Source organism: Lonchura striata, chromosome 10 (genome assembly GCF_046129695.1).
Source record: "Lonchura striata isolate bLonStr1 chromosome 10, bLonStr1.mat, whole genome shotgun sequence".
NCBI lineage: Eukaryota > Metazoa > Chordata > Aves > Passeriformes > Estrildidae > Lonchura > Lonchura striata.
The window spans coordinates 2,290,936-2,360,910 of NC_134612.1; the positions used below are offsets into that span (position 1 = coordinate 2,290,936).

Below are 69,975 nucleotides of genomic sequence, written 5' to 3' on the forward strand. Positions count from 1 at the left end.
AAAACATCTAGCAGGCATTAGTAGAGGGTGACTCAGGGTGTAATGTATCATTTAATTCTGAGTAGGGCAACTTAGCCACAGGAATTGGAGAACACAGGCAGGCTCTTAGCATCCCTAACTCAATACTCAATAGTCAATCCACCAAAACCACATATACAGAACAGGGGAAAAGTGTTACAATAACACTTCAGTTTGGAAAACTCAGATCTACCTTGAGAAAGAAACTGGAAAAATGTCATCAGATGCACCATCTCTGCTTTCTCTTGCTGACTTCCAAATCCAACATGTTTGTGTTACAAGAAGGTGCTTTTATTTTGTATTTTTATGTTTTTAGCAGTTAGTTTCAACACCCAAGGGTCTGAGAGGTTTCCTACTCCTACAAGCAGTGGAGAAAATAATCTAGCATTTTGTAGGTATGACAGACTTGAAGTTTGGTCTATTGTTGCACAAGAAATAGTCTCCAGTCCTTCTCCAACAGCTCTGCTGCTGCTTTCCTACTCAGAAAAGAGACCAGCTGGCTGAGAAAGTATTTTTCCCTTCAGCAGAAAAAGGGTGTGGGATACAAGTCTGTTTCCAAAGGTAACTTAGACCATATTCACCATGACACAAAGGCAATGAAAAGGTGCTTTATTTATCACTATTTTTATTTATCACTAATTTCACTTGAAGTATGAAGGGGGCAGGTTTCTTCTGCCAAACACAACTGTGAATTTCTGGGGATACATAATTTATTTTTTTTAAAGTTAAAACATTAGTAATTTAAGATGTTAATTTTTTACTATTCTAAAAGTATTTGTTGCAGCTGAACTAAATTAGGTTTGGTTTTTGAATCTTCAAATTTGAGTTTATCTGCAACCTTAAGAATCCAGTGCAAGATGGGCACTAACCAAATGTCCTTACCAATGTACTTGATCCTGACTTATGCACGTCTTTGATGCTGTTTGCCTCAGAGCCTTCTATTCAAGGCAAGACTTGAATTTTTAATGTTAAAGAGAAGCAGGAACCAAAAAAATTCCTTTTAGAATAAGAAAGAACTACTGAAAAACCTCTTTCATGTCCTCTATGCATTATAAAAAGGGAAGAAAGTAATCCAAAGGTTCTATGCCCCCTGCCTTTGAAAGTCTCCTTCCATGATCTCATCAAGCAGTTCTCTCCTGGTTTTTTGGGTTTTCTCTAGTGTGAGCCTTCCCCACACAGAAACAGATTAATAATGTTTCTGTTGTTTGTCGTTATATAAAATAGGAAGCTTTACATTCCTGCCTCTCAGGTGCCATCTTGAGCTGCTCTTTGCACTTTGCAACAACAGGCAAAATACTACAGCCTTCTGCTGCAGACTTGGTTTTGAGAGTGATAAAAATGAAAGCCAAAACGGGATTACAGCATTTAGGACCCATTTAATTTCTCAGAGGCATGGAGCTGGAAACAACTGAGCATTCCATTGCTCCTGCAGGAAAGACCAACAAGGTATTTTGTGAAGGAAGTTTTCTTTCTGCACAGGTGAGCATGCTTGCAACCTCATAATAGTAAGAGTTCCACCTGAGCAGCTGTTGGCAGTTCTGCAAAGTTCATGTAGCCTGTTATCTTTCCTAAATATATAACTATAACTAGGAATTGAGAAAGAAATAGGGGAAAAAGTAATAGGAAGTTAAGTCATGCAGGATGATATGCAAGGTCGGAGTGTTCCTTGTTTATCTTGTATCTCTACACTGAGTGCACTATTGCATAATGGCACGAGGACTGGATATTTTCTCCATTGTAGTGATGCATTTTAATTAAACTCACTGCTTAAAGTGCAGTTATTCATTGAAGGTATATCCAGCTGTCCTGAAAGGCGTCCTGAAATGCATCCTGACCTTGGATACCCAGTTCTGTGAAGAGGACTGCTAGGGTTATGAACTAAATAAGCATTATTTAATATAATTCACAGACAAAAACCAGAGCTTCTTGAGCAGTTGACTGCATCCCTGTGTTCTGTTCACCTTGCCAGTCCCTCTGGAAGTTTCCAGGTCACACTGTTCCCTACATGACATCAGCAAATCAAGGCAGGTATGTCCTCCTCTCACACAGTCTGGGCTTTGGCTCGTGTACTGAGGCTGAACCTCAGCCCCAGGCAGCTCCAGCCTCTGCAGGGACAGGGTGGGAGCCTTGGGCACTCCTGGATCACCCCTTCCTCTGAAGGGCATTTTCATGAGGGAAGCAAGCAGATACAAAAGCTCTGCAAAATTCAAGCTGCATTTGTCAACAACAAAGAATGTGCAGTTCTCAGCTAACAATAAAACATTTATTCATTTCCTATTTTTTTTGTTTTCCACTGCTCAAGTGTTCTCTGTGTTGAGGTTGAATCTTTCAGGCCCCAGTAGATGTCTTCCCTGGAACACAGAGGCCCTGTTTTTCCCTAGAAACTTCTGCCCTAGTCTAGCCTCAGTGTAAAATATCCTTTGCTGCAGAAATGCATTTCTTATTTCTCTCATCTGCCCACTGTTCCTTTCTTTCTGAATTTTTTTCTTTTATCTTCTCAGATTCAGCACTATGACTTTGATCTTTTCTTTGGCTGGTGTTATCTCACCATCAGCCAGTGAGAGACAGAGAAGAAAACTGGCTTTATCAGGAAGACAGTTATTTTGTTCTCCAGGATTACAAAGGGCTTGGCTTCCAATGGTCTTTTCTCAACCTGTGCATGGATAAGCAGGTAAAAGACACCACTGTCTTTGCTGAGCACAAGGGACGGGGGAGGGGGGAGGGGGCAGTGAAAGATGGGCTAAAGACAAGGAAGCTAACAATCATGATTCAAACAAATAAATTTGATTGAAGAAGTTTCCCCAGCTCCTGAAGCTGTAACAGCTCATTTTACTTCGAAAATTTAAACTGCAGCCCCAAAGCTGAGTGTGCTTCAATGAGGGTAGAGCCTTGGAAAGGAACCACATGTTTTTTGGCTCTGCCAAGATAATGTAATCTCCTGGTGTCTAGGAAGTGGTGATCAAAGAAAGGCTGTCTTGAGGGGTTGCAAGTGTCTGCTGGGTAAGTAAAGTGGGGGATGTGTAAAGGTCAGAGTGCTCTGTTGATAAGGGGATGCACTGAAAAGGCAGAAGAACCACAGAGGACTTCCTGTGTCATTACAGCAGGTGCTGTGTGAAGCTGAGAGAATAGCTGAACAAAGCAAACCACAAGGATGACAGGATATTTAAAGCAAAATGGGGAAATAATGAGTCATCCCTATTTATCAAAGTCCAGGAAAAGAGATTTCTGTCTCGAGTAATTTCTCAATGGGATATAAAGGCAGCCTTTGACAAAACAGGAGAAAAAAAATCTCTTAATACCATTTAATTTCCTTTAGCTAAAGCAACCAAAATACTTTCAGACTACAGAAGCTACCAATTATGTAACATTGTTACCAAAAAAAGTCCATATTTTCCAGGAGTCTGGAGTTGAATCTGCCCCTGTAATCAGAGCAAAGTGTTGCTTGGTTGTAAACAAACACATCTCTACTCAGGAGTGTTCCTCAGATACCCAGAGTTACACACCATCAGTGGAACATTAGAGGAACATCTTTTTTGGCCTTATTTGGAGCAGATCATTCCCATGGAATAGGTAAGGTATTGATTTGGGAATTTTTTGGATTTGGTATTCCTTGTTGAAAGTTTGGCTTTCCAAAAGTAATTTTCCTTGGGGGAAGACTTTGCCAATGCCTCAAGACATTGTCTCCGTTTTGTAAAGATTCATGCTTCAGACCCTCTGCTACGTTAAGTGAACTCTTTGGCCACCAGAAGCTTTTCCACAGAGCTTTCAGGCAAGTTGCTACTTATTATTCTGGTAGTAAATCAGGTTACACATGTTGGTTGCCTCAGGTGCCCAGCATTTCCACGGTGGTGCTGTCAGAAATAATTCTCCTTAGCAAGGCAGGCTGGTGCTGTGAGGAGAGCTCACCCCTCCTGCAGACTGTCCATATGCCTTGCTGCTGTCCATCTGTTGGTATGAAGAGAAGCTTCCAAGAAGTGGAAGGCTGCTAATGTGCACAGTGTGAGGTTGTGTGTAGGGATAGGATAATGTTGGTATCACTGGTGCTTGGTCACCTAGGTGATGGATCTGGCTGCTATAGTAACCTGCAGGCTGCATTGCTCATCAAATACGAGTTTTTACAAATAGGATTGGTTTAAGGTGCTGTTGCCCTGTCTGCCCTTTTAAAATTTTTACATGAGACTTTGGAGTACAGGTTTTATTTTTTCCTTGAAATTGTGTCCAGGAAAACACATGATGTTTATGCCCAAACTTTGAATTTATGATAGAGATGTTTGAAAAAATAAAGACATGCTATTGCTCTTCACCTTCTGAAGTCTTGCTTCTTGGGCCCATCCTTCACTATGGAAGATGATGTTTCAGGAGTCAGAGCCAATTCCATATCCACTTCCTAGGATCCACATGGACTCCTCACAGTCTTTGCCATCATGCAAACCTGCAGCCATGTGCTGTGCCAGGGCCGTGTCTGCAGTGTGGATATTCTGTGTATGGCTTTGCTGCCTTGTGCACTGCAACACCTCTCTTGAGCCAAAAAAAAAGGAATTTTCATCCCTACAGTGCCTTCAGCTCACGAGGAGTGCAGTATGTTCATCCAGGGATCCACCTGATCTGCTGCTGGGTGGGAGATGTTCATGGGTTCATGTTATGGGGTGTCTCATTGAGCTCTGTGAAAGATGGGCCAGCAGCCATGAGGGCACAGAGTGGAGAGCAGCTCATAACAAGAGAATGGGTTTTTCTTTTTGGTCACTATGAAAGAGTTGGCTGTGTGTTTTCAGGAGTCCCACAGTGTGTTACCTTTTCTGCTTGGACGATATTGGCAGTAGGAGATTTTTTAATTCATATATTTTTAAGTATAGGAATTAAAAATATGTGTTTGTTATATATATTTAATTCCTATCTATTTTTAATTCCTTAAATCAAGAGATTCTTAAGTTCCTCTTGGCAGAGAAGGATGGGACCAGGGGGAGTATGTCTTGATGACTTGTGGAGGGACAAACTGGCATATCCTTCACAATGTGACCTGACAGAACAGATTTTCTGCTTTCTGGAAAATTTTACAAGGCATATATAAAAATCTGGAAATACACTGATGAAATCAAACCCAAAAGTGATCTAAATGAGGCTGCCAACTTTCTGTCTCACACAGGGCACTGCAGGTTTTCCATGAAGGCAGAGCAGGGCCAACATGAGCACCCCAGAGCTACACCAATATAAATCTCAATATAAATGGGGAGCCACAACATACAACAGCCCATTTCTCAGAAGGAAATTTGTGGCAATACCCCAAAGAGTTACCCCAGTCATGCTTGAAACATCAGGAGAGTGTTCTGTTGTCCCACCCTACAGTACTGAAACTGCTTTGGCTGCTCTTGGCACAACCAACTGTGCAGCTGCTGATGCAGCTGTGTTGGGTGTTTTGAAAAAGCATGAGAGGAATATCTGTTCATGGCACTCCAGCTGTAATATCAGCCTGAAAAGATTGCCTCTGGGCAATGACAAGACTTTAACTGCTCTGCAGCCCAGCATCTTTGCTGGCAGAACAGGCACGAGCTGTGTCCATATGATCTGCCAGCTGATGATTTCTTGTGTGGGATGGAAATGGAATACACATTCCCAGGAACAGAGGTGGTTGGTGGGCAGGGGTACAGTTTGGTAGGCCTTGAAGATAAAAACCCAGGGGAAAGGAAGCTGCCACTAAAGGATGCTCTGTGCATGAAGTCATCTGGATTTGCTATGCTTACTCCCCAAAGAGAGGGTGGCTGGAGAAAGATTGTGCTGTAGTTTGGGCATTTACTGGTGTACTGGGGTATCTACTTCTGGTTTGGGTTGCCCTCGTTCCTGGGCAGAAGGGTGTCAAGCAGTGTAGGGGACAAGAGAGTGGAGGGAGCTTGGTTCAGCTGTGTGAATACTGGGCCCATGTAATCAGCTGCATTAGAGCATTGCTTGGCCATTGGCACTATTGACTGCTAAATGTGCTGGAGTCTAGTTGACCCCATGAGCCTCTTCTAGTCAATGGGCATCTCTCCTCCATGTCACATGCCAGTTTTCAAAGAAATCACATCACTGAACGTCATCATAGATGTCATCTTCATTCCCTTGTCCCTGGGGCCTTCTGAACAGGAGCATGGCAATTACTGGATGTAGTTTAATTTGCTTGCTTTGGCTTTTATTTCATTTGGGCTGCGTAGCAGAGGATTCTTACATAGCAAGGTTAGATCAGTTCTGCTGACTCCAGCCTTGCTTGAATTTGTATAATGTGCTGATGCTGTAAAACAGGAGTGGTTCTGTCTCCCACTGCAAACTCTTTGTCAGCTGTGCAATGCTGAGATTTGTTTGATATTACTGAGCTTTATGGGTATGATAGGATGTCACATGTTGCTGGGGGTGGCAGGTTCCTTCCACATCACCTGATCTGCAGCAGTTTTGAGTGTGACAAACTAGATGTGTGAACAAAAGTATTGTTCACCGTCCCAAAGAAGCCAAAACTGAGGATGTCCAAGCAGGTGTTTGCCTTGGGTCTTCAGTTGCACACTTCAGTCTGTACCTCTGTTTAACATCCCAGCTGTGGGTTTGTTGTTCTTGTTTTTTCTCATCTTCTTGGTGTGTATTTTCAGGAGTGCATTCGGGCAATACCAAATCTGAAATACCAAATCTAAGGAACCAGGACAGGCAGGAGGGTGCCTGCTTTGCAAATATTTTGGGCAGTGATGGGGCATCAGACAAAAATTTCAATAGACAGAAGAAGTGAAAGAGGGCAGAGGAGATTCAGGCTTTTCCTTTCACAGTCCTGCATCAGGTTAACAGGAAAGTCTCCATCTCCTACGGATTATTAGTTTTGTTACACTGTCCTGTGATACTTCATCCCCCTTGGGTTAAAGGTAAAGACAGTTCTCGAGGAGTGTAACATAAAATCCCGAGATGTCCATGGAGATGGGCTAATTAAAAGAGACAGCAGGCTCACTCAGAGGATGTGGCTGTCACAGAACACCACAGTTCCTATAGCTGAGCTTTCAAAGCAGATCTTTGACAGTGATGACACTTTCCTCCTTCCCAGCCTAAACTCCACTGGAGAACTGGTGCTGGTTTTCAGTGTCAAGTTCCTTTCCCTTCAGTGTATTCTGCTCTTGCCAGTAAGCATTTTATTCAGGCTGAGTGTGGTCACTCACTCTTAGCAAATCCTGAATCACAGGGTGGTGTGTGTTGGAAGGGACCTTAAACATCATCTCATTCCAACTCCCTCACCATGACAGGATCATCTTCCACCAGAGCAGAGCTTCCTCCAGCCTGGCCTTAAGCACTGCCAGGGATGGGTCATCCAGAGTTCCTCTGAGCAATCTGTTCCAATGCCTTACCAGCCTCACAGTAAAGAATTTCTTCCTAATACTGAGTCTAAACCTGTCCTCTGTCCATTTGAAGCCTTTGCTCCATGCCCTGTCACTTCATACACTTGTAAATAGTCCCTGTTGAAGAAGAGGAACACTGAGATGTAAAGAGGTGGGGCCTTTGCTCACAGTAGGTTGCTTGTATGATGGATAGGCTTGAGCTGGTGTAAACTGGGGGCTGCTGCTGTAAGCGGATACCTCCTCCAACTCCCTGGCTTTTCTGCAGCTGACTAAAACATGCATTGTGCTCAGAACTGTAATTGCAGGCACATTTTCTTGGGGCTGGGCACTTGACACCACAGAAACTGGAGCCAGTGGTGCTTCACCCCCTGCATCTGAGGCTGGTACTGTGCTGCATCTGTACTAGGCAGCCTCCCACGATGGTTCTGTTGGTTCAGACACTGCTCCGGCAGAGCTCATGGTCAGGGAACACTTGCCTGCACCTGCCAGATGATGGGTTTTGCCAGGCCTAATGACTTGAGATAACAGTCCTTATGGTGGGGGGAACACAAGGCAGCCTCCCCAAATCCCCTCCCCTCCCTGGTCTGAGGCCCCTGGCAGGCAGGATGGAGGCTTTGGTTCAGTCTGTCTTTGGCTTCTTTCAACGCCAGACAAGCAGAATATTTCAAGGTTGGTGCAGGTACAGCCAAGAGCCCACTTCTTGAGTACAGAACTAGAAATGAGGTGACAGAAGGAAGGGGGCAGGGAGAGCTCAGGTTACATATTCTCTTGTACTCTGTCCCTCTGGGGCTCTAGGGCAATGGAGCAGGAATGCAGCTGAACTCCATGGGGCTCAGTGGGGCTGAGACCTCACACCCACTTTCTCCAGCAACTACTTAAATCTAGCCCCAGCCTTTGATCCTAAGCCAGCATCTCCCCTCTATTCTCTTTTCTCCCTCCTGCCTAAGCTGTGTTCTAACACTTGCATTCATATGTAAAGGTAGGAAATAGAGCCCTTCCCACTTCCTGGGCTTTCTTGGCTCTTAGGCTTGTATCCTGTTCTTTTCACTAGTGCTTCCCCAGCAACTCAAATTCCCTCCCTGCTGGTTCCAGAAATTATACAAAGTTGAACTTTATATAGTTTGTGGAACTAACAAGTTTCCAGGTAAATTGTGGATACTTAATGGAAAATCTCCCTCTAAATCATAAAACATATAAACTATACAACAGTCCTGGTAATTTTGCTGTCTTGGGTATGCTCCCTGCTTATTCCATGTCATAAAAATCCAGCCTGGGTATTCTGGGTGCTGTCTCCAAACCACATTTTCCCTTCCTGTTCTCACCATCCCTCCCCACTTTTTGGCACATCGTGTGAAGGGGTTTTGGTGCCACAACAGGCAACCAAAAGTTAACAAGACCCTGGCTCAGGCTTTCAGCTGTCCTGCCAGCGGTGGTTAACTGAGCGTTGTTCAGGTCAAAGCCATTGTGCATCTGGTCTGTGCACACCTTTGGAAATGTGAATACTTTTTTTCAGCTACTGACTGAAGGATGCCAAGTGTTGGCCTTTTATACACCAGAGTTTGCAAAAGAGAGAAAGCCAAGATACCTGCAGCTTGCTAGTTTCCAGGAGGGAGACTAATCCAGGATAATTTCTACTATTAGGAGAAAATTACTCTCTTGTTATTTTTGAAGAACATAATGGTAATAGTTTTCCATTTACCCTCCTAGGTAGCCCAAGGCTTCCTGCTGCTACTGAACCATCTGGGTTTTCTTCAAAGAAAAGAAGGAACAAAGGATGTGGTCCCTGATAGCTGTCCCAGGGACTGGCACGTTGCCCCAGCTGGTGGGGCAGGTACAGGAGTGACAAGACATTCAGCTCAGTTCAGCTGCAGATGAAAGCTGTAGCTTTCCATGGAAACCACTGGATTTATTCTCTACCTTTGGCTACAGGCAATTGCTTTGCCTCATGCAATTATGTGTGGTAATTAGAATTAGATTGTGTAAGGAATAGCAAAAAAACATGAGTACGTCCTTTGTGTTTGTGGCCTGCTCTTGTAAGAGTGATTATGATTTTTTTAAGTTTCTTTTTTTTTAGCCTGACCTAAGCCTTTCTGTTTGGTTGATCAAGCATAAGAAGGGAAAATAAAAGTATATTTTCAGCACATTGCAGAGTTCTGTTCATTTTTAGGCACACTCTAGGACAAGCCTTTATTGGAACTGCAGTGGAAAAGCAGAATGATTTAAGGACTCTAAAATGCTCATTTCCTTCCAGTCTGATACAGTGAGGGACGACAGCTAAGACACCAGGCAGACCTCAGAAATAGATGCAGCTCAATACATGACAAACACATTTTGGTTGGCTTGGAATGTATTAAAGCAGTTATCTTGTACTCTCTCTTTAATATTGGCTTGTTTGGGTTTTTTTTACACAAGTGCTTTTTTTAAAAGTTGGAAGTGGCAAATGTAGAGGACAGTTTAATAAGGTTTATAAAGGTCCCAATTCTTATTTCTTGAGAAGTGCTGTCATGCTGCTATTCTTAATGAAAGGTCAGGCAACTAAATTGTCCCTGGGATTCCACTTAATTACATTCAGAGATGGAAACTTTGTTGTCACAGATTAATAAACCAGCAGATGGCTTTAAGGAACTCAGTAAGGTGGCAGTTTTAAATGGAAACCTGCTTGCTTAAAAATAGAAAAGACAGTAGATTTGAGCAAGATGGTCTGTAAGCAGCATGTCACTTCTCCACTGCAGGCCGAGAGACACGGTTTTAAGCAGTGCTAGAGATGTTGAGTTCATTGTCAGTGTTTATCCTCTAAGCCCCCAACTGAAGGGCCTGTAGCTGGAGATTTCTTACTGAGAAATCTTTTAGTCTTGAAACTCAGCCTGTGATAACTTGGGTGATTCTTCTTAATGCTTGCTAAGTCATTTATCCAGGGATGTAATTGAAATCTGGAGATGCCACAGAACACCGTGGCTGTACTGAGACCCAACCGTGAAATGTTAAATAAGTAAAGATGCTTAACAGTTTACACCCTTAATGTTGACCCATTTTATAATTATTTTGACATTTTCCTTTACTTGTTTTGGGTTCATCATTATGCTGAGAATAGCTTGCCTTCCTTGTCAGTCCTGCAGCTTTTTTATGGTACAGCAGAAGTAATATTCCAATATTCCAGCTATGTTCACAAATACTGCAAACTTGAGGATGGTTTGAGGCACTTGTGCATATTGCCATGTATAAAAGAAAAAAGTAATCTTAAAGAACACGTGAACACTAACGGCATCCTGCAGGTTCTGTGACGCCCCAGGAGCAGTTCTTGCTCAGGATGTCCTTCTGGGGGCCATTTCTTGCTGTACAGGGTGCTGCAGTTCAGGCTGTGCTGGGCATGAGGTGCAGACCCCCAGGGAGGGGGTGGCTGCCAGGGGAGGTTTCCTGCTGGAGAGCAGCCAGGCTGGCCCCAGCTGTGCACAGGGGACACCCCAGCACCTACACTCCAATGTCAGTCTCACATATTTGACCAATGCTTCTCCCCACTTGAAACAGGAAATGAGCTGTGCTCTGCAGAGGACCCAGGCTGATTCAGCAGTTGTCAGGCCAGCACCGATGCAGGAAGGGGCAGAGTCACACTGTCACTGCTGCCTGGTGCTGTGCTTGGCCATGGTGTGATGTTGCCTTTCCATTTGCTTGCCTCTCAGAAAATCAATAGACAAGTTCTGTCAGGAGCCCTAGTGAACATCAAGAGCCTTGTGCATCTTTCTATCAGTATCTATCACAAATGACCTAAATGTTAGAAGAGGATCCTTTATTCTCCAGACTGCACACTTGTCCCACCAGTCCCACAGACTGCCTGACTGCGGGTGGGGGGCCAGAGTCCCCTTAGACATAAATGGAAAGAACAAGCCTTAAATTTCTTTATCTTCTGTCTTTAAACTGAAGACTTTAGGGGATTTCTGCCCTGTTCTGGACATTTCCTTGCTCTAAGGCTACATGTGATACAGGATGTTATTAGAAGAGTTAGCATTTGCCTAAAGCGTTAGTCAGAGAACACCCTGGTGGGCTGTCTCTGGTTTGCATGGTGCATGTGAGATGTTTGGATCTAGCTTTAAACACTCCCATTTCCATAATCTCAGGACCATCTTGTCTCAGTCTGAGCTCCTGAAATCAGATGCTGTTGTGGAAATGCAGCCCCTTATCTCTGTGCGAGATAAAACTTGTAATCCCCATGTAACTTTGACCCACAGGGTGGGATGCTGGGAGGACTAAACAGCTCCAAATATTGAACAAAGTAAGTCAGCACTATGAGCAATTGTTGTTGTGAGTCAATGTTGAATCCTTGCCAAAGATGCCTTTTACAAATAAAATTTAGCAGTAATTTATCAATGGGTTAGTTCAAAACATGATGTAAAGCACTCAGTACACAATGAACCCATCTGGATCGAAAGAAAATGCTTGTAACAACTTTATTATAAATAAATACTATGTTTAAGTGGACCAAATCAATGTAAAGGTAGTGCTGTGTTTATCCACTGACAATTTCCTACTTTCCTTATTACCTGTAGCTGCCAGAGAGGATGTTGTTAATGTTTTTTTTTTTTTTCCATTTTTTTATTTAACAAAACTGTCAGTATGTGTTCTGTACTCCTTGCTGTACTCCTTGCTCCACTGCTCCCCAGCCATCATCTGGGTGGCACAAAAACAACCCAACCGTCCCTGCAATTCTCTTCTGCATGCCACAGTGCTTCTGGCAGACAGGGCATTTTGTGGATCAGTGTCCCCACGCTGAAGGAAATCCATCTGCTGTGCCGCCCGGAGCTGATCCTGGGGGAACGGCCACCCGAGCTCCTCCACGGCCTCTGTTCTGTGCCCTTCCCCAGAGTAACCCTGCCTTCGGTGTGCACCTGCTGCAGGCCGGTGCCGCCTCCGGCTCGGGAGTGCTTTGGGTTTGTTTTTTCCGCTTTGGGCCGCTGTCAGCAGTGGCAGGGCAGCACTGACCGCGCCGTGCCCCGAGATCCCGGGGGTGCCGCTGCACCCGCTCCGTGTCCACAGCGGGGCTGCCGGGGGTGGTGGGGCAGCCGGGTCTCCGCGGGCAGACCGGCCCCGGGCGGCTCTGCGGGGCCGGGGCCCACCCCGTGCCCGCCCGGTGCCCGCGGGCGGCTCTGAGGGCGCGGTGCCCGCCCCGTGCCCGCCCGGTGCTCCCCCCATGCCCGCGGGCGGCTCTGAGGGCGCGGTGCCCGCCCGGTGCCCGCGGCGGGCTCGGCGCTGAGGGCGGGCGCGGCGCGGCCCCTCCCCGGGGCGGTGCCGGGGCCGGCGGTAGCGGCGGAGCGGGGCCATGGTGAAGATCGGCGTCCAGCAGCCGCCCGCGGCGCTCAAGCCGGAGAAGGAGAAGGAGAAGGCGGCGGGGGGCGATGGGGTGGCGGGCGCCGTGCTGCTGCCCCCGGGCGCCGTGAGTGGGGCGGGGGCGCGGGAGCCCCGGGGTGCGGGGCTGTGCTGCCGCCTCGGACGGGCACCGGCGGGAGTGTCCGGCTTTACCGGCGGCCTCGGGGCCGGGCGGGCGGCCGAAGTTGAGAGGAGCGGGGAGGGGATGGGGCAGGGTAGCGAGCCGCCGGCCCCGGGCACGGAGGGAACAGCAGCGCTGTGTCCAGCGCGCACAGTGGCAGCGGAACGCATCCCCTGGGGCGGTCTAGCCTGCGGGAATGTAATTTCGGATTGGGTGGATTTCAAATCCCGACATCTCTGAAGGCTTTGGGTTGGCACGGGGAAGAGGCAAAAGGAGGAAAGCAGATGGTGCTGGAGCAAGATGGGAAGCAAGGGGCTAAGAGCACAGAGCTCCAGATGCTTTGCAGATGGGACTTGACGCGGTGATGTGGAGTTGCTCTGCTGGCTTCAGGTGATGTAGGAGAGGGGAACCACTGCTCGTGCCTGCATGATGGGATCCCTTCAGGCACAAGGGGAGCGAAGGTACCAGAACAGCCGTAGCAGATGCAGAACGTGGGCTGGGCAGAGCTGTGTGGGTCGCTCCCGGGCTGTATGAGCCGTGGCCAGGCACTGTAGGGCAGTGCCCCTCTTGAGCACAGACAGTGAACCAGGCAGGAGTTGAGTGTTTCTGAAATCTCTGGTGCTGGAGGGCCCCTCTTGCCAGCCCTGCTGCGAGGGTGGACCTGCTGGGTGGATTCCACACTGTATTGTGTGAGGGGGTCGTCCTGAGCTGGGCCTGACCCACGGCATCGCCTCTGCCTTGTTGCAGCATTCCCATTTCAGAGGAGGAGTCCTAAATGGCATTTCTGTGTTCCTCACAAATCCCTCGGCTGTGCATGTGGTCTGATCATTTATTGAACCCTAGTCTTTCTCTGACTCAAAAAATAATGTGGGAGCTGTGGTTTTGCTCTGTTCCTGCAGCAGTGCAGTGTTCTCTCTGTGTGCCTCACCAAACAAGTGGGAATTGCTCTGGAGAAGTGCTCTGCAGCAGGGGCTTCAGGAGACTGTTCTGTTGTGCAGAGTTCAGGGAGTCACTTAGACCATGATGATCTCTCCCATCACACACGATGTGCTCAGCTCTCAGCTGTGCTGCCAGGGTCTGGCTGTGCTCAGTCTATCATGGTTGCATCTGTTAATCTCACACCAAAAAGCTCTGCAGAGACCTGAGGGAACATGGCTGACTGTGACTGCCCGGTGATTTCCTGACTGTATTTCCTAATTACAAACTAAGGTGCTGGTTTTCTTCTTGCCTCTGATGTCCAGCCCTGGCAGCTGACTATCACACTCGACTTCCAGCTCATCCTGCCATTAAACCAGCTTTCCACAGCCAGAAACTCAGTTCTGTTGGTCCTACATGAGTTCAGGCAGTATCCATCCATTTCTCGTGAACACTGTGAGAAAAGTGGTTTAAAAAGAAGTAAAGTAACAGAAGCTTGTTTCTATCATTAAGGCTGCCAGATCCGAGCAATCAAAATTATTCTGATTCAGGTCCTGCCAGATGTATGAAATTGGCTTAGGTAGCAAATAATAAATTTGGGGGTTTTTATGTTGCCTTGGGCCTTTCTCTGACTCTTGGGAGGCATGGTGGTGTTCTTTTATGCCCACCTCTGTGAGCTACAAAGGAACCTAGAAACACAAATTTAGAACAAAGGCTTCTCAGCAGTCTCTTGATTCCAGCAGACAGACATGTAAGAACATCAACATAAGACCCATGAAATAAAGGTAGGACTGGGTTACAGTGAGTCTGTCCAGTGTGAGGATGTCCAGGGAGCAGCATATCCACTGACATCAGGTGGCTGCTTCCTGATGATGTTTTTCAGACTATGACAGTGGATTCTTTGGCGTGCTTGGGCTTAGCTGGACCTTTACCTTTGTAAAACACCCAGCTGTGGTGTTGGTCTTTCCGTAGCCAGGCTTTCTTGCCATACTCCTGCTCCTGCTGCCAATAATTTCTGTCTGTGTGTGTCTTTCTCTAGCTGCCTCACAGCAAAATGGCATTGGTGACATGCAAACAAGATGCTCTGCATTCCTTTTCTCTTTGATCTCATAACTTCAATCCCAGTGATAGGAGCCAGAGCTGGGAAATGATTCAGCGGCAGCTTCTGCAGCCTGGGAATTTTGGCAGGTGCTCAGTGAATGCAAAGATGCATCAGGCAGGAAGATGTCTGTAATGCTAATGTGTCCTGAAAAGTAGTAGGTGAAGAGTCATGACAGCAAGCTTGCATGTGCTGAACCTTCTTTCTCCCCTGTACAGCTAGGCTTGAATAGGGAAGAATATGCAGCTTAAACTCCTGTCAGAAAAATCCACATAATTTTGAGACTGTTGCAAGACTTTAAGAAACAATCTTGTCATTAAGTAGGAACTTTGAGGATGTAGCAGCCTTGAGCAGAAGGCAGCTTGAGGTTATGCAGCCAGCAAAATAATGCATTATGTTTGTTGGAAAATATTTTTTCAGATGCAAAATAGTATTCAGTAAGTTTTAATTGAACTCCCTATTTGCAGTTCAAAATGGAAATAAATACATAGGCTGTGTCTTTAACTGCTCTGGGAAAATAGGCTCCTTGTGATTGTGATGGATGTTGAAATCCACAGGAACCAAGTCAAACTGATGGCTGGAGCTCTCTAGTCAAAATGTGGGTTGGGTTTTTTGGTTTTTTTTTCCTGATCCCTTGTACACCCCTCTAATAATGCTCATCGTTTGGCAGAGACAGTGCAAGAGCCAGAGGAGAAGGGGTTTCATGAAAATCTTCTGCCTCCCCTGGTGTAGATGAAAGCACTGGAGGGCAGAGGCACCTCTCAGCCTCGCTCTGTCCAGAGTGGGCTTTGGCTGCCCCAGTGGCCTGGCCGAGAGCAGCATCCAGCACCTGGTGCTGCTGGCTGGGGGAAACGGTGCCTCCCAGGCAGCACTGCAGCACAGGCTGCTGGCTGGGGGACAGGGGGCTTGCATCTGTGTGATCCAGGGGCTGCTTTCACAGGAGCCTGTTGTCCTGCCTCGGGGAAAGGACAGCTCATGCAGTCCTCTTTGTCTCTGGAAGGAGGAGTGTCAAAGGCAGGGCAGTGTTTGCTCAGGTCTGGCTGGTGGGAGAGAAGGGCTTTACGGCCCAAGCAGGACTGGGAGAGCTCTTCCATATCCACAGGCCTGGTGAGCCTGCTGGAAACACCTTGGCAGTGCCTCACAGCCCCGGGGCTGCGAGGGGCTTTCCAGGCTGCACACAATGGTGTCTGCAGGCTGTGACCCATGTTTTGCTCTTGGTTGGTTGCAGTAATACCAGGCTTTGATTCGATGTCTTTCATCCCATCTGCATTCCCAAAGTCTTGACAAGACTCAGTGGTCTTTGGATCACACCCTTCCTGGTTGTATGGAGCACTTTCCCACATGGAGCTGCTTGCTGCCTGGCGCTGGATCCCTCCAACCCTTCTGTGTCTGGGTGGTCTCTTTGTAGCTGCACCTCAGGACCTCTGTCTGCTGGGTGCCTCAGCTCCTGGCTGACAGCTGAGCTGTCCCAGCTCCTCCTTGTTGCCACAGCTCCCACACCCAGTGTGGTTGCCCTGCTTGGCAGAAATAGCAGGGCAAAGCCTGGAAACCCTTGGGGAGCACGTTCCCTGAGGACCCCTCTGATGCCCAGGAGGCTCTGTTCCCTGTGACTGCCCATCTCCCCAGTGAGGAGCAGGTCTGCTGTGGATGTGGAGCTCTTAAGGAGGCAGATAGTGCCTCAGTGTTGGGGCTGGTGCTGTGTCCCTGCTCCCCTGCCTTTCCTGATGCTCAGCTAGCCGTGGTGAGCTGGGAATGCTTTGCATTTGCCCGAGCAAGTCCCAAGAGGATCAGTGATTTGTGGTGGCAGCAGGACAGCAATGCCACCTCTGGCTGTCCCAGGGGTTTGGTGCACCTTGAACAGTGCTGCTCCAGAGCTGGGTTCCAGCTCACGGGGCAGGTGGGGGAACAGTGGCTCTTTGGGCACATAAAGCAGAGTCTCACAAATCTCTGGATGCTGCTGTGCCAGTGCAGCGTTGGGTTTTGTGAGCGACTTCTTTGCAGAATGTTGTGAGGTGGGAGACAGATGGCGAGGGAAGGGGATGTGAGGAAGAGTCTTTTAAGAAGAGGCCTTTTCACAAAGCAAGCTGTAAATTCAGAGAGAGGAAGGAAAAGCTTGCTGGCAGCAGTGTGGATTGATTGTGCTCACTGATACGTTTGCAGGCTCGAGGCTCTCGAGCTGTGGGGGTTCTCACCATATTCAGGCTTAGGGAGCTGAATGTGGTAGATCCTAATTTTAAGAAGCAGCCTCCTGTACAAGAAGGTTATTCCTGGTCATTGCCCAACCCTCCTATAACCATGTGGGCTGAAATGGTGATTTCTTATTGTGGCCTGTACAGAGTTGTCGGCTTAAAGAGAAGCACTGTCATTTGGTTTTGGTTCTCTGTGGTTTGGGGATGTCTTGGAAGCAGAGGAAAAGGTCTGAATTGGGAGAAAAAAGTCTCTGCAAGAGGCATCTCTGCAGACCCTTGCAGGATCTGCTCCAGTGAAATACAAGACTTCAGTGTCTTATTGGAGTCCGGACATGAATATTTGATATTCCAGCTGAGCATGACAAAGGATCTGACTAACACTAGCAGAGGGATTAGGACAGAGAATATCTATTCTGAATTTTGAAACATGTAGCTGTCTTTCACCAAAGAGATGTAGACTGAAGAGCTGGAAACAGAGGAACTGGAAATAGCTGTCCAGAGGTTTGTGTTCTCCCAAAGCTGGGGGAGAGCTGGAACCAGCCTAGCTTTGCAAGGAGGAGCTCTTCACATGGGAAGAACCTGTTGCATTTACCTGCTTTGGACACAGCAGTTTTGGTGAGGGTTTTTTTTTGGCAAAACACAGAAAACCGAGAAATACCTTTAAAAAGAAGAGTTTCAGAGGGGACAAATGAACCAAAAGTATGGGGCAGAAGCCCAGAAGAAGGGAGCTGTATCCAGCAGAGCACTGCAGCCAGGTCTGGAGAGATGGAGGATGAGGTGTTCCCGTGTGCCGCTCTGCAGTTCCTGATTTTGTGCCACCAAATGTTTGCTCATTACCAGGCTTACAGGAGATGGAAAAAGCATCTTTACTTGTAGGTGCGTATTTTCTTCCCAAGTGATGAGTGAGAACCTAGGTTTGGGTTTTTTTTAATGGCAGTGTTGCCATTTGAAAGAGGACAGTGTGAGGGTGCTGGTTATTTTCACTCATCTCTCTGCACTCACTTTTCAGAGTTGTCTTTCTTGGTGCCATGTCCTACCTTTGAAGTCAGTTTGAAAAACAAAGAGAAGGGTAAATTTTTATCCTCTCTCTTGCTGTTATTAAACTAGACACCTTTTCTTTGTGGTGAATTTTCAAATGTAGGATTGACTGTCAGAGTTTTCCTGTGCTGTTGCTGGGAAAATAGATAATAGCTGTCAGTGTTTTAGAAGGGAGCAGTGGCAAGTCCTGATTTTCAAGGAAGAAGCAAATGCTGTAACCTGAAGTCTGGTTCCTTGAGGATGATTGAACTTGCCCTCCAGGAGATGCTGGACTCTGTCCCTCTGCTTGGAGTGATCAGTGCAGGTTTCTGCCTGAGTCTGTCCCTTTTGTCTGCAGAGCCAGCACAAGGCAGGACCTTGGGTGTTCTTGGGCATTGTGGGCATGGCTGTGTACTTTCTTCCAGCTTTTTGGGAATCAGTCACATCTAGAGGAAGAGTGCCATAGCCAGATCAGCAGTGCTTGCTCTTGGTGAGATCTAGAATGGCTGATTTCACCATCTCTGCTTGCCTTGACTGTGCCAGCTCTGAGGTGGGTACACACCCAAAGGCTCTCCAGACATGGAGCTTTCTGGGGGAAGCAGTGTGAGAGCCCAGTGGCAGTATCCAGGTGAGTCCTGGGCCCACCTGTTTCTCTGCTCTGGGGCTTCATTAGCATCCAAAGGCATCACTAGAGGTGAAAAACTTCAAGTGAAATCTTGAGAAACCTTTTCATTTGTCTTCCCTGTCACATTTCCTGCTTTCAGATATGTTGCCATAGCACCCAATCCTTCACACCTCTTGCAAAATCAGCCTCTCTCCCTTGGCTTGTGCCCAGGGCCACTTGCATGTGTTGTTAGGTGGGTTTGTTTTACATGGGAGCAGTTGTACAATTGCAGTCTGGGAAAAGGGGAGTGTGTCCCAAGGGACAGCTCAGAACTTTGGTGGTGACCCAGGCTCATGGCTTGCTTCTTCCAAGCCCTGCAGGATGGTAGAAGCAAACAGACTGGTTTTGGTAGGAGCTTCTCTTCCCTTCACCTTGGAGGAGAAGGAGGGCTCAGCTACACCAAGAGCAAGCTGAAAGCTCTTGCCATTTCCTTACCTCAGTTTTGCAGTATTCTTGAATATTTTTGGCATTTGTGAGAGGTCTTTTAAGGAGTCAGGTGTCTGCCCTCGTGCATATGTCTTTACCTTTGAGTCAAGGCTCTCTTTAAATTTGCCAGCCTCTCAGTTTAAGAGCTTCCCCTATTCCCAGAGCAGCTGCTCTGCTCCAATCCTGCTTGAGCTGCCTTTTGCCTTTCATCGCTCTAGAGAGGTTTGAGACCCAGTGCCAAAGCTTAACCTCCATTCTTCTCCTGGGGAAGATTCCCATTCTTTTAATGCCACCTCCCACTTCAGGGAGTCTTTTGTAAGAAAGACCCTTAACAACCCATGGCCTTCACATGGCTGTGCTGGCTCCTTCCCTCTCCCAGGTGAGGTTCAGAGCCTTTTAGCTGCAGTGTTGGAGCTGCTCCATGCCAGGGACTGAATTTCCCCATCATTGCAGTGAGTGGCCTGGAAATCAGGCTGTGTTTATCAGAATCAGTATTTTGGCAATCAGGCTGTTAAATGCCCAGGTTGGGATATTTTTTGCCACTTTGTCACAGCTGTTTATTTTCTCTCTGCCTGCCTCTCTGTTTAACACGATGCTCGGGGGCTTCAGCTGTGAGCGTGGTAAGAACAGTCTTGTTTTTACCAGGGGCTTTGTTGGCTTTGCTAATGTTCTGAATGGTTGTACTCCTGGGAAAAGGAGAGGGAGGTTGGAATCATTCCAGCTGGAAGTTGTTGTGCCTCTGCCAAAAAAAAACAAAACAAAACAAAAATATGGAAATTAATTCCTCACTCGTGTGCAAAGAGGGGGGAGTAACAGCCCCTTAGTTCCATCAAGGGATGAAAAAATGAGAAAAGAGGGGGATTTATATCTCTCTTGCCAATGAGGGAGAAGGAAAATATGATCACTGAGTGCTTAGGAGCTCCCACATGCTAGGCTGCATTTTTAACATCCTGCTGTCTTTGTCATATAGCAACAACGCTGGGGGTTTTAATTAGCCAGTGGTTGTTTTTGATGTTCTAATTTCCAGCACTGTGAAGTGACTCCTGAGGCAGGTGGCTTTGTTGCTAGTCACATGCTGTGGTGTCACTCAAAGTTGTGAGTAGATTCATTTATTGCAACTTTTTTGCCTTCAGCTGTGCTAGTCTCTCAATTACTGGCTTGCTTTTGGGTTTTTTTTTTTTGCTTCCGGGCATCTTTGAGTCCAAAAGTCATCAGTTGTGTTCTCTGTGGAGATGCTGTCGGGTGGCCAGTGTAAGCACTGCTCAAGGACTGTGGGCAGGGACTTTGGTTGCCTTGGAAACTGTGTGCCATATATATATATATATATATATATATATATATATATATATATAAGTGTGTGTGTGTGTGTGTGTGTGTGTGTGTGTGTGTTTTCCTCTCTGTCTATGCATGCACATGTTTCCTTTTCTGACCTAGAGCATTAGAAATTCCCTTCAGCCTGGAAGTACTCTCCTCCCATGTGTGGGTTCCTTGAGAGGCCTCTCATTGCCAGTGCAGAGGTTTGACCCCTCTCAGCCAGGGCAGTTGCTCAGGCAGTCTTCCCCCACAGGCTCACCTGGTATTCTCCTCATTTTGCTTCCTCTCCTCTCTCCAAGCATAGCTCTTGAGGACAGGACTCATTTTTTGTTCATCTGACACAGGAGCCTTTGGAGTGTTGGGGATGCTTTTATGGATACCAGGATGCCTTTGCTGTGATATTTTATCTCTCTGTTCCTCTCTCTTCTTGTCTTCCTTTTTCTGCCTTTTTCAAACTGTGTGTAGTCTCTGACCTCCCTTCTGCAGAGCTTGGCAGGTTCTCCAGTCTAGAGCCTGCCTGCCCACCCAGCTTGCTCTGGCCATCCCTGGGGGCTCTCCACCACCAAGCTCCCTGTGTTGGAATTCCTGAGTACAGATATGGTTGTCTTTGGGAGGCAGCTCTGGATTTCTTCACCTTAAAGTTTATCCCACAAACTCTGCAGTGCTTCTCCAGGAGCAGGGAGCAGCAGTGAGTGCCCAGCACCTCGGGTAGTAGGGGTGCTGCTAGTGGTGTGGATGGATGGGGGCTTTGCTTCACAAGGAGAAAGGGCAGGCTCTTGGTACAGCCAAGGGGGTCCCTTCCCCAGAGGGAACACCCAAAGCTAAGGCATCACATCAGAGGAGAGCTCAGTCCCTTCCAGCTTACACCTACTGTAAGTGGCAGCACTGCAGCTCTCCAGCAATCAGCTGTGGGGCTTTTCCACTTGAAGTCAGTGGAGCTGCCACTATTGCAAGTCCTCGTGTTTAGTAAAGCAGTTACTGATTTTGCTGTGAATATGGGACTTGATGTGCTGGAAGTAGCGACCTTGATCTAATATATTTTCTTTCCCCATAGTTCATATTGGCCTTTGGCTACCAGAAATGAGTGAACAGCAAGGTAAGTTAGATCATTCTCGTGAGGGTTTCTTAAGTTTGGAGCCTGCGTCCTTTGAGGAAGCCATGGCAGTGTCTGCAGCTATGTCAGTACATCAAACACTGAGAGCTCAGGTTGCTGCTCCCTTGAACAGTGTCCCAGAGAGCGATGACATATTTTAGATGGCACTGCTCTCCAAACTGCATCCCTTTGCATTGCATTTCTCTCCTCACTTGTCAGTCACCAAAATCACATCTACTATTTTTAGTCACCCCACGCTTCTTTTCCTGTTGGGGGTGTATATTTAGACACTTGCCAATCTCTGTCCTCAGTTTGTCAGGTCCTGCTACACCTAAAATTAAAGATTTCAAACCCGTGTGTTGCAGAAATGCAGGAAACAGGGTTTGTGGAGAACTCATCTGTTTCTAAAGCTGCAGAAGCAGAAAAGAGCCATGAGCTGAGCCCATCTCTGCTGAGGCAATGTGCGACTTGGGAAGGGATCGAGGTGTGGCATGACACTTCTAATTTTCTCACTTCTGTCTTCTGCAGCAAGACATGGGTGATGAAGGAGCAATAATATCACATTTCTATTTTTATAACCTTCTCCTGTATTAATGAGAAATTCCAAAGGCACTGCCTCACCAGGTATGATTCTTGTGAACAGCTCCTCCAGTGCTGTGTCCAAAGGCTCAGTGCTGTGAAGTTGGGGGGGTTGGCTCAGCCACAGGTGCCTGGGAGGTTTCCCTGCTCTGGCTCACTGTGGCCTTTGAACTTGATTTCCAAACCTTGGACCAGACATTGTGCCCAGCCGGGTTTCTGTCCCCCATCCCCTTGTAGGAGAGCTGTTCATAACCATTTAGTACCACACAGGGATAACAGGACACCAGCCATTTTCATCATGTCCTCAGCAAAACATGAAATTCCAAAGAAAATCCACAAAGAGTGAATTAGGGCTTTTCCCCACCCCTCAGGCTACTTTCAAGCCTCCTGTACCCCATGGTCTATATCATACCTCCATCCTTTCCCATCTGGGTATTTGCTGCCTGTACTCTGCTCCTGTGGTGGCCCCATGAGCTGGCAGGGCACTGAGTCATAGTGAAGAGCTCGTTTTATCTGAAAAAAGGAATTCCTTTTTATATTCCAATATCCTGTCTGCTGCGGGTGCTGGGCTGAATGCCTGACAGCAGTCAGAGTCAGCATGTCTGGGAGCTCAGGCCTCTGACTTGTCCCAGTGGAATGAAGGATTAGCAGGACAATGCCAGGCAAAAAAACAAGATGTGCAGGTGCTTTTTGTGACAAGTGGGTGCTTCTTTCCCCATTGTCCAGGCAGGGGAAGAGCAGCTGTGGCTGCCCCTTGGGTTGCAGAGCATAAGGAACTCTACCCACTGCCTTTTCTGAAATGGTCACCTGGAAAGGGAGCTGGCCCAGCCCTTTCTCTAGGGTCAGCAAAGTGGCACTGCCAAGGAAAACGGAGCAAAGAAGGGATCACTGCATGGAGAGGCAGTGGAATGCTCTGCAAAGCTGGGGGTGAGTCTGTGTATCCTCCCCACGTGCACATCTGTAGTGCCTGGACTGTGGACATACTGCTCTTCTGCCACCGATGTTGCTTTTCCTTCTGTTCTTTCATGGAGAAACAAATAAATGTTTGTTCTCTGCTCAGCCCAGGGAGGGGAGGAAGTGCCTTATGTTCATTTTCGTGTAAAATATATCTGGCTCTTGGAATATTGTGTTTAAAACAATGAAAAGAGGAAAGCCCATTTACTCAGCTGAAATACCTGTGCCTGCCTCTGCCCAGGGATGGTTTTGACCCCAACCTTTCCCATTCCTCTTGGCCCAAAAAACCCCAACCTTGATCAAGGCAGAAAATTAATAGGATGGCTTGTTGCAAGCCATGTATCTGGTTAATGAATTCTCTGGAATACTGTTAAATACCTGGTGAATGTACAATGGTTTTGTGTGTTAAGATTTTGATTTTTGTCCTTTGGAAATGCACACCTTGAGGGTTGAGGAAAACCCTGCTACCCTTGCTGGAGAGCCAGGCATTCCTTGGCAAGCAGATATGGAAATCAGCTGTGATGGATTTTCTGGCTTTTAGAGTACCCTGTTTGTAAAGAATTCTACTGCAGGGAGTGGGGGTCCTGTGGGAAAGGAGGTGTATAGTGGCACAAGCAGGGTAGCAGCCTGTGCAACAAGCTCCTTGGATTTTTGCAGGCTGGTGCAGGTTGGTTATCCTGGGTGAAGAGCTGTTCGAGCAGGCTGTGCACTGCTCCATCCGTGGGCTCTCAGTGCTGGGGATGCCTCCAGCCCCAAGCCGAGGTGCAGACTGACATAGTTGCTTTTAAATTGTCATTTATTCACAGTGATAAAGGCTGGTGGCCTTTCCATCTGCTGGGCTGGGGGATGGAGACACACATTTTTAGTCAGGTTTTCCAGGTGACTTTTATGCAGTATTTTGCAGGACTATGTTGGCTGTTCCCCTTGGCCTGGCTGGCTCCATTTTTAGCCTCACTGCCTAAATTGCTGTTCCATCAGAATGGTTGCTGTTGATTTTTTTTCTTTTCTCCCTCAGAATCTGGGGGTTTGTTTAATAACTTCTTCCAGAGAAAAGCTCTGCTTTGCTTCTCCCACCTTCTCCCACATTGCAGAGCTCTGGCATTTTTCCTGAAGCCAGGAATGTTTTGTAGGGAGCAGAACCTGTCTTTGGCAGTGAGAGGTGGGATGTGTCACAGTGTCTTTGGTCATGCAAAGAAGACAGAGCTGTCCTAGCAAGTAGCAAACCACTTTGGGCTTATTTCCCCTCTCTACCATTCTTCAAACACAGCTTTTCTCTTAGTGGGAGTATTTTATTTGCCCTTTGATTTGCTGTGTCCTCATGAAGCCTCTCTCCAAGCCCTCCCTGGAGTCAGTGCTGGCAGCCCACTGCAGGAGCAGCAGTGCATTAACCACCACAGCAACCTGGCATCTTTTGGGTATGGTTCATTTTCAGAGCACTAAACATTTTCTCAGCCTTGCTTCAGTGTCAGGAGATCTCCTTTCTCTTCACCCCCACTGTCTGCACTCCTTCTGTGATGACAAGTGTCTGGGGAAAGCTGTTTTTGTGAAACACTTGACATCCAGCATGACTTTCTTGTCCTGGTGGTTCATGTCAGAGAGCATTTAAACTTCCTCTAGTAATACGATTTTTTGTTTCTTTTTTTCTGTTCTTTGTGCCTTGACAGAGTTGTTGCCCATTGTCTGTAGGAGGAGAGGAAAAATGTGCTATTTTTCAGCTTGCTCATCCCTTTATTTACTGGAGGAGCAGCAGCAAACTGATTGCAGTGATCCTTCAGTGCAGGGAGCTGGAAGTGAATCAAGGTGCTGTGGGTCTTTCAGCAGCTGGGATGAAGGAGAAATAAATGTACATTAATTTCTCCTGGAGGTGTCCTGGAATTGTAGCTCCCCCAAAACAATTTGGTCTTGTCAGTTATCAGGCTGAATGTGGCTGAGAATAAACAAGTGAATATCTGGAGGTGTCCCCACTGGCTGGGAGTAGAGCAGGTGGGAGAGGGGCTGCAGGCTCCTGGCTCTGCCCCTGTTCCTGTGTCTCAGTGGAGCTCAGGTGCAGGGCAGGAGCAGAGAATCCCCAGCTGGCAGGGTCCCCATGGGGGCCTCAGTGATGCTGGGGTGTCCCAGTCTGGGACAGGAATGATGTCTCCAAGCCTGGCACTGATCTGCTGCTCTCACAAGGGCTGCTCCATGGTAGAGAAAGGGGAAAGAGGTGTTTGCTGCCAGCTGGGCTGGGCAGAGCTGGTCTGATGCCACCAGAGAGTGGCAGGGGCCTGTCCTGTTGGGGCTTCAGCACTGGCAGCACCCTGTGGGCCTGGGCTGCGTTGTTCTGGAGAAACATCTCTTCCTTTAAGAAGAGAGGAACCTTAGCAATGAGAGGCGGATGTTTGCTTTTCAGTCTGTTGCTCCCGTTCATAGCAGTCTCCAAGAGGCTGTGGAGAGTGTCTGTAGTCAAACACATCAGATCAAACTGCACAGAGGGAGTTAATCTGCAAGAGCTGTCCCTGGTGCCTCTCTCCCCTGCCTGCTCAGCTGAGGGCAGCTTTCAGCTCTTCTGTGTGGAAACTGGGGCATCTCTGAACACCAGCTTCTTTCATCTGCTTCTGAAAGGCCTTACATCATTCTGCTTAACATTTGAAGGGTTATTTTGGTAATAAAAACAAGACCATCATAGGTTGGGATGAGCTGTCTGCAGGACATAAGCCTGCCTTTGCACTGCCCTCTGTTTTCAGGGCTGTGACAAGGTGAGCTGGCTACTGTCTGTATAGATTGGGCAGCACTCTGAAGAGGACAGGTGTGTGTTTTTTTGATGCTCTGTCCATTTGCCTAGGAGCTGTGCTGCAATGAGCTTGAAAATGAAGTTGAGATCAGCACATCTGTTTGTGTCAGCTCACCCCAGCAGGGCCAGGACGTACCAGTAACTCCCATCACAAAAAATTTCCAATGAGAAATTCTGCCATGAGTAGCAGCATTTCAACTAAAAAATTTTGACTATAAACACATAAGTGCTGTTACATTCAGTGCCAGGAACTAAGAGTTCCTGATTTTATTTTTTATTTTTGGTCAGTCTTTACCTCCCACCGAAACAAAGCTTGTCTTTGTTCTGAACAATTGGTGGGAAGCTGGTGATAAATATGTCTGTGTATGTTCACACAAACACACACACACACTTCTTTTCAATATATATAAATATATAGGTATATAATATGTATAGTTTATATACATATATGGGGTATATATATATATAGTTTATATACATATCTGGGGTAAGGGAAGCAAAATGCACAAGTGTTTTATTGTTGCCAGGTTTGAAGTAGCTTTGCAGGGCAGTGCCTGCCCTGTTCATTGCACAAAACAACCTCTTTGGATGGTTCAGCGGGTGCTGGTCCCCTGGAGCACCCTTGGGTGGAGCAGCAGGTGCTGGTGCCCCAGAGCCCCCTCGGAGGCTCAGCAGGTGCTGGGCCCCGCTGCAGCAGCTGACATCTGTGTTCTGTCCCCAGGAGGAGCCGGTCCCCGCGGCGCAGGGCCGCCGCTCGTCGCTCAGCGGGGTGTGCTACCTGACCATGGGCCTGCTCGTGCTGCTGCTGGGGCTGGTCTTTGCATCCATGTACGTCTACAGATACTTCTTCATCACCCAGGTAGGAGTGACTTGTAAGCACTTCTGGCTCCACCAGCCCGAGCAGCCAGACCATCTTTGAGAGAGGTGCTGCTGGTTTTTGTTGCCCTGCACTGTGCTACCTCAGCAGCCAGGTTGCTGGGCACTGCCGATGAGGCATTTCTTAAATGGTGGGCTCAGGCTGACCTCCATTCCCAATGCCTGGAAGGGCCTTGCAGAAACCCTCCCCTTCTCTTATGGCTTTGTTTTGCTTTCTTTTCAACTGCATAAAAATATCCTGCCAGTTGGACCTTTTAAACCACACATCACTGCTGTCTGGGGTACAGCAGCCTGAAAGCATGGCTTGTGAGGGGAGAGCAAGCCTGGAGAGAACAGGGGAGTACAGGCAAGGGAACAGCTTTTTGCAGTAGGTTTTGTAGGCTCTAGCACAGAAAAGCTCTGTAGGTGTGACAAAAATAGGTGCTGCTATTAATAAAGCAAGCAAAGAAGTAAGAACTAAGTGGGAAATGATGTAGAAAGTGAGCCCTCAACCTCCATTAAATTCAGCACCTTAGTCTTATCAAAGCCTGGCCTGGCCTGGCCAAAGCAGTGGGCTGGCAGCACTATAGAGGGTCAGAACACAGGGAATGAGACAGGGCAGAGCTGCTTTTTGAGGAGGAAACTGCTGAGCTCTGGCTTGCTGAGTGTTTAGCCAAGAAACCCCAGAGCACTAATTTGCACTGGAGTCCTCGTTGTGCTGTGTTGTTTTGTGGAGTGGCTATTAGTGAATGAGTTCTCCCAGAACTGGTGCTGCCTTCATCTCTGCAGACAGCACTTATCCACTCAGCAGAAGAGTCTTTTTATATACTCCTTTTCTCCATAAATTTCCTTGCTGTCAAATTAATTTGCAGTCTTTGTTTCAAGAAATCATCAGTGCTTTATTACCCGTTGTCATTTACACCTGATCTGGAAACGCTGTGACAGCCCCAGGGCTGCTCCCCCCTCACACACAGCACTGTCCCAGGTGAGGGTACTTGTCCCTGGGCTTTTGGTGGAGGCACTTCCCTAGGAGAAGCAGCCCTGGCCTAGAGGGAGGCCCTGGCAGTGACACCTCCCAGGTTACTCAGAGAACAGCAGCTCCTGTTTTGCTGTGAGGTGAATCCACTTTGTTTTGCTGCATTTGCCTCTCCAAGCTACAAGGGCCTCTAGAAATGATTCTCTGCTCAGCCCAAGCTTCTATGCCTCCTTGAAAATATGCAGTTTTTTCTATGCCTCCTGTAGAAAAATGCAGTTACTGGAAGTCATGGCTTTGGAGGGATGTGAACAGCCTGGTGAGGAAATGTAAGAGCTTGGAGGCAGTCAGTTTGCCTTTCTGAATTACTCCTCATGAAAGCTGGAAGGGAATTCTTTATTCCCTTTGGACCTGGCTAGCATGAAGTGAGATGTGATCATTTCACAAGGGTAGTTTGCACTAGGTTCACCAAGAATGTTTTCTGGTAAAAAGCTTGATCTTAAAATATCTTTGAGCATCTGATGAGTGTTTACTCAGCAGGGGTACACTCCTGCCCATGTTTGCTGTAGCATGGGGGGTTGTGTTGTAGCCCTGCCTGGATGTGTCCCCACAGCTGCCCCGTGAGAGCGTGTTCCACTGCGGTGTCCTGTACGAAGACTCGCTGTACTCGCCCTTCAAAGGGCAGCTGGAGCTGCACGAAGATGTCAAGATCTACATTGAAGAGAACTACGAGCAAATCAATGTCCCAGTGCCCCAGTTTGGAGGGAGCGACCCTGCAGACATCATCCATGATTTCCAGCGAGTAAGGAGCTCCTGGGATGGTGGGGGCAAGCATGGGGCTGAGCTGGGTGCAGCAGCTCATGGCCTGGCACTGTCACTGTTGTCACATCATCTATTCCTGAGCTGTCCTCCTGCCCAAGGCCCTCTCTGGGTCTTTCCAACCTGCTCTGCTTCCTTGGCAGGGAGGTTTGTTTAACACAGTGTCCTGTCTTCCCTGAATTCCCTCTTCTCAGCCTTCTCACAGTCATTGCAGAGGGTTCAGTTGTGTCATTCCTGTGCTTGGCATGCAGGGTCTGACAGCGTATCATGACATAACGCTGGACAAGTGCTACGTCATCGAGCTCAACACCACCATCGTGATGCCTCCTCGCAACCTGTGGGAGCTGCTGGTCAACGTGAAGGTACAGCTGCAGCCCTGCTTCTTCTGCATGCTTTCCTTGAGCTGGCTCCTGGGTGCCAGCTGGCAGCTCCTGGGAAGTCAAAACTGCTGTGTCTGGGGAAGTGAGCCTTGGCCCTGAGTCTCCGTGTAGAGAGAAGACTTCAGCAGGTTTAGCTGAAGTACTGGTTGTGCAGACAACACAGTAACACTGGCATGAGGATCAGCCTGACCAGGGAGGCAGAGAAGCAGCAGGTTCCTTCCCTCTGGTGTTTACTGATTGTAGGAATCAAGAGAAAAAAGAAAATATTCCTTCCTTTCCCCCTCCTGTGTTTTGCACTGTGGTTTGCCAATTGCAGAGCTCTCAGTGTCCCTTGGGGAGGAGCAGGCCTTCAACACTCACCTTTTTGGGAGGAATCTGTGCTGCCCTCCCTTCTGAGCTGCAGCACCAGGCTTGGGCTCATCAGTTATGCTCACAGCCAGCATTAACTGGGTTTAGTACCAGCGATTTTGTTCAGTTCAGCAGCCTGTGCTACTGAAGGCAGCCATCTTAAAATAGAATACTATTTAATCTTCACAGCAGGAAAAAAACACAGGATTTTTCAGACTGCAAAAGGCACATACCTGTCTCAGTCTTCTGCAAGTAAATCAAGGCACTGAACTTGGGTCTTTTATCACTCCTGTGAGGGTCTGTTCAAAAGAAAGTGGGGAAAAAAAAAGACAATCTAATTCTTACTCTTTCTTAAATTTTCTTTGCTTGCTTCCTGCTATGTGCAGTATGGTGAACTTTGCAGTGTGAGCTCAGAGGCAAACAGTTATGCCTGGAGAGAGCCTGATCTCCAGTCCCTGTCAGACTCCCAGTTTGTTTCCTTGCAGTTCCTCACAATTTCATGCACTGTGACTGTCTGGCAAATGTGCTGGGAACCCCGCTGGGGTACAACACACATTTTCTTACAACTTGCTCCAGACCTGTCACAGCTTCTGACCCTGGCAGGTGACCAGTCCCTGGGCAGAGGGAAATGGAAAAGGCAGGATTGCACAAGCTGAGAGAAAACAACTGAGAGATTGGGAATACTAGGCACATCCTAGAACAACAGATATAAACTCATCCTGAGTGAAAATGATGCATTATCATTGAATTTAAAAAGGGGATAACAATACAATTACGTGTTTGAAGAGCCCAAAGCAGGTATGAGTTTAAATAACCTTCTGATCATTGAGATGGTTCAGTAGTGTCCAGTCTGTCTCTGGAGGCTTTAACCTGTACCTTAGAGACACTGTTTTAAAGTGGTTAGCTTGGGTTTGGCTCAGAAAAAGTTTGTTACCATGAGAACAGTGGAGCAGGGTGCCCAGGAAGGTTGTGCTGCCTCCTTGAAATTCTTGGAGGTTTTCAAGACCAGGTGGGATAAAGTCCTGAGGTCCCTCCCCAGATGAATTAGCTGTGATCCTATGGGCCTGTGATTTCATGGCCACATTTGGGAGGGATGGCCTTGCTGGTCAGGCAGAAAGCTCTAGTTTATTCCTGATGCAGGGAGGATCTTTATAACCTTATCACTTGCCCTGCTGCTCAAAAGTGCTTCCTTTTACATGCTGGGTGAGCTTTGTTGGTCCTTGGACTTGGAGACTTTTGCCTTCTCTGCATCTCTGAATGCAGTCAAGTCCCTAATGAATGAGATTAATTCCCAGCAGAAAGTTTAGTTTTGGACCTGTTCAGTGACTGCAGTCCTGTTTCTAGAATCAGATCACAGTCCAGCAATTAACACCAGTGGTTTGCTCCAGCAGACTGGGGCAGCACAGGGAGTTGGGGAACCTCCTTTGCTCTTTCCTCCTGGCCAGCCTGGTGCCAGGCTGCCCCTTTGCAGAGTGGCTGCCACATGCCCTGTGCCTGCTTCTTTCAGGCTTTATTCTGCACAGGTGTGACAGTTCAGTGACCAGGGCTGCATCAGTGTCTGACATAAAAGGATGGAGGGATGCTCCCCATGCAGCAGCAGGAGACTGGAAGTGACCCAGTTAAATGATGGATGATCCACATCTCTTGCAGAACACAAGATGCTCAGAGCTTTAGCTTGCTGAAAGTTCTTGGCAGAGACTTGAAGGTACTGTCCTTGTTGCACAGTCCTGCCATGGAGGAGTGGTGATTCCCCCTTCACCTGCCACAGCTATTTCAGCCTGAGACAGTGAAGAAACTGGCTTGTGTGCTCATATCTGTCTCTCTGAGCCCTCTCTTCAGGCCAAGGGTGTGGCATATCCTGAGCCCCAGCCCTGGCTGTCACTGTGACAGCCCCTGCCAGGAACTGCACATATCTCACGGCCCCCCTGCCTTCTCCCCCTGAGAATCAATAATAGAATTTCTTGCAGAACTGTAGTGTTAGTGCAGTGCAAACTGGCACTAATTGTCTAATCCTTCAGTGTTAGAGGACAGCGTTATTGATCTACCTGGCTGTGCCAGCCCAGCAGCACTGCACTGAGTTAAGGTAGTGTGTTTCCAGGTATAGCTCTGTGGAGATAACCAGTCCTGGGAAACAGAAGAGGTGATACCTGAAATGGTGCTGCTATTGCTTGCTTTTCTCCTTGGTTATTGCCTTGGTTTGAAAAGACAGGTGTCTGCTAAGGAAGGCAGGAGCCTTCCTGGAAATGGAAAATGTAAACCCCCTCCCTCTGAATTATTATAATTTTGAAATTAGGAGGCTCTCAGGCAAAGATGTGGGAATAGGAATAACAGTTCTTTACTAGGAAAATTAAATATACAAATTTAATAGTACAAAAAAACCAACAGTCACAGAGTCAGAGCAGGCCCTGACCCCTGGGTGTCACGGAGGTGGCAGCAGCCCCATCCCAGGGTGGCTCAGCCTCCTGCAGTGCCAGCTGTGCTTCTGCACAAGGTGGGAGTTTTCCTCTGGAGCTCCAGGGCTGGGGGAGATGGGCCTGGGCTCCTCTGGGAATGCAGGGGGAAGAAAGCTGCTCCTCTGGGAATGCAGGGGGAAGGAAGCTGCTCCTCTGGGAATGCAGTGGGGAAGGAAGCTGCTCCTCTGGGAATGCAGGGGGCAGAGGCTGCTGTGCTGTTCCCAGGTCAGATTGGATCCAGGTAGGAATGTTGGCTCCTCCCCTGGGCACAGCATCTCCCCATGGATGATGGAATTTTCTCAGCCGTGCAGGGACACTCAGGGGCCATGGACAGCAGAGATCTCCTGGAGGGAGGATTGGCTGTGGGAGAGATAAAGAAAAAACTACCCAAAGAACAGCAGATAATGCCCAACCTCTAACAGATGGCAAATGGAATACACACCCAGCTACACCTTTCAACTTGAGACAGTTATGCTTTTACATTGGCCCCAGGGTCTGACAGTACTTTCACTTCTTTGACTCTTAAGGAAAAGGACCAGAGGTGATTCTTTGCTTTATGACCTAGTCAGCATCTACTCACAAGTGTCCCCTGGCCTAGGCTGCACTTGTTACACAGCTGTTTGTTGCTACAGTGGTGTCCAAACATGAAAGATGCCCTGAGCACTTGGGAATGAGCTTGCAGAGAGACTCCAGTGTTGAGCTGAACTCTTTCCTTCAGGGGAAAATGTGACCTCCATCTTTGGGGGACACATAGAAACCCCATATTTTCCATCCCCTGGTAGCTTTCTGCCATGACACCTCACTCATCACCCTGGCCTTCATAGTGGCCTCTACCCCAACAGCAGGGCTGTCACTGCCCCAGACGTTCCTGGGGCAGTGAAGGTTTGTGGAGAGCTCAGTTCTTCTCTGAATGTGGTGCCCATGGCCCATGTCTAGTCCTCATTCCTGTGGGCAGGACATCCTTGTGGGTCTGCTGAAGGGACCAGGGAGGAGAGGGGAATGTTGGACTCTGAGCCGGGCTGGTGGTTTTGGGTTTTTTCTTTTGAAGTAAATGTAGAGTGCACATTTCAGTGGAGTTCCTGGAATTTTGGTTAAGCTTTTATTTCTCTCCAGATGGCTTTGCTGTACTCTCAGAGTTACAGTTTTGGGCATCCTGCTCTAAAATTTGGGCCAGTTTATAACAGGGTTGATCCTACACTGACTTCACCCCTTATGGCAACATTCCATTTTTGGATCTAATCTGTTTTGTGTGCACTGTGCTAGTAGCAAGGGACAGTTTCTTGCAAGGACAAGGACACATGTTAAATGGCCTCAGTAAGTGGAGCTTGAGCCTCAGCAGCAAATGAATTTTCCTTTGGTTGTCCGTGGTGCTCTGTGTGAAACAGATGCATTCAGGGAGGAGATCATGGCGGTGTTTTTGCCTTACTTCAGTGGAAACTCTGTCATTTCAGAAGGGGACATACCTGCCTCAGACGTACATAATCCAGGAGGAGATGATCGCCACGGAGCACGTCAGTGACATGGAGCAGCTGGGCTCCTTCATCTACCGCCTGTGCAGCGGCAAGGAGACGTACCGGCTGCGGCGGCGCGGCGCCCGCCGGCGTGAGAGCCTGTCCTGCTGCCCACCCAGCCCAGAACCCTGTCCTGCTGCCCACTCAGCCCAGAACCCTGTCCTGCTGCCCACCCAGCCCAGAACCCTGTCCTGCTGCCCACCCAGCCCAAAACCCTGTCCTGCTGGCCACCCAGCCCCACAGCCCTGCCCTGCTCCTCACCCAGCCCAAAACCCTGTCCTGCTGCCCACCCAGCCCCACAGCCCTGTGTTCCTCACCCAGCCCCACAGCCCTGCCCTGCTCCTCACCCAGCCCCACAGCCCTGTCCTGCTGCCCACTCAGCCCCACAGCCCTGCCCTGCTCCTCACCCAGCCCAAAACCCTGTCCTGCTGCCCATCCAGCCCCACAGCCCTGTGTTCCTCACCCAGCCCCACAGCCCTGCCCTGCTCCTCACCCAGCCCCACAGCCCTGCCCTGCTGCCCATCCAGCCTCACAGCCCTGATCCTCACCCAGCCCCACAGCCCTGCCCTGCTCCTCACCCAGCCCAAAACCCTGCCCTGCTCCTCACCCAGCCCCACAGCCCTGCCCTGCTGCCCACCCAGCCCCACAGCCCTGCCCTGCTGCCCACCCAGCCCCACAGCCCTGTCCTGCTGCCCATCCAGCCCCACAGCCCTGCCCTGCTCCTCACCCAGCCCCACAGCCCTGATCCTCACCCAGCCTCACAGCCCTGTCCTGCTGCCCATCCAGCCCCACAGCCCTACCCTGCTCCTCACCCAGCCCAAAACCCTGCCCTGCTCCTCACCCAGCCCCACAGCCCTGCCCTGCCCCATCCTCCTCACCCCACATCAGTCCTGCCCCATGCTCCTCATCCCACATCACAGCCCTGCACCTTGCTCCTCACTCCATGTCACAGCCCCACTGTAACTGGTACAGCCATGCTGGCCTCTTCATGGGCAGTGTGGGGTTTCCTTCTGGAGGTTTGCCTTGAGGCGTTTCCCATCCCGTTAATCTAAACCCAACTTCAGGATGCTGCTGCAAATGGGTGCTGACTGCTGTGTTTGTGTCAGCCATCAGCCTGATACAAATCCTGTAAAAATGCTTGCAGGAGCCAGCAATTCATTTACACGTGGGCTCCTAAGGCTGAACTAATAGCAGTGCTGTTGGGAACTGTTTGGAAAATTTCCCTAATGAAGGCACCCGATTCAGTGGCAGCTATTAAGAGCAGATTAGATCTGCAAATTGCCTTTAATTAATTAAGTTCATAATAGTATGGAAAGCGTTGTGAAGAGGGAACATTTGACTGTGTAAAAATGATTTCATGGAAATTAACAGTATGTACCTTATATTGAAATGGTAACATTGCTGCAATATACTCTTTAATACCAGTATTTGTATTAATTTGCATTTAAGGTATGCTTAAAGGCTCACCTGGAATGTGGACCTGCAATCAGTGGGGTTTGGATCTCTGGGGAAGCTGCAGGGTGCAGAGGTCCCCAGGGCTGTAGCTGATGGTGCATCCCCAGTGGGAGCTGCACTGATGTGGAGGAGCTGCTGGCACACGTTGGTTGTTGCTCCCATGGAGCCCTGGCAGATCCTGCTTGTCCTGGGGCACCAGGGGTTTGCTGTAAGGGGGGAGGAGCTGCCAGCAGAGCTGCCCAGAGCTGAGGACCTGCACTTGGGGGCATGGGGAAGTGTTACCCAGGGGAAGCATTACCCCAGGTGGGGCCGCAGCAGGATCAGGCACGCAGGGATACAGACAGTTGTTTTAAACACTTCTTGGCTGCACCCAGGGCTGTGCTCTGTACCAGCCTGTGACTTCTGCTTGAGGCTTGGTTTCTTGAGGCTTTCTGGTGCCTGAGATAACATTGAGATGCTGCCAGCTGAAACCAGCTATTGCCAGGTGACTCCTTCAGATTGTAGCAGTTCTTACTACAGGACTATATCCTAGAGAAGATTGTTAATTCTTCCAAAGACTACATAATTCTGCTTTCCATGTGGGCTATGTTGTCCCCCCATTTCAGTGTTCAGAAGTTGCATCTCATCTGCTTTCCTTCCCCTCCTTGCTTTGGTTCTTGCAGATCATCATTTGTTGATTCACCTCTCTCCTCTCTTTAAATCACTTCTAGGTATCAGTCGACGTGAGGCTGGAAACTGTCATCGCATTCGTCACTTTGAAAACACTTTTGTGGTCGAAACTGTTATCTGCCAAAAGTCATGAAGCCACTCTCCAGATGTAACCTTCCTTGGCTTTGCTTGCACACATGCTCTCAGCCCTCTCTTTAGACATGGTAATCTGGCTACTTTTTATACTCCCCCCAGCTTCTGCAGCTCTAACCTCTGGGGTCCTTTGTGGCCCTTTCTTCCCTGCTACCTACCCAAGACATTGGCTGGGCTTAAATTTACACAGTGCTCAAAGATAATGGGGGGTGGATGCAGCTTCTTCCACACTCCAGTATGGAAATCTCTTCTGAGAGCAGGTTTGGGTAGAAGGGTTGGCTGAGAAAGAGGAATGCTGGAAATAGGTGCTCTTTTCCTGGCTGAGCAATTTCAGGCTGGGATATTGCTCTGAGGCTGCCATGGCACTGGGACAGAGGGTGTATGCACAAGAGGAGGATTTCCATTTCAGGGCTGATATAATGACCTAAACCAGGTGCACTTAGGAAAGGAATAGTTGGGAGGCTACAGACAGGACAGTTTGAGAGCTCAGCAGAGGGAAGGTAGTGTCAGCAGCAGAGCTTGTAGTTACTGGCAAGTGAAGAAGCAGGTTTTTCAAATCTTTTAACAGTGTGTATTCTTGTGTAATTCCTCCAGTGAAAGCTGTTTTGATAGTAATCTCTGTAATACAGCTGTGTATCACATCTGCAGGCACCAGTGGAGTACAGATACTGATATAAGGCAAGATTCAGCTGATCAATGTACTGCAGAGAAATTATTTGAACAAAACTGCATTTCTATTGATCATCAGACAGAAGAATTGCAGAGTAATTAAATATTCTTCCCTCCATTCCATAAATGCAGTTAAAACTAATTAGGTTCTTGAAATGCAGGCAGTTTTTTGGCTTGAAAGAATGGGGTGAGTTTCAACTTGGCACATTCTTGTTAATTGGTTTCCAGCAAATCTGGACCTGTTCACCATCTGTTGAAATGAGCTTGTTGTTTTGGAAGAGGAAGGATAAAGTAAATGCAAGTACAATCATTAACTCAGCAGAACCAAAATGCAAAGTTAATATATTTTAAACTTCTGAGTGTTAATTTTATGAGTTAATTATGTGAAAACAAAACAGAATCTCAGGATAGTCATGTAACGCAATAGGAATTAGTATGTCATTAGAGGCTGAGTATTTATTATTTATATAAACATAGCTATAAATATTAATTTCTGTCAAATAGAGGAGGACACTTCCGTTTCATTCTGCTTTAAGCTTGATGTAAAATGAAGAATTATGTGCACTTCTTGCAGGTTGGTGTGGAAAGTTTCCCACTGCCAGATGGGTATTTACTTTTCTAGCATTGTGTTTTCTAGGCAATAACTTGCTGCTAGCCTCAGCCTTTAATTGCCAAGAGGATGACAAGAAGTGGGACAGAGAATTAGTTCACTTAATGGAAATAACTGGTAAATTTAAGCCCTGTGTTTCTCTTCCTTTCTAGAAGCCTGAGCCTGCACTCAGGTGAGCATACAGGCCTCTTCCCTCCCCTCTGGTTGTGCATGATGTAACTGGCCATTGGATATGCTAACTGTGCAGTCCTGCAGCTGTGAGGACAAACCTCAGATCTCTGGGGTCAGCTCCCGTGGTCACTGTTCCGTAGGATGAGAATGCAGTTGTAGAAAGAAAACATAAGATGCTTTGTATATTTTGTCTGGTGGGAATCTTACTTCTTAGGAAAAACCCATGGGATAATAAAGTCTTTTACCTCTGACCTGTGAAATGTGTGTTTGTCTGGAATGGGAAGCACATGCCCTGCACAAAGCTGATGGGAGGCAGCAGCTGTGGGGTCCAGCTAGTGGGATGGAGGAGGTGGGCAGTGGGAGGGTGCTGCAGTGGGGAGGCCCTTGCCAAGGTGATGGGAGAGCTGTGGGGATGTGGCTGACCCGCTGGGGAGCTGCCTGTGCCTGCAGGCTCTGCAGGGCTCTTCCCCTCTCCCATCCCCTGTGCGGGGAGGTCACCCAGCTCATGTCTCTGAAGCAGACAGACACCTCTGCTGCTTGGGTGGCTTGTGGCCACTGGGTCTTTGTGCTCAGCCCTGCTTTTCCAGCTGTCTACAAGAAATGTGTCCAACACGACCTAAGCTTGCAGGTGCCTTTGGCTGGCTCTGCAGGGCTGGCCTTTGGGGGTTTTCCTTTCCTCACTACACACAGCAATGGGGGTCCCTTAGTGCCCTCCCAGGCTTTCTCCCCCTGTTTTATCCTTCTGGTAGGAAAGTGTCAGAATATTTTTCCTGAACTTGACTGTTCCTCGTTACACAGTTAGTCTCTGCTCAGTCAGGGGGGAAGCTCATGTTTTGCTCATTACAGTCATTTTTGCTGTATTTTGCATTTAACTTTTCAGTGTATGGGTGCTCTTTCCATCCTGGGGTTCTGAGGGGAGCTGCACCTTACAGTAACTGTGTTTGCCAAAGCCTCTTCTCCCAGGCTGGCCCAGCTGGCTCTGCCTGTCTGCCTTCTTCCATCAGCTCTGGGCTGAGGAAGCAGCTCTGCACCACTCTGTGGGAAACCTGAACCTTTCAGACATGCCTCTTGAAGGCTGAAATGCTGATACTAAGAATGTGATAGATGCATTCCAGTAAATCCAGTTAGCAGCGAGTCAGCCAACTGAGGCTTGTCCACTACAAAGAAAACCAGCTTGTCTTATGAAACTGTGTTTTCCAAATTTCCCTCATGGTTCAGATTTTCATTTTCTGAGGTTGCATTTGTTGCCCCTTGCTCTTAAGAGAACCAAAAACAAATCAGTCTACTTCCTAATCTTGCTTACACTCTGGTGGAAGGCTGCTTTATTTGATTGAACAGTGGCATGTATAAAAGCTTGGCAATAAAACCTAATTTAGGAAGACTGGCAGAGATGCAGTTGAGACCCTAAAATATGGGTCACTGTGATAATGACTGGCATCTGATATAATTTACTTTCTAATACTTGCATATTGCAGCATGGCTCAGGCAGTTGTTTAGCTCTGCCAGACAGTGCACAGTAAGTCAAAGTTGGTCTAGCTCTAGGAGCACCCACCTCCAAGCTCTGTTTTTTTGGGTTTTTTTTTAAGAAAAAAGAAATGCTGGAAAATTATTAACTTAGCAGTTGAGGGGAGGTACCTCAGTGTCTCCTATTAAAACATAAATGAATTTATTTATTACAAGCTCTCTGCAGTTGCATTTACAGCCCAGTCCCACCCCATGATGTGCAGCCCTTTGGGATCTCTGCAGCCTTGGGACAAGGAGTGTTCAGGCCCTGATGGAGACTTAAGGACCTGGCTCTCCACCAGCACGATGGGGACCCCGTTTTTGGTGGCTGCACCCTGCTCGTGTGGCACACCAGCATCGGGGCAGGCAGCAGCTGCCAGATGTCCCTGCTGGAATGGACTCCACCCCAGCAGGAACAGCTCTGGTGTATTGTGGTGCCAAGCTAAGGAAAGCCTCTTCTCTCTCCTGTACATGCTTAGGGATGCGCCTTAGGATGTGCAAGTTGTTCCCAAAGCATTTTGCTGCTCTCGTTCTGCATTCCACCCGGAATGTTTTAAGAACAAGTGTTGTGGATGTTGTCACAGCTTCCCAGAGAGAAAAAGGCATGTTTGGACAGCTCTGTGATCAACAAAACTAGCTTCCCAGGTCACAGGTAAATGCCTGTTTCTTGCTCCTTTGGCAAGTACAATTCCTGATGTCCCAGTGAAATCATTGAGGTGCTGCAGCTCCATTGCAGGGAATGTTTTCTGGATTAAATGAACAAAAATCAGAGTGTGGAAGAACAAAGTCTCTAACATATATGGGTTGATCTTTTGTGAATATTTCCTTTAAAAAAAAGTAATAGTATAAAAAGGGGTGGAAGCAGCTAAACTTCCTGATGTTAAGCTGAAGCATTTGTTTTAACATTTTAGTAATTATTTCTTGTTTCAAAACATTTTTTTTTCCAAAATGCTGAATTAAAATGGTGAAGTAGCATGTAAATGAAACATTTTGCATTAAAAGAAACATTTTTGTCTACAAAATAGTGTCCAGCCTTACTTTCCAGCAGGGCCCTATGGGACTGGGAAGGGAACTGGAGCTTGAAGCAACATTTGGACCATCCAACTTGTCATATTTAATTTAGGAGTCTTTGTCTCTGCAGAGTAAGGACATCTCTTGGAGGATGCCTTTGACTGTTCAGTTGAGTTCCTGCATATCTGAGTCTCTTTGACAATGTGAACACTCTTGTGTGTCAGATACTTCTAACGACTGACTTTAGGACAGGGTGCCACTCCCTGGCTGCTGTGTACAGGACCCCTTGTGTTCCTCTGCTTCCTCAGGAGCTCAGCTGGCTCTGCCTTGCTGTGCCTGCAGGTAGGGAGGGGAGTGCTGAGCAGAATTGGGTGTCCCTGTGTGGCTGCTGCTTTTGGTATCTGTTGAATGAGGAAAATCTCTTGATTTAGGTTGGAGTTACCTCCACAGCAGTTTCAGCTGATCACTGTGACTTTCCCCATCATCTCCTTTCATGCACTGCTCCCTTTTCCATGGGGTGCTCCCAGGTGGGTCTCACAGGGCAGGGCTCACCCCAGCTCAGGGACAGATCCGGAGCAGACCCCAGTGGTGCAGCACATCCCAGAGCCTCAGCCCTGCCCGGAGCCCTGTCACTGGCTGTGGCTGAGTCCTGCTGGAGGCAGCAGGAGGATGCTGCAGAGGTGACACCGCGTGCAAGGCAGCCTTGGCACTTGGTACAGCCTTGGGCACCTCTGGTGTTGGCAGCTCACATCAGAGGAGGGGCTGGAGCAGGAAGAGCACAGGGGCTGCTCATCAATGAGCTCCTTCTGTCTTATTAGAATCTTTGAAGGAGTGGGCTGAAGAATCAAGATTCAGCTGTTTCCTCAAGTTTGCTGAGAAAATTTGCTCTGGGAATATTATTATTCATGCTGGATATGGAAGGTGTTTGTGCCAGCTCTAATTAACTGTTCTCACTAGCACAAAGATGTTCTCCAGTGAAAGCCAGTGTCTGTTACTCTACTGATTTGGATTAATTAATGTGAAAAGGCCAAGTATGTAATTTCATACTTGAACTTTTAGATCTGTATTTGAATTGAAATCACATTATGCCATGATTGAATATTCTCCTGGTCTGACTGGGAAAGAAGTTTCCAAAGAGAAGACAATTTTATGTTGAAGAAAACCTCTGGAATTAAATTTGTTTTCAAGAGGTTTCTCTGGAATGTCACTCTGTTCTCCCAATTGTTATTCATGGAGTAACTTCTTCCCCCTGAAGTAACAGGAAAGGCTTTCGATCAGACCCCATCTCATTTCTCCCCCTTTTCAGATGGTCATTATGTGATTGCCACTGCTGGAAAGATAGTCAATCCCCTAAATCATTCCCCTTTCTCCAAAAATTGTTGCAAGTAAAATTCAGAGAAGCATCTGTAAGCTGACTTGCTGTGGTACTGTGGATACCCAGAGCTGCCATCCAGAAATGTCCCAGTGTCAGCAGTGTCATCAGAGCACCTGCAGAGGTTTTGGGAGCTGCAGCCTGTCCCTGGCCCTTGGTGCCTTCTCCTGCAGCGTGCCTGGGTCAGGTGGAACTGAGGGAGGCACCAGTGGGCAAGTGGGCAGTGGCTTTGCAAGGCACAAAGAAATCTGGCAAGCTGGATTTGAGAAATGAAGGATTTACAGCTCAGTGGTTTTGAATGTACAGGAGTCTTTGTGGCAATTAAACCAGCAGCACCATGTTAATGGCCTCTGGGGGGTGTGTAGGAAAATACAGGCCAATGCAGTTACCCTTTAGAGAAAGGCTTGGGCCTGATACAGCTGTGGGTTTAGGTTTTAAGGGCTGCCAGTAGTGACGTGAGGCAGCATTTCATGACTTGGCTGAATTCAGCTTGGCCTCCAAATTAGACTGATTATTTTGTAGGTCAAATATTTGGGAGCAGCCTAGTAAACTGCTGCATTGATGTTATACAAGCTAAGAATAAACAGAATAAACACTGGAGGTCACTGCATAAACATCCGGGAAAAAAAAGCCCAGGCTGGAATAAACCCTGCACAGACACCCACATCCACAGGCTGGATTTGCACGGCCATCTGCAGCCCCAGCTCCCAGGGAGGGGAGCAGGGGAGGCTGTGTGGGCTGGCAGCCCCACGTTCCAGGTTGTGCAGCTGATTGCTTTTGGCTTTATAATGACTTCAGCAAGAGCTGGGAGTGAGATAGGGATGTCAGACAGCTGTGGGGACAGGGAGCAGGAGGGGGCTGAGTGTGTGGGCTGGATGCTGACTCCAAATTTCTGAGGGAACTCCCCATCCCTGGCCTTCTCCAGTGCTCCTGAAGAGCTCCTGGATTATAAGGACCTTTATACATATCCCAGATGGCCCTTTGGCTGTGGCACAGCCTGCACACAGTTGCCATGGGGCACACACCCTGAAGGGCTGCAGCAGCAGCAGCCTCTGAGGCTGCTCACTGAGGTATGAGAGCCTAACACAGCATCCTCCTGAAAATCCAGCAGCACGCCCAGTTATTGAGCAATATTGGAAAAATCCCATGGCACCACAGGCAGCACCATGAACATGGCAGACAATGGGCAGGCAATAAAGGTGGCTGGGAACAGCAAACAGGTGATTTCCCACCCCACTGCTGGCAGAACTGTTCAAACGTGCTCTGTTTCCCTTTGTGGGCAGGGTGGTTGTGAAACTGTGCCCCAGGTCAGGGTCTGGGCCAGGGGAAATGTGGTTAGGCCCAGGCAGGGAGCTGCTTGGATGGCCAGGAGGATGGCAGCCCCCCTGGGGCACATTTGCCTTTGTCAGGTGGGATGGCACTGCTGGGAATGAGCACTGAGCTCCATCCCAAGCCCCCTGCCTTGGCTGTCTCTGTGTTACCTCCCCAGCATGCAGCAAACACTGCCCTAACTAGGTCCTTATCAAACTCTTGGTTGTATTTTGGGGACAGCTGCCTGTTTGAAGGGTCACAGCTGCCAGTCTTACCTCAGCTTGAGCCCAGGACCTGGGAAGGAAATGAGGGCCAATTAAGCATATTCTGTATGCTGCCCTATTTTGGTCTCAGTTCCCCATTCAGCTGAAGACACCCAGATCCCCAGCACTGCAAGGAGGGCTCCTCTTTAGGCAGCAGCAGGCTGGGGAAAAAGAATTGCCTGATCAAAGTGCTTTGAGAAGCATTTTGCTGTATTCGGAGAGGAGGTGCTTAAAACTGACACTCATCCCCCCTCTCCAAGAAAAATGCAGAAGTACAGACAGTTGCAACATAGCTTGAGCCCCTCTGAAGCATGAAGCAGGTTTGCATTAAGCCTTTTGGACCGTTTCTTTCTGTGCTTTATAGCAGCTTTAAAAAAGTTTCAATTAAGATGTCATGGATAGAAATGCTCACTCTTTCTCCCTGGCCCAGTATTTTAGTGTTAGCCCATGAAATGCCTGAGCCAACAATAAGCAAACTCAAACCAAGTTGCCTTTATAACAGCAGCCACCAAATGGCTGGCTGAAATTTTAAGTGGGGAGAGGAAAGCATGACAATTCTCTAATAAAGTTTGCAAAGGAAATGAACTTTTCTTTCATTCAGTGCTTTTGATGATGTTGCTTAATTGTACTAAAAGGTAAATATTTGGTATTAATCTCCTTGACAATCTGAGTTCATCAACTGTAGCTATTCCTGAAGCACTGCCTCTGCCAGAGCTCCGTGTTGTGCTCGTCCATACAGGTGGGGCTTGGCATCTCCAGTTGCCTCTTTCCCTAGATTTTTCATTGAGAGCACTGTCCTTTCCCTCTGACTGCTGGAAGGGCAGCACTGTGCAGGGCTGTTTGCAGGAGCTGTAAAACTGATTAAGGCCTTCTAATATTTGTGTGTCTCAGCACGTTCAGCTGTGTGCTGTGACCTGTGTGGGCAGGGCAATCCTAGCCCCCTGAGCTACCCTGGCACTACTTACACCCACCTGCCCCGCCAGGAAGAGTGGTTTTATCTGCGAGGAGAAGGTTCTGTGTCTGCTTGATGCCTTGGAGGGGCTGCCTAGAGCAGAGGCTGGACAAGATTCAGAGAATAAAGTGGGTATTTATTGAAGGCAGCTTGGGCAGTCAGGGTGCACCCAAGGTGGACAATGGGCACCAGTTTTTCAGGCAATTAAAAGTTTGGATCATTTACATATCAGGGGTTAATCCTCCAATTACAGCTTCAGCTAATGAAATAATTTACCCCCAGCTTGCTCCCCAAATTCACTTTTGTTTATACTTTTCAGGTCCTGAGGCTGTAGGGTTCCAGGCCCAGAGGGATTGTTTTGTCTGACAAAAATGTGAAGACAGTAGTTAACACTTGATATGAAATACAGAGTTACGCACTAATGCAGCACAGGATTTGAAAAATATAAGGGCTGAAATCTTAAGGCATGGTGCTGCCTGCTCCTGATGTCGTGGTGGCTGCCACCACCGTGGCTCCAGGCACCTCAGCCAGGGGGGCTGAGGGCTGCCCAGCGCCTGTGCCAGAGAGCCTGGGGGCTGCTGCTGGAATCGCCGTGTGCTTATCTCACCCAGGGACCCCTCAGGACAGGTTCTGTGGCCCTGCTGCTGCCACCCGCCCCAGCTGGGCAATGGAGGTGCGGGCTGGCGCCGAGGGTGGCGGCGCTGAGGGGAGGCAGGAGCAGGGACCTGCCCGCCCTCCCTCCCCTCACACGGGACCTGCCCTCGCCTGTGCCATGTCCTGGCACTCACCCAAGCACACAGGAGGTGACAAAAGCTAAAATTAATGTTTTAATGTCCAAACCCACGTTTTGTCCCTCACAGAGATGAGGTGCCAGAGGCCGCACTTTGTCTCCAAAGCTGAGTGTTTCTCTGCAAAATCCTCCCTGGGCACAGGAGGTGTTTAAAAGTAGCACTGCTTTTCTGAACAAAACTGTTCCTGAATTTGGAAAATAGCTTTGAGGAGAAAAGTTAAATATCTTTTGCTGTCCATGTTTAGAAGAGACTCTCAAGCTGCTGCACTGAGGCACAGTCTGCCAGCAGCTCCTGTGCCCTCATGGTCCCTGGGCCATTGCAAAACAGGACCCTGGGACACCTTGTGGAGCCCTGCATGCAGCGCTGCACTTAGGAAAGTATCTGAGGTGGGTTTTTTGGTTTTTTGTTTTGTTTTGTGGGTTGTTGGGGGTTTTTTTGTTTTGGGTTTTTTTTGGGTTTTTTTTTTTGTTTTTTTTTTGTTTTTTTGTTTTTTTGTTTTGTTTCTTAAATGTTGTTTTGGTTTGTTTTTCAAACCAAACAAACCAGCTGTTTGGGATGACCCACCCTTTAAGGGGAAGGATGCACCTTCAGGGTGGGTTGTCAGACCATGGTGGCAGGAGCAGGAGGAGAAAGGGCTGAGGCTGCAGATTGCACTCAGGGATGTGTGGCACCATGAAGGGTGGCATTGTAATTGCTTTGTCATTTCAAAAAATGTGCTGAAAGTGACTGGCATGGTTGGAGTCAAATGCTGGGCAGCAGTGAGCCCTTCATGAGTTGGATGTGACGTGCTCTTGGTGTGCTCTGGTGTCAGTGGAGCAAGAAAACTACAACAAATCAACCCAAAAAGCAAGCAAACAAACAAAGATGTCTTCTGTCACCATGGCTTAGCATGGAAAGATTTGCAAAGCAATACATGATTTATCGTGATTTATTCTAAGAACTGTCACTGTATATACATTTTCCTGGCACTTTCCCCCTGTGACAGTTGACAACGGGAGTTTTCCCCAGGGATGTAGCAGTGCTGCAGGTGTCAGCCCTGGCTGTCCCACTGCTTGTCATCTCTCTGTGCCTGTGCCAAGGGGCTCCCTCAGCCCTCCCTTGTCTCCCACCGCCCCCTTTCCTGGCACTCACTCTGGACCCAGGGTGCTGCTGCCAAGATCTTCCAAAGGAGCGCCTTTCACAGCCAGTGCCTGCCAAGGAGAGCTGTTGGCATTGCCACCATTCTGCTTTTTATGGCATTTTTCTTTCCTCCTTTTTCTTATTCTTTCTTCCTCCTTCAGAAGTTGGGTAACAGATGTTGAAATTTGTTCCCATCTGAGGGTGTGAATAGGACCTAGGTGACAAAAACAAAGTTAAAGCAAATTAGACACTTACTTTTGTTTGCATCTATGAACTCCCACCCAGGGATGCAAAAGCAAACACAAAACCCCTCTGAAATCTTGTTAATAGTTTAAGCAGCAGCTGATACCTCCTAAAACCTTCAGACCATAAGGATTCTATTGCTTTGTCTGACTTTTCTTTACTTGTCCTTCATTGTTCTTCCTAGTGAATGCTATTTGCATGAAAATGGGACCTTTTGTTTCTGAAGAGCTGACCCATCCCTGCTGCTTATTCCTCATTTGGACACTGACCATTGGAGCCCGAGTCTGTCCAGGGAGTGCAATTAACTCGGATCCTCTAGACTCTAATCCTCTGGGACACTGGGCTCACTTCTACAGCATCTGACTGTGCTACTGAAAAGGGTTTCTCACTTCAGGTGGATTAAGTATGCAGCAGAGGCTGAGAGTGGCTGTAACGGAGACTGGGTGCACTCATACCACCAGTGTGAGTTCTGTCAGTGGATGCCCTTCTAGCAGGAATTTCCCCAGAGTCCAAGGGCCAAACGTAGCTGTTAAATGAAATTTTCATGTGTTGTTTCCAGCTGTGTTTGAAACCCCACTTTTCCCTGGGAACTGAGAACCCTGGAGCTGCAGGCGCCTGATCTGCTGTCCCTTGGTGCCAGTGGCCACCTGCAGTGCGGCTCCGTGGCTGGTTTGTCACGTGCAATTGGCTCCTGGTGCCTCTGCTTCATCTTGTTTGACTGGAGAAACTTGCCTGATGGTTCTTTGTGCTGCCTTCATTAACCCTCAAAACATCACCAGACTTCCAGGAGTCCTTGAGCTGGCCAGAAAAGTCATTCCTTCTTCTTGACAGAAAGGCATTCCAGCTTTGCTGTTTTGACATTTTGTATACAACCAAGAAAATAATATTTTGTATCCTGCACAATTTTGCAGAAACTTTGATAAGAGAAATTGTTACCTATGTGGTTCTCTTTGCATCTGTGTTTTAAGGATGGGAGGTGGGAGCTGGATTGACACCTGTAACGGGACTAGAGAGAATGTTAGGAATAAGATTCTTGGGCACATGCAGTAGAATTCTGGAAAAACAAATTTTTAATCTTAATCTTTTTAATGCAAAAAACCACAGTTTTCAGTACAGGAGTCTGGCTGCTGTGGTGTTCAAGTTAACAAACTGATAGCATGAGAATTAGAATGGGTGTATTTACCCACAGGATTGGATTTTTGATTGGCAAAAAGTGGGAGAGAGATTTAGAGATTTAGGATATCTTCTAAAGATGTTGTTTGACAGGTGTATGTGGGCACCCCAAGGCAAATGACACAGGCTAATTTGAAAGAGCAATAACCCATAATAGCATAAAAATATCAGAATGGTGTGATTACGTGCCAAAATGAAATCTGGGATAAGAGTCAGTGATCCTGCTTGGTTTCTGCCCTGTTGTTCCCAACCAAGGTGCCATATTATTCCAGCCTCAGTATCTTGTGGTGCAAAGAAGGGGGCATTAAAGTCTCGCTCTTGCTGCTGAGTGTGTTGGGCTTTTTCTTACCATTGTAGCATGGAGTGGGTTACAAATACAAATGTGGCCATGGCATTTCTTTACCTCCTTCCTTTCCTGAACATGTGGTTTTTCTGAGGAATCATAAGGCAATGTGTGTCAGGCTGTGTGTTTAAATTAGGAGTAATCTGGCTCCCTTTGTGTGGTTTTTGCCATGAGAGATGGGCAGAAGTGAGATGGACCAGGAACACCCCATCCCTGCTCAATTCCGCATTGGAGGCTGGGTGGGATACCACAGGGCAGCTCAAAAGGGAACAAACATCCTTCATGACACAACAGGGTCTTTGTGCTGTCAGAGGCAGGACCAGCAGCAAGAGCTGAGCTCAGAGCCAGAGTGTTTTATACCTCAGTCACTGCTCAAGAAAAAGGCCTAAATAGCATGTTTATTATTAATGCCAAGTTATTTTGCTCTGCATGAGGGAAACAAACACACATGCAGGGCTCTTACTGCTATGCTGAGCCAGGTCTAGCAAAAGTCACAGTCCTTTGTTTCTGCCCCCATCCAGCTGCAACGTTTTCAAACCACACCACTTCCTATCAGTATGAATGAAGTCAGTCAGGTCTCTTCTGTCTGCAACTTCTTGTGTTTTCCTTCCTAAGCTCTTCTTTAAACTGATAAAAGCTGTGTCAGACAGTGTCCTTCACTCTCAATAGTGATGGCAGGCCAGGTAGGCCCAGGTTAAATGCTGGGCTCTGGGAGGTGGCTTTACTTTCAGTCACAAAGTTAATACTTAGCCAGGAATGGCTGGGATTCTTGTGGTGTACTCCAAAGTGTAATCTAAACTGGATTTCCTGGGTTTATAATGCTTAGTTTTGGATTAACAATTGCCCACCAGTGTTTATAGCTCAAAACTGCTGATGCTTGCTCTCAACATAGTCCCAGTGTAATGCCCTTTTTGTCTTGGAATAGAGAGAAGGATTAACAGGAATCTATGGCATAAAGCAGATGTGAGGTTTTATATCATTTGATGTCTGCAAATGGCACTGATTCAGCTCTTCTTCCAGGGACACATTTCTGATTCCTCATAGATTTTTCATTTTAACACTGTCCCACAGCAACATTAGAAAACGTGATAAATGCCATTCTTATGAAGTGACAGTGTATAAAATCAGAATAATAAGAATAAACAAAATGAAGGAGGTTGTAGGCGTCCTTTCCATTTCCCAGCAGCTAAAGACTGATTCATTAGTTTGTTGCTATGGTAGACCTTTCTCAGTAGCAAGAAACCCAATGGAGGAGAAGTCTCAGCTTTGCTAAAGGGTTTAGTGCCTCCAGAAACTAAAGGCAGAGGCTTGTGAAAGGGAAGGAAGGATGAGGACAGGGATGAGTAAAGCAAGCTGGAGCTCCTGATTGAATTGTGGCTTTGCATTGGCCAGCTGCAGATTGAGGAGAAAACTGCTCCTCATGTGTGAGATCAGTGTCCTCCCCCAAAACTGGAGTCACATCTGTGTGTCCCTGGCACTTACCAGAGTCAGCTGTGGTCCCACTTGGGACATTTTTACTTCTTTGTGAGACTTTCACCAGTAAATGTAGCAGATGGAAAGAGCTTGCAAACAGCTTTGCACTGTGGGGAGATTGCTGTGAAGGGAGCTGGGGTGTGATTTCTGCCTCTGCCTATCTGCAGCACTTCACTTTAACAGCAAAATTAACTATTTCACTTCTCAGAGGGCTTCTGCCTAGCATCTAAATTGCTACAAATTCATCTTTAGATCATGGTTGCTGTCCTTCTGCAGAGTGAACAAAGGGCTATTTTAACCTGTTTTAGCAGCAGTAAAAATGCTAAAACATTTAGAGAGAAGTGAGGCATAAGAAAATCTCTATAAAACCCTTTTTATCTCTGTTGAGGATTTCTTTTCTGAAGCTTTTTCTTGTTACTGCTGATTACAGATATGAAATGATTTTGACTTTTCTCCATTCATTGTATGTGAACATCTTTCAGAAAATATATAAAGTTAATGTTTTTTTTTACTTTTTCATTTTTTATTCCCAAAATAGTGAAAACTCTGTAGAATTTTCTGCATGCCTGCTACCTGTGTTGATTCTCTCCATTTGGGAGATGAATACCTTGGTTGGGATTTCCATGGTTATTTGTAAATATCATTGGTGATGTTTTCCTTTAAACCTTTTATTCTTTCACAGGCCAAACAGATACTTCCTGAGCCTGACACATAAGATAATAGTTGTACTAGAAGACAAGAATTTTGCAAAGCAAAGACAGATGTGCAGAGTTAATCTAAGTCTGAGCCTCACTGCTTTCCCAGGTGAGCGAGGCTGCAGGGAATAGAGAATTTGCTGCTGAAACACATGCCCGGTCTCTCTGTGAAGCCTGCAAAGAAGTGAGTGGGAAAATTGCTTATGTGAACAGGATACAGGCTGGAAGGTCTGCAACACTTGGTGAGAAACGTGGCAGCCTCAGGGTGCATTTCTGGAAGGCCTCTCCGTTGAAATGCCTTGCTTGGCCCAAAGGGTGAAGCTCCCCAGCAGTGCAGCTTCAGCAGCTCCCATGACCTGCTGTGTTCTCAGTGCTGGCCCAAACCTTTGGCCTTTCACTGTCCAAAGGCAAAGCCAAGTGCAAGTAGAAAACATGCTCTATAGCAACTCTCTAGCCCCCACTGCTTTTTTTTAGAATGAACTCATGATTTTAGGCTAAGAACTGTATTTGTTAGGAATGAATCCTCTGTTCTTGGGGGCAATTTGTTTCCAAACAAATCCTTGGTTTTGCTTTCTTTTTCTTCATACGAATTTCAGGTTTTCAGATTTTTTTTTTCCTTTGATTTCTTAGCACTCTACATCTTTTAATATTCTCTTGGTGATACCCCATGTTCGTGGTTTAGATATAAATGCCTGCCTATGAGCAAGTTGCTGTAGTCACCCATCTGAGCAAAGAAAGGATCAGAAACACTACATTTGACCTGCAGAGTGAATATTCAGAGGCCCAGAAAATTAGTAGAAAATATTGCCTTTACAAAATTCTAATTTGTCCCAGGGATGTAGAATGGAAGTCGTTCCTGTGCCCTGATCATCGGTGCTCTCAGGGCTGGCAGGGGCACTGCCATGTGCACAGGCAGGCACAGACTGTGCTTGCCTCTACCCTGTCCATGGCCAGATACTTGCTTTTCTACACCTCAGCATGTTTGTTTCTGGAAAAATCAGTGTCCAGATTCACTGGAGAAACACAGAGGATGCTCAGGTGAAGACGAAATGCTTCAAGCATTTTTAAATTTCCTTTGTTCAGTGTCAGTAATGCTTCATGTGGTCAACACCCCAGCCCTTTCTAAGCAGTATGTTATCGCTGAGGAAGGTAGCCTAGAAGCCAAAAATTCCTAAATTTAATGTTCATCTCCCTGCTCTCTTCCAGTACTCTAAATTAAATTACAGGGCAAGTTACTTTATGATCTGTGGGACCAAGGACAGCAGGGTAAAAAACCAAAGAACAGGAGTACTTGGAAAAAGCTGAGCAACAGAGGAAGCATAAAACTACAGGTGAGCTTCCAGTCTCAGTTATTGCAGTGTAAGCCCAAAGTCATGGCAGTGAAACTAATGGAGCTGCCTCAGGCTACAGAAGAGCAATTGAGATCAGTTTTCTCATGCACTCTGGCATTTTCTGCCTCCCCAGGTACTGACGCAATCCCTGCTCCCTCTGTTCAGGCACTGTCAGTTAAGCTGGAGGCCCTCTTGGCATAGCCCACTGCTTTGAGATGGAAAATAACTCTTTTGCCTCAGCACTATTTTATTCTATGATTTGTTAACTCTTTTTCCTAAAGAAGCCTGAAGTTGCAATGGTAAAATCTTTGTGTCTACTGAAGTGTAGTTAGTTAAAAGTTAAGTTATGAGCAAGGACCTGATGAGGATTCCTTGTCTGCTGGCAGGGAGATTCAGGATATCCTGAAGTTACTGAGGGAATCAATGGAAATGGCCATGGTTATGGGGGGGGAATTCTTGCTGGAATATACTGCTGAATTTTATTTTCAGACATTTTTTCATAACCAGGACATAAGGTAAATACACAGTCCGTGTCTGCTCAGAAGCACAATTCATTGCCTGAATACCAAAAGGACTTTGTCAACAGCAGTAGATGCTTAGGTCTGTGCTGGGTCAGTGTTCCCAACTGGAATTGGGTTTCTTTGGTACATTCTCATACACAGATTCACTTAAAAAAGCATTCCCTTTGACAGACTGGAGCCCCCACTTGTAGTTTCTCCCCTCCGGCTCACGGGAGAATCAGTACACAGTTTGTGCACTATCCTTGCCAAAAGTGTGTGGAAAAGAGACAGTTCAAAGGCTGGGATAAGTGTCCCTGCCTCAAAGAGGTGCTGCAAGGATCCAGCTCAGCATGAATATGAGAACTCTTTGGCTTTCCCTGCTAAATCTGCCTCATCCCCCAGGAAGGTGGCAGCTGATGGCTGGGACAGAATTGCAGGCAGCAGTGGGGTGGCCCAGAGCAGTGGGCTGCCTCTCTGCAGGCTGGATGCTCCTTGTCTTTGGGTTTATCTCTGCCTGTGAGCACTGATAAGAAGCAACTGACTGGCATGTTAGGCCCTTGCTGCTTGATTATTTTTTATTGCCTTGTTTGTTTGGGGAATGGGAGTGCTTAGATTGCTCTGGGGTCCAAAAGGTTGCTTTCCCCCAGGGTTCTGTGTGTTTCTGGCTGCTGCTTTAGGGATCAGGGCTACTCTTATCTTATCCCTGCATAAGGTGGGGGTAATTCCTTCAGGTTCATGTGTTTGCCACTACATTGCACATGGGGATTTTATTTCATGCTCTTGTTTGGTTTGGATCCGTTCATGAAACTGTATTTGTAACCAAGCAGGAAAGAACAGATGTGAAAAGCCTGCAAGTAGGAGAGGAGGTGGTGAGGAAACCTGGAACTAGGGGAGTCAATTAATGTGTGCTGTGTGGGGATTTGAGCCAGTGGCAGCATTAGTTGGATGTGTGATGGGCTGTCACAACAGCTGTCACTAAAACAAGTGCTGCACCTTGAAGTCCAGCAGTGGAGGAATGACATGGAGATCTTGCTATACCCATATGAACCTAAAGCTGCCTTTGCATTTAGAGTTACAATCATTATTTTCTTTTTTAAATAGCATGTGCAAGACTAAGCCAAACAGGTGCATGTGCGTGAGGACAAGCATATGTGACCAGGACAGGGGAGACAACAGAATTTAGTCTGGAGCTTTTACCATGAATTTCAAGTCTTTTTTTCTTACCAGACCAAGTCTGTAAGACTAAAGTTTTGAGGAAGTTTTGCAGGTGCAGCGTTGACAGGGAAGCTGAAATACGCTACCACATATAAGTTAATATTTTTCTTCTTTTCAAGGTAAAGAAGGATCACATCCAAAGAAATATGCATCACTATTCATATGAATAATTAAATAATTTTTTATATATAAATAATAACAGAAAACATTGTGGAAAGAAATAAAATGTTAGGAAGAGTCTCTTTGAAATTTACTTAGCTCTGGTTTTTAGGAAATATTTTCATCTGTGAATATTTAAAGCAAATTGTTTAGGCAAGAAGCTCAGAATCCTGTACTTTCCATAAAAGCCTCTCCACACATCATCCCAAGTATGAACATGCAGTACATAAATCAAGGCTTTTGCATGGCTCTTTTTTCATTGTTTTGCAATGGGTCTTCCAAGGACTCCTTTAAAACAAAATAATAGCACACCCCATCAAGACAGCAGTTCAGGTTTGCCCAGCAAAGGGTGACCTGGACAATGTCTCGTAGCACTTGTTGAAAACTGATGTGGATGATGTTGTTCTTCACCAAGAAGTACATGACGTAGGCCACGTGGTAAGGCGTGAAGCACACCAGGAAGGCCACCAGGTTTGTCACCACGATCCTCTCTGCCCTGGTGCTGTGTGTTTGGAGGTTGTCTCGGTTTCTGTGCCTTCTCAGGCAGCGGACAGTTTGGGCAGTGCAGAAGGTCATGGCTGCCAGGCTGCCCAAGAAGATGATCACCAGGGTGCTGAACAGGCCTGCGTTCTCCCACGTGCTCTTGGAGAAGTTATGGAAGCAGGACGAGATGTTGTGGCCCTTCCCATGGAGCTGGAAAGTAGAGAGTGTCCCCACAGAGGTGCCCAGGCAGATGAGAGCACAGACCATGGCAGCTTTCTTGATGGACCTGAGGGTGAGGGCCACGAAGGGGTACTGGATAGCGACGTACCGGTCCACGCAGATGCACAGGGAGATGAGGATGCTGCCGTACATGTTCACAAAGTAAAGACTCTCCAATGTGGAGCAAAACACTGACCCCAAGTTCCAGTTGTCTTGAAGATGGTAGGAAATGATTTTAAAAGGGAGAGTAAACAACAGCAAAGTATCCAGGAATATAAGGGCTATCATGTAGACTGTAGATTCTGACAGCTTTTTAACCTTGAAGAACAGGAATGACAGAGCCATTATGTTGAACAGCAATCCCAGGATAAAAGTGGGGGTGTACATGATGAGCTGGAACAGTTCCACAGTAGCACTGATATTGCCCTTGCCATGGGTGTTATTCATATCTCCAAGTATGCTGGAAGAGAAGAAAATCACCAGGATGGATGAAGGAAGGATGAAGATCAGTAGAAGACATAGAAAAAGGGGTAATAAGGTCTCTATTTATCTACAGCCTTGGAAATCCACTTTTTCCCCCCTCTTGGACAGCAGTGTGCTGAATTGCAGCTCCTGGTAGCATGGAGCTGCTCAGTGCCACTGATTTTGGGGCAAGCTTGCACATCAAGGGGGAATGGGGCTTTCTGGTGTCCACTCTCACTCGCACTGCTAGCTGTAACCCCAGACTGTGCTCTCCTGTAATTCAGGCTGGGCAGAGCATGTGACTGCACCATCCCTTTGGAGAGGTTTCTTTGCAGAACCAAGGTAGCAGACCCTGATTTTAGGGGTTCTTGGAACATGAGGGTGGAAGCAATTATGTGTCTCCTGTTTCCTGCATCAAGGTATCAAATGAGATCTTGGGGAGCCAAGAACAGAAGGGTGCCCCACATTTATTAATGTGAAGATCCCATACAGTCACTGCCATCCTGCACCTTCCCCACCACCCAGGGCAAAGAGGGACTGTGAGTACCTCTGGCCCTTCTAAAAGCTGTCTGAAAGCTGCAGGCAGAAAGCTTCTAATGGGCTATTTCTGGCAGAGGTTAAGTCTTCGGTAGAAGGATGAGATTTTGTCTAAATGAGCCAGACTTACCAGAGCAGAGACAGGGGTTACAGGAAACATGCAGCTGGATTCGCCTCTGCCAAGAGGGGACTGGAAGAGTCACAGGCAAGCTCTGAGCTGAGCTGGGGTCACAAAGTAATTTTCTTTAGAGGAAGGGTTCTGGCTTGATCCTGCCCTCAGACTCTCCTGATAAGGACTGGGAAGGTGCTCATTGGTTTCTGAAGTGCTGTAGTCACTTAAAAATGCAAATGGCTAGGAACACCAGATCCTTTCCTCCAGCCAGTTCCATGACAGCAAATGGAATCTGTAAATAAAATCTGTCCGAGATCTTTCTGTCAGCACCCAGATATTAATTTCCCCTGCTGTTCTCTAGTTTTTACTTCAAACCAGTGTCTTTCCTACATGAGCTGCTGATTTTGATGCTGTTCCATTTTGTCAACTGAGCAAAGTTTCTGTCCTGCAGATCAAGTCACCCCCCTGATATTTCACAGGTAAACTCTCCCTTACTGTAGTTTGAGAGATTAAGATCTCTTTGAGTGAGATTAAGATCAGCAAAAAAGAAAATTTAGTTCTTTGCTCCTTAAAGACACGGTAATGGCAGGTAAGTGAGATTCTGTAAGTTACTGGCTTAGACAGAAGTAAGAAAAGCAGCATGAAGCACTCTGAGTCTGATGCTGGGTGGGAGCCCATTACTGAGAGCCAAAGGATGGAAAAGTTAATTAAGGAATTTCTGAAAAGTAATAAATACTGACAAAGTTCTTTACTTCAATGCCTCTGTAGGAGATTTCATTACTACTTTCCCTTTTCTTCAGTCTTGTTTTTAATTTGTTTGATAGCGTGTCTAAGAAATTCTGGGTCTAGAGAAATAGAATTTCAGCTTCTCACCAAGTTGCTTAACTAAGAAAATTATCACTGTAATTAAAGGATGTTTCAGACTAGGATCTGTTGTGCAGATTTATTAAAGAATAAACAGAAAAAATATTATATAAAGTATAAATGCAAAGGGAAGTTTTGTTCAGTCATTTAAAAAGTTAGCTATGCTGTAAGCAATGCAAATTATGTAAAATATAATTCGTTTTTGGATCTTGTGACAAGAGGAAACTTTTAAGGCAAGCTTTTTCTATAGTAAAATATCTCTTGTCGTCTTACCTTTGGGCTGCCTCGTGCTCTGGTTGTTGACTTTTCCTCCTTCTCAGCTTGTAGAATTCTGCAGTCTTGTGTTTTCAGGCAGCAGAGTGAGCTGCACACAAAGCAGCTGCTGGTCAGAGTGTCAGAAAGGCCCAGGTGCTGCTGCTGTTTGTTCCACCCCAGATCCCCAGGGCAGGGTGGCCTCCCCACGCTGTGTCTGCTCTGCTCACAGGGACTCCCCAGCTCATGTGAGACCTAAACCTGTGGGACTCACACCTCTGAGTCACCCTTAAAACCAGGGTCTGGTAACGCGGAAAGAAATCTGCCTCTACAGCCTTTCTTTGGGTTTTTTGTTGTTGTTTTTGGTTTGTTTTTTTTTTTTCTTTTTCCTTTGTGTGTTTTTTGTGGTTTTTTTTTGTGTGCGTGTGGTTTTTTTGTTGGTTGTTTTTTTGTTTGGTTTTAGGTTTTTATTTTTGTTTTTGTTTTTTTCCCAAATACAGGATTTTATTGATTGTACATAACATCCATGGGTAGAGCATTAGTTGTCAAAACGTGCTTTGAGCTAAATCCTGTCATTGTTTCCCTTACTTTTCATGATATCAGAAAGGAAAAAGATTGCTGATTTTCAGTGGTGATGTGGTATGTTCACTTCAACTTGGTGTTTCAAAAGAGTCAAGGGTTACTCTTACATCTGTTTATACCCCTAGGGAGCAGGGAATATACCTATGGAGAGTGTCAGGTGATGATTTTGTTCAGGTAGAAAGGGGAAAAAAAGTGGGGTTTTTGGCCATTGTATGCATGTTTGCAATATTCTTTCCAAAAAGGCAAAGAAAGGCCACAGATGTAGTTTTGCTTGGTCTTCTGCATGCTCCTTACATTTCAAACCTGAGGATTATATTGGCTAAATTAAAACTGTACATCTGTGAAATAGATGGGGGATAGGAGATGAGAGAAGAAAGAGTCCCTTGGGGTTTCCCCGGGGTATTTTAGTTGAAATGACTATTTAAGGGAAAAAAAAAAAAAGAAACACCACCAAAGGAAAAAAACAATATGAATGAATAGCACCTCATCTCATTTCTCAGCTAGGTTTCACTTCTGTGTATCCTGCGGTGCTCTTGTGCCTGTGGCTGCATTCTGGATGTGAACAAAGCCCAGCACAGGCAGGCTGTGAGTTGATATTGAAGGATTAAAAAGTGATGTTTTTACAAATGCTTGGTTGATATAGGTTAGTTATTTTTGTGGTGGTTTTTTTTTTCTTTGATATTTCTTGTTTAAAATTTAAAAAGTTAGAAGGATTGTGAGGTTTCATTTTTATGGTTTGTATTTGTATTGAAAATCAAGCTTAAGTGAGTTTTTGGGTTTTTTGTCTCGTGGGAGGTTTTTGGGTTTTCTGAGTTTGTTTTACGATATTTGTGTTATGTTTTGATAGGTTTATTGTTGTAGTTAAATTTTTTATTTGTTGTTGTTTAGGGTTTTATTGGAAAGTGGCTTTTTTGTGGATGATTAGGTAGAGAGGGTTTATATTTTGGTTGTATTTGAGAATGCCTATTTTTTAAAAGTTTATGGTGTTTAGGAAAAATTGTGGGCTTTTATGTTGGTTGGTGGAGATATTGTAATTTTTTTGATGATGTGTTTTTTTTATTTTATTTTTAGGAATTGAATTTTTTGAGTAGGTTTTTCAATTTTGTATTTTTTGATGGTGAAGTTGGTTTTTAGGAGAATTTGAATTTTTCTTTAACACTTTCATTGTGGTTCTCAACACAATGATGTTATTGATATATTGTAGATGTTTTGGAGTTTTGGTTTTTTTTTTTTTTTTAGTGTAGTTTGGATTATATTGGTGGGGTTTCTTCAGTATGTGTTTTTTTTGTTCCTCTTCACCAGCAAGACCAAAGTTTTCATTTTTAGGTTAGTTCTCCTCTGTGCTCCTGCCCTGCTCTGGGTTTGCAGCTGTCAGTTCTGACAGTGCCACCAACGCTCACAGCGGGCGCTCTCTCTTCCCACACAAGGTTTCCCCTCCCAGCCTCGCTGCTTTTTCCTCTGTCTCATTTTCTCTTTGACCCTCCTGAGCACTGCCCACCTTGCTGGAGGCTGGGCAAGGTTTTCCCTGGCTGCCCCGAGCCCCTGAGGCTCCACATCTGCAGAGAGACTTTGGGAAGGGCAGGATGGAGGAGCAGCAGCGGCAGGGGGGGTTCAGCCACCCCCAGTGAGCAATCTGCTTTTTTCCCAGCACTATTCTGGTGAGTTTTGCAAGTAAGGAATGGCCAGGAAGGCATGGACAGGTGTACAAATGCACCTGGGACAAGGTGTGAAGGCTCCTCTCCCTTCAAAATGGGATGGATGGAAGAGTGTGATGCTGAGGGCCGATGGAGAGGGTGACATGAATCCGAGTGAGCAGCACGGTGGAAAGGCTGGGACAGCCCATGGAGAACTCCCAGCTGTTCACTGATAGCTTACTTGGGATGCAGGGGGGAAAGCAGAGGGCAGCAGGGAACCTTTCTGTTCTCAGCACAGGCTCTGCTCTCTGTCTCTTCACAAAGTCCCCAAAGCCAAGTGTGGGTCCCTTTTTTTGGAGACATGGGAGAGGAGGACCACCTCTGCACATTCTCTGTTCTTGGCAGCTCTGTGTGTGTCACCAATGCCACCAGTGTGTGAAGCACCTCCTGTTTCACATGATTTCAGATGCTGGATGCATCTTGTGCCTTTTTCCTGATGAAGGAGCTGCTTCACATGCATTTATTTGTTGGTATTGAGGACTCTGCTATATTGCTGCTGCCACACAGATATCTCACCTTCAGCGCACACACATCCCTCAGTGGCAACCAGGGAAATTCTGCTGATCCCTTGTGCTTGCCCTTAGGGCAAACCTTCTCTTTGCAGTGCTGGGCTGTGCCAGCCGAGGCCCTGGCTTCTCCTGCTGTCAGTCCTGGCTCTTGGGAAGTGTCAGCATGGGGCTTGTCAGCCTTCCAGTTTACAACGTCAGTAACCACACAGGGCTGTGCAGCGAAGACGTGGTGAGGTTTTTCTCGATTTTAATCATATCCTAACCAGTGAGAAAAGTATTTGTCCTGCTCGAGAAAAGAGAGCATCCAGTGCTGTGATCCAAAACTGCCTGCTGCCTCAGGGTGAGGCAGAAGCGGGATGAAATGTCCCATCGCCTTCATCCGGTGGCTCTGCGGAGCTGTTTGTGACTGAGCTGCTCCATCTCGTGGCTACAGGAGTGTAGTTGGAGATTTCCCGGCCATGTACCCAGGGCTGTGCTGGGCTCGGTGTCGCCCCATCACCTGAGCGCTCTCTGTGCCGTGAGGCAGGGCCAGGAAAAGGCGAGCAGGCTCGAAGCTCGCCTCTCCGGGAGGCACCGCGGTGCCGTCCCGCATCCTCCGCGGGATGAGGATGCCCTGCACGTGTCTGTCTGTCTGTCTGTCCGTCTGTCTGTGGTCTGTCACCAGGAGGAGCAGCTGATCGTGTCGCTCAGTTTATCCCAGCCGAGCGCTCTGCTCGTGTCCTCCCTGGCACCGCACCCTGGAAGGATGGGCAAGGCAGAGGCAGCAGCTCTGCTGGTTATGGTGTGGAGAACAACACAAGGAGCAGCTGAAACGAGCCTTTTCCGTGGGGAAGTGGCCGCAGGGACTCTGTGTGTGTGCGGGGCTCTGGGGCCGAGGGGCCGGGGCAGTGGTGTGGCCGCAGGCACGGGTGTTTGCCACCGATGCTTGGTTCCTCCAGACTGAGGGAGGCACAAGGCAGCCGTGGCCGTGCACCGCAGCCCGCTGGCCTCAGAGCCGGCGGAGCTCAGCCTGCTGCGCGGCGGGGCAGGTGAGCTGCCCTGGCTCCTTAGCCTGGACACGTTCAGCGTTGAACCGATCTAATCTTCCTTGAGACATGCGTTTCAGCTTCCACGGAGAAATCAGCTGGAGATGCTCCTGTGGGACTTCTGAGCCCGGATCAGCAGGGTGGGTTTTTCCACCTCGGTGTCCTGAGAGTGGTGAGGTTTGAAGCTGGTGGAGATGTGTCTCTGGCGCTGCAGATTTTGCACTTTCAGTTCTCTGGCTCGCAGAGCAGGCGTTAGCGTGAGACTCATGCAGCCCAGCTCTGGGCCCTGCAGAGCACATCACAGCCTGTGTGTCTCTTCTGCCTAATGGCTGAGTCATTTTGACACTTCGAAGGTGATTTTTTCTACTTAAACCATTAGCTACATTGGTCTTCAAATTATCATTGCTTTTGAAAGACTTGAGACGGCGTTTTCGCAAATCTGGCATTTCCTGAGAGATCATACAGACTTCCAAACCATATGACTGACCTGGCAAGATCAGACATGCACTTTGGCTGGAATTCTGCAAGGTGGGAAAAAAAGAAAATCAGTTACTGAAGATGGTCAAGATCTCATTTTATTTTTCACAGTTGTGAATTGCGCTTACATCTCTAGGAAAATAACTGCACAACTGGAGCTCCTTTCCAAAAGTCACCTGCAGTCAGTTTTGAGCCAACTGGGCTGCTTAGATGGCTGAGGTACTGTGTGCACCCTGTGGTGGCCAAAGAGTCCCAGTTAGACCCTATATCTCATGGTTCCTCTTCTTCCTAATGGGAAAAGTCAGTTTTCTGGGTGTGTAATGTGTCTGTGAGAAACTGCCAGAGGTATTTACAGCCCGGAGGGAAAGTCTCTGAATGTCATTTCATTACAAGAAAAATAATGAATGGAGGAAGAACCAAGAGTCATTTTAGGCAAGAGAAAAAGTGTGGCTCAAGTGGCTCGAGTGACCAGAGCCAGCAGTGGATGTTATGGGGAAGAGTTAAAAATTCTTGTGTGAAGAGAAAAACTCGGGTTGCAGGCTGAATCATGATTTCCAGTGTTACTATGGTAGGAGAAATTGAAAGACAGCAAACCTCCCAGTTTAGATAATTAGCATTAAGAGATTAATTTGTTAGGAATGCAGTGACAGCAGTGAGAAGCTGATAAATCTACATTTTCCTGAATTTCTATAAATAAGATTTTCCTCAAAAGAAATGTTCTTACAAAATTATGTATTTACAAAATACCTGCTTACAGGGGGAAAAGGGAAACTTTTAAAAAATGGTTTTACTAGAATCCATTTTGCTTTCTCTGTTTTCTGCTCTATTACTTCATTATGTAAACTGTGTGTACCATTGTTGTGCCAAACATCAACTCACAGTCTATTTTAATGTTAACAGACCAGCAGCAGTGCATATATTTATGATATCATTCTGTACAAGTAAAATTTAACTTTTTATCACCAGAGCTAGAGCACACAGAGGATTTGGCTGCTAATGAAAATCTCTTTCCTCCTGTTGCTGTTTAGTTGGACACTTCAGTTTGGTGCTTTGCTAATGTTACAACCTGTTTATCAAATTTATCCCAGTGCTGATGAGGTGTGGTGTTTGTGCCTGGACAAACCACTTTTAGGGTGATTTAGGTTTCTGCACAGGATATCTCAATGTACCATGACAGGCTTTGCCTGCTGGGCACAGCCAAGGCTGGGGTTTTTCATCCTCTTCTCAATGTACCTGTTCTAGCCTTGTCCTGCTGGCATAGATAGGGTCTGGGGATTTTTTAGGTTTTTTTACCATTTGATGTATGGGAAATGGAAGCAGAGATAATAAAAAAGACTTTCAGACACCTGCAATGGAGTTCAGTTTCCCAGATCCAGATATCCAAAACCAGCACACAATTTTTACCTGTTCCTTCCTGGGGCTCAGCTCTGTCTGCAGTCCAGGAGGGACAATATTGCATCAGTTATAGCTGGAGGTTCACACCCTTCTACAAGTCTATGATCTTCCAAAAAAACTTGTCTGTCTGCCCTTTCCTATTCAGAATTAACTACTCTTGGGTGGTAATTGTTGAAACTGTGTTGATAGTATGTAGTAACAAGCAAAAGAAATATTAAATGACATTGTTTTATTTCCTTTCAGTATGTGATCACCTAATTAATTTGAAGCTTTCAGCATTTCTGACTAATTTCAACAACATTTCAGTTGGGAGAGGCTGTGTGAAGTAGGGCAGGGAGAGCTTGGTGCCAGCCTCTGTATGCAGAGGATGCTGTCTGTGCATGCAAAGTTAGAGATGTGGTGCCTAGAGAAAAGGGCCCTGTGGCTCCACAAAAAAAACCCCAAAACTCTTGAGTTTCAACCAAAAGCAGGGAGAGCTGCTGCTCCTGCCCTCTCCCTGCTACCATCTCCCCCCTCCTCTTCCCATTGCTTTGCTTCCTTCAGCGCTGGTGTGTACAGACTGAGCCTACACTGCTCTCTGCCTTTTTTGAATGTCCCTTCAGTGAAAGGTTTAAAGGGTTTTTAGTGGACAGCATCCACTGTGAGTTAAAAAATGTCCATCTTCCTTCCTGAAAATGGAGCTTGATAGCTGCTCGTTTGGTACCATGACACGCCTGCACTTCAGACTTCTCACATTTATTAATTTCAGTGAAATCAAATTCAAATGAATAAATATATGACACTGATGAAGATGCAACATGCATTTATCAGGCCACATCCTTTTCCTGTTGTTTTCCTGGTAAGCGTTTCTAAAGTCAAGTATTAAAATATTTTAGCATAAAAATTTCTCTGGTCTTGAGCTTTTTTTTGTAAATAACCACAACCACTGAAGCACTACTAAATAGGGCTGTAAGTGCTGATTTAGCTGTCTGGCTTGTGATCTGAATTAAATGGGGAGCAGGAGAAAGTGGTTAGAATATATTTTTCTTTAACTACAAGGTCTTTATTTTTTTAATATTCTTACCGTAATCTGGGTTTTGCAGATAATGCTGGTTCGTGTTTTTCAGTGTTGACACCTGGTACTTTGGAGTAAATTGTTCCAGCATCCAGAATATTGGTTCTTCTATTCTTTCTGATCTCATAAACTTGTGAAAAGCCAGATCAAATTTGAGGTGAAGATGAGTCCAAGCTTTTAGAACTGCAGTTTAATGACATCTACATAGCCTGCCACATTTCAGCTAAATCTCTGCCTGAAACTGTAACTGCTGGGTTCAAATTTATTTTTCTCCAGTAGTTAAAAAGCGTAACTATTTTTTGTGCTTGTTTTCTTTTTCTTTTTACCTGACCTGGTTTCTCAAACTAAGAAATACTGACCATTTCTGTATAGGAGAACTCTTATGATTCTGGATTGAGGAGAAGATATACGTTTGGAGGGACACCCACAAATATTAATTTAATTGGAATTCTCCTCCAAACAAACAGATGCAGGAATAATTATGGCTCATTACTCTTCTGCTCAATAGCACCTCCCACAATGTCCAAGGGACTCCAGGTAGGGGCAGCTGCTCTTCAGCAGGACAGAGATTTTCAGCCAGGTCTTAAGAGCATGTAAGCAGCAAGGTAGGGGGGGAAAGAGTGTGGTGCTGTTCTATTTGTTAGCTTGATGCTGGCTGCACCAAGACAATTTTTATTGTACATCCGGGAGCCACAAAGCGAGTGTGAGTGCTGGGCTTTCGTTTGCATCCAGCTGAGTGCTCACAGCAGCTCAGGCAGTGCACAGCCCCCGAGGGAGCCCAGCTCTCCTTCAGCCTCATTCCAGCTGCCAGGGGAGCCAGGGCTGCCTGCTGCCCAGCAGGAAAGGGGCTCTGGCTCTCTGGGAGCCTCCCTGCCACCCTCTGCCCCCCTCCTGGTGGGCCGTGCTCAGAGGTGGGTGAGCTCCAGCTCAGCAACCTCTCTGCCTGTGGTGAAGGGCTGTGCTTTAAGGTGCTCTCAGTATTTAAAGGTGTTTTGTTTCATTCAGGTCTGTCTTCTCGGAGGTTCAGGAGGCAGACCACTGCTGAAGGCAAACTGAGGGGTCTGGGTGCTGTGGCTGCAGCTCCCAGCCAGAAGGAAACCCAGGCAGGACTTTCATGCTGGTGTTCTCTTTGTGTGGCATGTCAGTCATTTCAGTACCCCCAGTTCTTCCCCTCTAGCTGAGCACCCTGTGCTCCAGCCCCAGATGTACATGAGACCTTCAGGTCTCTCAGCTCTCTGACTCAATCCCACAGCTTTCAGTGTACAGGAAAACACAGCCTTTTCTCACTGCTGAGGGAAATCTGGGGCAGATTCTCAGAAGAGTCCCAGCTGGGGCTTGCTGGCAAGCACCAAACCTGGGAAAGGAGCTCTGTGGACAGAGCTGGTAGCACCACTTGGTAACACCAAGTGAAAGAGGACAGAGGATGCTGCAGGGCAGGAGGGGGGATGGCTGCTCTGGGTGCCACAGGGATGGCTCTCCTTTTCCACCTGTGCATAACTTCCTACTTTAGGTGGAGGTAAGAGGACAAGCAAAGAGCAAAGTTTTGTAAGGAACCTTATTCAGTTTAAGCAAGTGAGCCACAAACCAGTTCTGAGAACTGAAAGGTAAGGTTGAGGAGCCAAAATTTAGGTGCAAAGTTCAGGAATGGAAGAGGGTTTGAATTTCAGCCAAGGCCATGGTCAGGGACAAAACCACATTGCACAGAATGTTAAAATTTAGAGTAATTGCTATTCTTTTAGGACCTGGAGAAAGATTGTGATGTATATGGTACTTTAGATGGCACAGCCACTTGGAAAATTAAAGATTTTGTTGAAGAGCAGAACTAGCCCAAAATTTGGACTTGCTGAGAGACTGAAAATTCTTTGATCCCTACCAGTGTGTATTGGTCCTCTGCTGCCTGTGATGATGGGGGACAGAAGTGGTTTATTTATATTGCTTTCCAATATGTGTATTTTTCTGAGTTTCTGACCTTTGCAAAGGGATTTGTTTGAAGCTGTGTGCCAGGTCTTGTCTATGCAGTGTGTGTGTGTGTGGTTGTATTAGAGAAATTTGCAGCCGTATGATAGAGTGGAGTTAAAATCTTTAAAAATTTGAAGAAATATCAGCACCTGATGATTCATAACAGGCTGCTGTTAGGTTTAAAGTGGCAGGCATGTTTAAAAGAACCACAGCCCAGCTGGGAGTGTTGCTGTCATGGCCCAAGGAGTTCTACAACACCTTGCTCGTCTCCAGCCCTCTGGCTGCCTCTCTGCAGACCTGCCTGTGCTGCTCCCCAGGCTCAGGCACAGCAGATGCACCCTTGGGCAGGGCATGGCCACTGAGGCTGCAGCCCCACAGCTGCTGCCCAAAAGGACCTGTCCATTTAATGGCAATGCCTAAAACTGGGCTGTGCCTTCATGTTCGGGTGGTTAAAACAGCTGAGTGACACCTCTGATCTCAGTAGACAGTGTTTGCAGATCTTCTGGCTAGACTTTTGGTTTCTGAATTCTAGTTACAGTAAGAAAAAGCAAAAAGCCCAACCCTGCAGATATCCACTCTTAAAAAAAATAGATTATTTTAGAAATACTTTGGAACTTACTAAAATAATTTTAAAATTATTATACTGGAATTATTTTAAAACCGAGGGGCCTCTTGGTGTCTCTGACTTTTTGACATTTTGGCATTTACAGATCTTACTGAAGCCCATGGGTGCCCTCTTCTCCTTCCAGTCAGAGGAATTGAGAAAATATCTGATTGCTCCTTTTACAGTGACAACTGAAAAAGCAAGGTCTCCTAGACCCGACTATTGATGGTGAGACCCTGGTGTGGGTGTAACTCTGACATTGGCAGAGTTTGGTGATGGAATCAGCCACACGGAGCTCTAATTAATTTTAAGGCATTTGGTGTTGGCATTGAAAGAAGTTTCCATCAGTGGGTAAAGTGGGTGCAAACAGGATGGAAGATTTATCTGGTGATACTTCTGGATTTTTACAAGGGTCAGTCTGTTGGAGGAATGCAGCAGAAAGTAAGAGACAGCAGTTTAAGTGTGGGTGGCAGAAAAACCAAACCATGGCTCGTGTTGCCAAGGGTGTTTCAGGGGCAGAAGGCTGGAGGCAAGCTGGAAGAAAGTGCATAGTGTATGTTCTTTGAAAAATTCAATGTTCAATCTTGTCAGCTTTCCATAGGGGAGAACTCTCACTGGTTGGTTTGCTGGAGTGAGGCTTCTTTAGGTCTTCTGTCCTAAAAATCACCACGGACACTTTTTTTATATAATGGACCTGGTACTTGGTGCAGCTAGGAGACAGCAGAATATTTTTATTTCTTTTTGCTTTTCTTTGTCCTGTCTGCAGTATTGAGCCAACACAGAGGCAATTCCTGCTGAGCTGGACTGAAATCTGCCAGTGATGACCCCTGAGGCATTAGGTTGTGCTGGGAAGGAATAATGGTCCCAGGGAGAGCAGCATTTGCATTCCAGCATGAGCATGGAAAGGGAGCATGTGCTTGTTTTTACACTCAGCATCCTTGCTGGGGCACTCTGGCTGTGCCTTTGGTCCCTCTTCTGTCTGTGTGTTAACTTGGATTTAGCTGGCACTGAATTTGTTTGACAGATATATACAAATGAGAGATGATCCAGCTGAATTCCCCAAGCTGAATTTCTAGCACTGGAAGTCAAAAGAGAAGAAAGAACAGAAGATTTTGCTGTGTAAATTCAGCAAATGTGGTTTGGAGTCATTTAGAGAAGTTTGTGACTCAAAACAAATCATGCTGTCTACTTTCAAGAGAAAGATTTAGTTCTCAGGATATTTTTGTTTTTCTACTACTAAAGCCTGAAGAGAATCAGGTTTTAAAGGTGATACTTTTCTAACAATTTTACTCTCTTTATTATACTTAGGGCTTGTTGTTACACTGACAAAAACCAATGAAAACCCCTAAAAGAATCACACCAGAGTTCAGATTTCAGTATTTTATGCTGCCAAGGGATCTATGGTTTCAAGGCAATTCTGTCACAGGGCCTGTGTGATCTCAGTACATGAGGAGAGAGATGGAAGCATGCAGAGATCTCTGATTTTATTGGAACTGCTACATGCTGGGCACACCTAGGACAATTCAATGCACTGGGAAAAGAAAGACTAGGATTTGCAAGAATTCAGTGCAGTTGTTTTGTTGACTTTGCAGTGTTTCAGCAACTTTTTCAACTGCTGTAGGAACGGAGAGCAAGTCTTGCGTTCACTGGGTTGGAACTTCTTGCCTCTGGATGAGACTTGGAAGAGAAAAGGCACTGTCTGTGAAAGGTTCAGAGTGGAGGTATTAGGATCTTTTAAAAGACATGGCATATTCTTTTTTTTTTTTTTTAATGTGATGAAATATTGAGAAAAATTACCCAGCCAGTGTCAACCTGGGCGAAGGGGAAATGAACCATAGTAACACAACAAATAAACAGATCAAAGGTATCAGAAAAACACCAAAGTCTTCATTTTTTTTCCAGTAACACCAGGAAATTATAGATTAATACAGATACTGGTTGTTTGAACTCTCATTAATCTACAAGGGCAGTCATGTGTGGTGTCCTTTCCAGAGCTCAGCTAGCATCTGGCATAATTATTGGCTGCATCTTTTTCAGTAATGAGTTGATTGGGGTGGCAGAGCATCATCTGTATGGTTTCATCTGCAGGATGCAGATATCCAAGTCCACAGAGAGCTGATCTGAGAGCCCAGATGTCCGAGCACCCTGCTGTCCTTGGGGAGGGCAGGCTGCTTCTTACTAAGGGCAAGCTAGAAGTCAAAATACTGAGTTTCTACCTAGAGATGCCAGCAGCTCTTCAGGGGCTGCTGAGGGACCCTCACTTGCTTCTGGATTTGACACTGCAGGATGGGGCATTGCTTGAGGTGGGAGCAGCTGCTTCCCTCTTCAGAGTGGCAAAATGCAGCTCTGAAATAGAGCTGCTGAGAGCACCCCTGGGAAACTGGAGAGGGGCACTGAGCACTGGCACTGCTGCGCCAAAATGAAACTTGAGTTTCATTTCAGCACATTGCACAAAAGATAAAATATATGCATTTTTAATATATAGCTCATAGGACCAGGCAACCTGCAGCGTTTCTTTGTTCTCTCTGTTTGCTTTCATAGGAATGTTTCATGGGTTTACTTGAAGTCACATTTTTAAAAAGGGAGAACAGTGGGTTTGGGTTGTGATCTTGATGTGGTGATCGTGGGCATCTGTGGTGTTTGCAGTTCCCAGAACTAGAACTGGACTTCACCCATGTGCTGAACTGGGTAAATTCCATCTTGGTTGAAATGAAGATTAACCGTGGAACAATGTCTCTCACTCACTAATGTGATTTTCCAGGTGTCAGTAATATGAAAATGGAATGAGTGGACTGCAGCCTGAATGTGAACAAAAAAAGGCATTTTCTCCTATTTTTTTTTTTTTTTTAACATGGAAATGCAGCTGTCCTTGAAGCTGCTGTGCTTCAACAGCTGTGGGGGAAAACCAGCTGCTTTTTCATATCTGCCACAGAGGTAATGGCTCACCTGCAGCTGCCTGCCCTGGGCAGCACCTCTGGGCACGAGCTGGGTGCCACGGGGCAGACTGCAGGGTGGCTGCATGGGTGGGAATTCTCAAGGGAAATCCCATTTCTTGTGCCTCTGGGACGTTCTTTGCCCCATAGGAAGCCGGCCATTGCATGTATCTCCAGAAATGGGGCTTGAAAACCTCACAGAAGCACCAAGTTGGGGTGAGGAGAAGCTAAATAGCAGGATGTGCTTGTTTCAAAACACCTGCATCACGGGCAAGCTCTGAGACTTGCCATGAGGTCTGCAAGCGTGCCCTGCCTCCCCACAGCTCTGCCTTTCCTGCTTTACATGAGTGAGCACGGTGCCCTCCAGTGCAGGCAGAGCTCCCAGGACAGTGGGCATGCTGTGCAAGGCTGGCAGGTGCTGGGTGAGGGGTTTTGCAGTGAAGGGTGTCAGGGGGTGCAAATGAACAATGTGGGTGTCACCCTGGCAGCCCTTTACGGACGTAGAGCAGGTCTGACTCAGTTACTGAGCTCATTCTTGGCAGGATGGGGCCTCACCTCGGAGCAATGGGTGCTGGAGAAAGCAGTGCCATTCCTAGGACCTCTTGGCGAGGCAGAAATGACAGTGATTAAAAAAAGAATGAATTAAAAACCTACAGGTCCAGCATGAATTTGGCTCTGGTGATCCCTCTGTCATGCCATATGCTGCAGTGAGTACTGCCAGAGTTTCTTTTTTTTAAATTATTTTTAATATATATATTTAAAAATGAAATAAATGAAAGCAAAACCTTTTACCAAAGGGGCCAAAGGCAATAAACTGTGCCACTGCAGGAGCAGAGGATCAGCTGGCAGGGCCTGAAGGACAGCAGCTGCTGCCCACCTGGTTCACCTTTTTGCTTCCTGCAGCTGAGAGCGCCTGTGCAGTGGGACCGGGTCTCGCTTTCACATTCTGACTTCCTCACATGAAAGGCACTCGAGAAATGCCACTATTCTTAGTCTTTTCAGGTGTGCCTCGGTGCTAACACTCTTTAGTCTCTGTGCTGGCCTGATGTTCAAAAGATAAATTGCTTGCGTGAACCTGATGTATCCATGCCTTAGGGGTGAGCTTGATTTCTCTGGAGTTTTCCAGCTAACACTGAGGTTACGGAGCTGTGAAAGCTCATTGCATAATGTTTGTGGCAATCAGTTCCTAGGAGTGATTTTCCAATGCAAAAAGCTTTCTTGCAGACAGAAAAGCATTTAATTATGTGCTCAGAAGCAGTACGGGAGCCTTCACTTAATGCTCTTCATAGTCCAGTGTTATATAACTTAAAAAAAATAGGTGGGTTTTGGTTTTGGTTTCTTCTGTTTCCCACACACCTTTACAGGAGATATAGTTTTAGCTGCTTACAAAAAGAGTTTACAAAAGCAGCTGAAGAAAGCCACAATGTGAGAAGCAGTGGCAGAGGGCACAACTTTTAATAGTGCTGGGCAGGCACACCCACAGAGCAGCCTGGGGACACCTCTGGGGAGATTCCCAAAATCTTGCCTTGAGCAAGAACAGGGGTCAAAGAGGGGCTTTATGTGCCCCATGTGATTCTTATGCTGGTTTGTGTCTTTGGACTGCAGCACCTCGGGCTGCCCAGGCAGATGCTGTCCCTGACAGCAGGCTCAGCTCAGCCTCTGTGCTCTGCTGCAGCGTCTCTGCTCCTCTTCCTCTGCCTTCCTCCCCCTGCACACACAGCAGCTGAGCAGCAGGAGAAGTTGCTGCACCTTTTGGTCACCGAGCCTTTGCCTGTTCTCTCCAGGCTCTGGTTTTTGGCAGTGCCAGGAGAGCAGCCAGAGCAGTGTGTGTGGAGCTTGTGCTTCTCCACATGTTTAACAAGCACACTAATTTGAAAGCCAGCCAAGCAGCTTTCCCATTTGTACTCTTGTGTAAATGACAGACAGGCAGGTTTCTTTTCAGTTTGCTCAGGGCAGCACATTTCTGCCCCTCTTCCCCCATGGGAAGTCCTTGGGAAACCTTTGGGTGCGTGGCAGCCAAGGTCTCTGGGTCCCCCTGCCCCATAAAGGGAATGTTCAGGCTGCTGTCATTTGCCCCGTGGGGCTGGACAGTCCCTGCAGGCTGGTGGCAGTGTCCTCAGGAGCTGGGGGCTCTGGTGTCTCCTGTGGGGCTGGACAGTCCCTGCAGGCTGGTGGCAGTGTCCTCAGGAGCTGGGGGCTCTGGTGTCTCCTGTGGGGCTGGACAGTCCCTGCAGGCTGGTGGCAGTGTCCTCAGGAGCTGGGGGCTCTGGTGTCTCCTGTGGGGCTGGACAGTCCCTGCAGGCTGGTGGCAGTGTCCTCAGGAGCTGGGGGCTCTGGTGTCTCCCGTGGGGCTGGACAGTCCCTGCAGGCTGGTGGCAGTGTCCTCAGGAGCTGAGGGCTCTGGTGTCTCCCGTGGGGCTGGACAGTCCCTGCAGGCTGGTGGCAGTGTCCTCAGGAG

General features: G+C 47.0%; 2 protein-coding genes and 1 long non-coding RNA gene across 3 annotated transcripts; 2 read left to right on the plus strand and 1 right to left on the minus strand.

Moving 5' to 3' along the window:
- The first annotated feature begins 3,207 nt into the window (after nt 1-3,207).
- Nucleotides 3,208-9,499, plus strand: LOC110484865 (uncharacterized). Its single transcript, XR_002467828.2, has 2 exons — nt 3,208-3,588; nt 9,066-9,499. It is a non-coding gene; the product is annotated as an uncharacterized LOC110484865 (long non-coding RNA).
- Nucleotides 9,500-12,604: 3,105 nt separating this feature from the next.
- Nucleotides 12,605-36,341, plus strand: ITM2C (integral membrane protein 2C). The gene is made up of 6 exons (XM_021555767.2): nt 12,605-12,783; nt 26,579-26,716; nt 28,299-28,487; nt 28,756-28,866; nt 33,137-33,287; nt 35,362-36,341. The coding sequence occupies exons 1-6, from the start codon at nt 12,670-12,672 to the stop codon at nt 35,451-35,453; spliced, it is 795 nt and encodes a 264-aa protein (XP_021411442.2). The 5' UTR covers nt 12,605-12,669; the 3' UTR covers nt 35,454-36,341.
- Nucleotides 36,342-52,587: 16,246 nt separating this feature from the next.
- LOC110484857 (G-protein coupled receptor 55) lies at nt 52,588-58,662 on the minus strand. Its single transcript, XM_021555812.2, has 2 exons — nt 58,535-58,662; nt 52,588-53,518 (listed from the first exon to the last, which is right to left on the minus strand). Exons 1-2 carry the CDS (start codon nt 58,660-58,662, stop codon nt 52,588-52,590), a joined length of 1,059 nt encoding a protein of 352 aa, XP_021411487.2.
- Between the last annotated feature and the right edge of the window lie 11,313 nt (nt 58,663-69,975).

Bases quoted from the DNA above. Each gene is read 5' to 3' on its own strand.
- ITM2C (XM_021555767.2), top strand. From the start codon at position 12,670: ATGGTGAAGATCGGCGTCCAGCAGCCGCCCGCGGCGCTCAAGCCGGAG. The intron at 12,784-26,578 runs GTGAGTGGGGCG...TTCTGTCCCCAG, and splicing joins TGCTGCTGCCCCCGGGCGCC to GAGGAGCCGGTCCCCGCGGC. The intron at 28,488-28,755 runs GTAAGGAGCTCC...CTTGGCATGCAG, and splicing joins TCATCCATGATTTCCAGCGA to GGTCTGACAGCGTATCATGA.
- LOC110484857 (XM_021555812.2), bottom strand. From the start codon at position 58,662: ATGCGGGACGGCACCGCGGTGCCTCCCGGAGAGGCGAGCTTCGAGCCT. The intron at 53,519-58,534 runs GTACATGGCCGG...CTTCTCTTCCAG, and splicing joins CGAGCCCAGCACAGCCCTGG to CATACTTGGAGATATGAATA.